Genomic DNA, 72089 nt, shown 5'->3' with positions numbered 1-72089 from the left:
TAACTATATCAACTCTTAGATCTATATGTTTAGAAAATTACCCTTGATGCGTGCCCTTTACGAATCCCGCTAGTCTAAGGAAGTGTCGGATCTCAAGATTGTCAACGTAGACAATCCTCTAGAAGTATCCACACGAACAAGATGTGTTCCCTAACACACAAGGATGGAGAAGAGAACACCACAAGTGTGCTAGCACTTCTTAATGCTCTCGGATTGGATTGGAAGAAGAAGAAAGGAAAAGAAGAGAACACACTCCTCTAAAAATTCTCTATGTGACTTTCACTAACCTTTCTTCTTGGATTAGACTCACTCTCCTTTCTTCTCCCTTGCTTGAAACCCACGACCAAGAGAAGAGAAGGAGCAAAAAGAGAGCTTAAGGAAGAAGATGATGTGAATGTGAGTGAATAAAAAATTCATTCTCATTCAAAACCAAAAAGGTAACCCCCATTCTCATTAAATGTGGCCATTAAAGTGAATAGATTTGTAACCCCCATGAGGTGGCACACTTTGATGATGTGGCACATCATCATTAGTCCTCCTAATTCCAAATCACTAATGATGTGGAAAATAGTCAAGACAAACTTGACTCTTCCTCTTCCTCTCAAGTCAAGTCAAACTTGACTTAATCTCTCTCATGGTTGATCTAATCCAACCATTTAATTCAAGCCAATTTAATATAATGAATCTAATTCATTTAATTAAATTGATTCAATGAGTCATAATCTAAATTAGACTCATTGAACACATGAATCAACTTGAGTCCAACTCAATTAGCCCAATTAGGATTACTCTTAATCCAATTTGATTCATCACATGAATCTAATCATCTTGGTTCATCATATGAACCTAATCTCCATCCACTTGTTCTTTGTGTGTGACCCAATAAGTTCTTGTAACGTTGGCAATGCCCCTAAACTCATTTAGGACCATAAGTAATGAGCGGTATCTAGCAATACATCATTACTACCCAAGTTACAAGAATATTGAGATCCAACATCACCTTGTGACTACTAATTGTGACTCCTCACAATATATGACAAGTGTCCTTCTATCCTAGACATCTAGATTGATTAATGTGAGGCATAGACCGTGTTATCCTCTAATCAATCTGAATCTTGAACTCCAAGTAGACTCACTCAATCAAATGAGCTCAATATCTCATATTGACTCATTTGGGCATGGCCATGCACTTCGTGGTCTCACTCTATCAAGAATATCGATGTCTCTCCCGTCATATAGGAGGGATAGATCCCATCTACATCACTCACATCCCTCTGCATAATCTGTTACATACCCAGTAATCGCCTTTATAGTCCACCCAGTTACGGGTGGCGTTTGACGAAACCAAAGTACATAACTCCTTATGTAGGGAACCATGGTGACTTCAGGTCTAAGGACTAATAGTCATACTAATAGCCACATGAGAAAGTATATGACACTCATATAACGATCCATGATACTTTCTCATGGCGGGTCATTCAGTATACATTCTCCAATGCATACCCATGTGTCAACTTGATATCTCCATATCCATGACTTGTGAGATCAAGTCATCGAGTTGACCTACATGCTAGCCTTATTGTATTAACATTGTCCCTGAATGATAATACTCAACTAGGAATGATTAAGAGTAGTGTTCCCTATATCATCTCACTATCGATTCAACCAATCGATTGATATAGGTAAGAACCTTCTACTCAAGGACGCTATTATACTTAGTTTATTTGGCACTAATACAATCATCAAATGATTGGCTCTAGGGCTCTCACTAACAGCTTTTTCCTTCAAAGTAATTTCCAGCCGGAGACCAGAATGTAATCGATCCACTTGCAGCTCTAAGGTTCTCCTTTCAAGCTCTTTGTCTTTCAGTGACTGCTGTAACTCCTGTAATTCTTTCTTCATAGTCTCTAGCTGTTGATCCTGTGAGGCCACCTTCTTGTGCAATTGAGTTATATCAGTATGAGAAAGAGGAGAAGCAGCTTTCAATGTTTCTATTTGAGCTTTTAACTGGCCATTTTCCCGATCTCGAGCCATAAGTAGCTGATCTAAGTGAAGACTTGAAGGAACTAAACAAAAAAATAATGTGGTTAGAAAGAATGATAGGAAGGTAGTAACCCATAATTAAGAATACTTACGGCAATAGCTTGGCGACTGTGATTGTCCACCCGATTCGAAAGATTAACGCTCCTTAATTGCTCTTGGCTATGTAGCCATGATTCAGCCAACAGGCCTTGTAGCTGAAGAGAACAATAACTAGGGGGATCGGAAGTCTATCCCATTTGGGAAGGTAGACCCACAGCTTGTCTGAATAAGGGTGGGGGAACTGAGGTAGAATGAGAAGAGGGTCGTGTGGAAGAAGAAGGAAGAGAAATAAGGGGAGTAGTAGAACCGGGAATGACAGAGGAAGACGCAATAGAAGGGAAAGAAGTAGTGGAGACATGAGCAATAGAGGAATAACTAGAGGGGACGGAAGGTGGTGATGCAAGAAGAGTTGATCCAGTTGCTGAAGCAAGGATTGCTGAGGGCCCTGGACTTGGAGAGGATCTCCGGCAAGGTGTTCGTTTAGCTCTTGGCCCAGAAGCTAAAGGAGGCAAAGCCAATGCAAGAGGCTGAGAGGATACAGAGGGGATAATAGCCATCTCAGGAGCAGAAGAAGCTGAAACAATAACAAAAGAGGAGGGGATGAGTAGAGCCGGTCTCATCATTCTAAGAGAAGGATTGGAGAAATGTGGGTAGGGGGCATTGGTGCCTTACCTTTCTCAAAAGAAATAGGCGCCGAAACGAGGGGAGCTTGTACAAAGGTACCAAAGAGGTCACTAAAAGGAACATCCTCAGTAAGCATGGGTTTCTTGACTAAGGCAATAAAAGGTTGTTCCTCTTCCTCTTCCTCTTCCACTTCCATAGTTGCAACAGCTTCCACTTTTTTCTCTTCTTTAGACAGCAGACCCAGGGTAGAGGAAGTGAGATTAGCTCGATGAACTTGTAGCCATATGTCTCCGAGATTATTTAGAAAAGACTTAGTCATAGTAGGGTTCTTATACATGATAGCAGGAAGAAGAGCATCAGCTGAAACATAAGAATTGGGCATCATTAGAGGAGATATACCAATTGGTAAATGTAGTTCAAAATGTTTAGACATACCAAAAGAGTCATCCAGGGGAGTGTCAATGTTGCTTATTCCAAAAGGGAACATCAAGCCCTCCACAATCAAGGATGGTAAGTTGAATTTGGCCCCCTTCAGTTTGGATAAAGCGAAAGAAACAGAGGGATCATTGAGGAAATTGTTGGTACTAGGAATTGGAGGTAGATCATATATCCATTGGACAGGAAAAGGGGAAGGAGAAGGGAGACGCATAAAGAAAAATTTGTGACGTCATTCCCTTGAGGAGGAATTCGGTTGAACAAAATAGCCTTAGGGCGAGACTGAAATTTGAAGACACCGATATCTACTTGACGCAGAACGAAGAAGTGATGAAAAAGACGAGGGGATAGAGGAAAATCTAGCAGTTTAGACACTCCAATGAAACCCATAAAGATAGAAAAAGACTAAGGGATAAATTGATTAAGGGGAATATTAAAGTAGATACTAAGATCGAGAAAAAAAGGGATGAAGAGAGAATCGAAAACCTTGTAGAACTTGGTCCCGAAAGATAGATATACACCCCAGAGGAGGAAGATGTGGGCTATCCTGGGGGGCAGGGCGAACTATATAGGAAGGAAAACCATAACTCATTTGTAAATCCACCTCCTCTGTTTCTATAAGATCGAAAGAGCACGAAAGGAACCATGCAAGGGAAGAAGTGGCCATGGCGGAACAACAGAAGGAAAGCAAACAAGGAAGAAGGTAGGGATATTCAAAAAGAAGAAGATAGCATTTCGAACCTCTTTCTTTTTTCCTCAAGGCCTTATACCCAAAAACCCTTAAACAGGAGAGGGAGATGAATCGGAAAAAGGAGAAACCTAAAAGCATAAGGGTATATAAAATAATAATATCAAATGTAGTTCGTGTAGAATTTAAGTATAAAAGTGGGTATAGAGAGAAAGAATATGAATCCAATAAGGAAGAATACCCGGAATCATAACCATCATAAAGAGGTAATGTCATCAAAGGATAAAATCGAATTCAAAAAGAAGGATGAATCCCAAGAAAAAGATGTTAAGTTTGGTAATCTTCCTTGGGAAACATGGCCAAGTTTCTCTCGATATAGGCTTGATTCTTAAGAGAATCAAACAAATATGGGGAAAATCAGTCGGGTACTGGATTGATAAAATAATTTCAGATTATCTATTTGAGTAAAACAATAAACCCGGACAGGCATAATGGACCGGACGAGATTTAGTTAAGTATAAGGCATCAGTCGATATGTTCCCGCATAAGGATATATCGACCAGGTATAGTAAATTAGCATATCAAACAGGACTCGATTAGAAACTACCGGACGGGACTTGTAAACATAAGTATGAATCGGTCAGTTACGATAGACCGGCCGAGATGAATACTATTCTAATATATGGATTTGAGATTTAGAATGGTAAGTTAGGTGATACTCGCCATAATGAATCAGATGAAATTGGGTTAAGTATAATGCACTAGATGATATTCATAAATACAAGTATAAATCGACCGGTTATAATAAACCGAACGATATTAATAATATTACGACGGACCGCATTCAATCAAATGGGACTTAGTTAACTACAAAGTACCGGACGATATTTGTAAAAGCTAGTGTGCATCGACCGGTCATGATAGATCGGCCGAAATGAAGGATATTATAGTATGTTGAGTAAAGTTTTATAGTGTCAAGCCAGGAGACATTTGACATACTTAGATAAAACAAACAACCACCACGAGAAGGAACAGATTTAGTAATAAAGATAGAAGTTTAACTTTACATAAATTGTCATCACAAATTCTAGTCAACCTTATAATGATTTAAATTCGAGTAAGAAAATCACTCTATCGTTAACTGGGGAAACAGATCGGTGGGTCTGTTATCAAGAAGTTTACGTCGGTTCAAGAAATTAGGAGGGGGATCACGAGATAAGAAGTCTTCTTCTCGCAGTTGCTTCACCGCTCCTTCAGCTCCGGCATTGTAGCCTGCCAAAATGGACTTTACGATGGGCTTATTGAACTCAGGAGAGTGGATCAAGACAGTAGCTCACTCCTTGAAGCAGGTGTCTTCACCAGCCTTGTAGACTACTAAAGTCGTTAGAGAAGTTTTCAGCTCAGCGTCTTTGATGGATGCCTCTGCTTTAACTATGTCCAAAGAAGTATTCAAAGAAGCTATTGTTGGGTTCTTCGAGCCGCGAAAACCGCTTTTTCGCGTCGCGGAAACCCCGAAGGACCCAAAGCCGTAGATCCGTGCAAAGATTCGTATAAAAATTCGAAAAACTATTTCTTGTACGAGTTCAAAAACTGATCTACTACTTAGATCTATGAGGAAAAAGTGTTTACCCTTGATGCGATGCCCTTCGCATTCCCGCTCGTCCAAATGATGCCGGATCTCAAGACCGTCAAGCGCCGGTCCTCTAGAAGTATCCACACGGACACACTAGATGGAGATGACCAAAAACCAAGGTGTGCTAGCACCTATGTGGTTCGGCCAAGGGAGGAGAGGGAGAGGGAGAGCTTGAGAGGGAGAAGGAGGAAGATGCACACAAGTGAATGAAAAATGAATTTTTTCACCCAAAAACAAAGTGGCCGGCCACATTTCAAAATTCACATTAATTGCATTAATTGCAATTAATATGAAACCATAAAATCACATTAATTGCATTAATTGCAATTAATATGAAACCATTAAGAGAGTGGCTTTGTTACTTCCATGAGGTGGCACCCATGATGATATGGAACATCATTATTGGTCCACCTAATGCCAACTCACCAATGAGGTGGCAAAAAGGTCAAGTCAAAATTGACCTTTGGTCTTCCTTCTCAAGTCAAGTCAAACTTGACTCCATCTCTACCATGGTGGATCTAATCCAACCATTTGATTCGAGCCAACTTAATATAATGAATCTAATTCATTAAGTTAAATTGATTCAATGAGTCAAAATCTAAATTAGACTCATTTAACACATGAATCAACTTGAGTCGAACTCAAGTTAGCCCAATTAGGATTACTCTTAATCTAATTTGATTCATCAAATGAATCTAATCCTCTTGGTTCATCATATGAACATAATCTCCACCTAATTGTCCTAAGTGTGTGACCCTATAGGTTCTTGTAACGTTGGCAATGCCCTAAACCCATTTAGGAGCATAAGTAATGAGCGGTATCTAGCAACACATCATTACTACCCAAGTTACAAGAATGTCGAGATCCGACATCACCTTGTGACTACCAATTGTGACTACTCACAAAATAATGACAAGTGTCCTTCTATCCTAGACATCTAGATTGATCAATATGAGGCATAGACCGTGTCATCCTCTAATCAATCTAAATCTTGAACTCCAAGTAGACTCACTCGATCAAATGAGCTCAACATCTAATGTTGACTCATTTGGGCATGGCCATGCACTTAGTGGTCTCACTCTATCAAGAATACCGATGTCGCTCCCGTCATATGGGAGGGATAGATCCCATCTACATCACTCACATCCCTCTACATAATTCGTTATATACCCAGTAATCGCCTTTATAGTCCACCCAGTTACGGGTGACGTTTGACGAAACCAAAGTACATAACTCCTTATGTAGGGATCCATGGTGACTTCAGGTCTAAGGACTAATAGTCATACTAATAGTCACATGAGAAAGTATATGACACTCATATAACGATCCATGATACTTCCTCATGGCGGGTCATTCAGTATACATTCTCTAATGCATACTCATGTGTCAGCTTGATATCTCTATATCCATGACTTGTGAGATCAAGTCATCGAGCTGACCTACATGCTAGTCTTATTGTATTAACATTGTCCCTGAATGTTAATACTCGACTAGGAATGATTTAGAGTAGTGTTCCCTATATCATATCACTATCGATTCAACTAATCGATTGATATAGGTATGAACCTTCTACTCAAGGACGCTATTATACTTAGTCTATTTGGCACTAATATAAATAAGTATAATAACCAAACAAATGCCTTTATTGATATACAAGAATATGATATACATGAGTCCATACAATCATCAAATGATTGGCTCTAGGGCTCTAACTAACAATCTCCCACTAGCACTAGTGCCAATCAGTATAGGCTCTAAGGCCTAAAGACCTAGTGTGACCATCATGCTTCCTCTGTGCCAAAGCCTTGGTCAAGGGATCTGCGATGTTAGCCTCTGTAGGTACTCTGCAAATCTTCACATCTCCTCTATCGATAATCTCTCGAATGAGATGGAAACGTTGTAGAACTGCTGTGAACTCTGCCAGTTCATAACACTACCATCTAAGCAAAACACGAACCCTGACTGCGATCGGTAATCATCCTGATCGGTCTGGAAGCTGGCATCACTGTAACCCTTTACAGTTAGCTCATCATTGCCTCCATATATCAAGAAATATTCTTTAGTCCTTCTTAAGTACTTAAGAATATTCTTAACCGCTATCCAGTGACTTTCACCTGGATCTGACTGGTATCTCATGCTCAAAGCATACGAGACATCAGGTCGAGTACATAGCATGGCGTGCATGATCGATCCTATGGCTGAGGCATAAGGGATCTGATCCATGCGGTCTCTCTCCTCTCTAGAAGAGGGACCTTGAGTCTTCGAAAGACTCACGCCATGTGACATCGGCAAATCCCTTCTTGGAGTCTTGCATGGCAAACCAAGGAGTACCTTGTCAATATATGTACTCGACTTAGGCCAAGCAATCTCTTAGATCTATCTCTATAGATCTGTATCCCAAGAATGCGAGATGCCTCACCTAAGTCCTTTATTGAGAAGCAACTCCCTAGCCATGTCTTGACAGATGAAGCATAGGGATGTCCTTCCCAATGAGTAGTATGTCATCCACATACGATATGAGGAAGACAACTATGTCCCTACAACCTTCTTGTAGACACAAGGCTCATCTTCGTTCTTGATGAAACCAAATTATTTGATCGCATCATCGAATCGAAGATTCGCTCGAGAAGCTTGCTTTAGTCCATATATGGACCTATGCAACTTGCATACTCTACTAGTATCTTGTGGATCTACAAAACCCTCGGGTTATGTCATGTACACATCCTCGAGTAGGTTTCCATTCGGAAACGCGGTTTTGACATCCATCGCCATATCTCATAGTCATGGTAGGCTACAATAGCAAGCATGATCCGAATGGACTTAAACATCGCCACTGGAGAAAAGGTTTCATCATAGTCAATACCATGAATCGCTTGAAACCTTTAGCTACCAAGCGACCCTTATAGATAAGTCCATCCATATCGGTCTTTCTCTTAAAGACCCACTTGCACCCAATGGGTTTTACCCTTCGGTGGATCAACCAAAGTCCATACTTGGTTGGTGTACATGGATTCTATCTCGGATCTCATGGCTTCTAGCCATTTCTCGAAATCTGGTCTCATCACAGCTTCTTGATAGGTGGTAGGCTCATCCTCTATGAGCACAATGTCATCATGGTCGGACAAGAGAAATGAGTATCTCTCGGCTGACGACACCCTATCGGACTGCGAAGAGGTATGTCTACTTGAGCGGTTGTTGTTCCTCAACTCCTTGTGGAACAACATCATCCACAACACTTTGTGGTTCGGTTCAATTTCCATCGAGGCATCGGTGCTATTGTTCGCATCTTGAACTTCTTCAAGATCGAGCGTGCTCTAGTCTTTCTAGAAACAAAATCCCTTTCTAAAAAACCCGGTCTTTGCCACAACTACCTTGTCTTGACTGGAATGTAAGTAATATCCCTTAGTTTTCTTGGGATATCCGATGAAATATCACTTGTCGGATTTGGGTCCTAACTTGTCTGAGACTTGACGTCTAACGTAAGCCTCACAACCCCAAATCCTCATGAAAGACACCTGGGCATCTCTCCCAGTCCATATCCTATATGGTGTCTTTATCACGGCCTTTGATGGAACTCGGTTGAGTATGAAAGCTGCCGTGTCTAGAGCATATCCCCATAGATATGTCGGAAGATCTGTGTGACTCATCATAGATCGCACCATATCTAATAAGGTACGATTCCTCCTTTCGGATACACCATTCCACTGTGGTGTTCCAGGAGGAGTGAGTTGAGATAAAATCCCACACTCAGCTAAGTAGTCACAAAACTCATGGCTTATGTATTCACCACCTCGATCTGATCGAAGTACCTTAATACTCTTGCCAAGCTGGTTCTGTACTTCATTCTTGAATTCTTTGAACTTTTCAAAGGATTCAGACTTATGTGTCATCAAGTACACATAACCGTATCTACTAAAATCATCAGTAAATGTGATGAAGTACCTATAACCGCCTCTAGCAGCAACATTGAAAGGGCCACATACATCACTATGTATGAGTCCTAACAAATCAGTTGCTCTTTCGCTATGCCTACTAAAGGGGGTCTGGGTCATCTTGCCTCGTAGGCATGACTCGCATATCTCATATGATTCTAAATCAAATGAGTCCAGCAAACCATCCTTATGGAGCTGGGATAAGCGCTTGTCATTTATATGACCTATGCGACAGTGCCAGAGGTATGTTTGGTTCATGTCATTTGACTTGAACCTCTTGGTACTAATGTTATAGATAGGGCTCTCAAGATCTAGAATATAGAGTCCATTTATTAGTGGTGCACTACAATAGAACATATCTTTCAAATAAACAGAACAACATTTGTCTTTTATTATAAAAGAGTATCCTTTCTTGTCTAAACAAGAATTTGAAACTATGTTCTTAGTAAGAGCAGGCACATAACAACAATCATCTAAATCTAGTACAAGCCCAGAGGGCAGAGATAGCTGATAACAGCAGCAACTCCTGCTCCATTGCCTACTCGTAGGTCCACCTCGCCCTTTGCCAATGCTCTACTATTTCTCAGCACATGTCGGTACAAATGTGAGAAGCACATCCAGATCTAATACCCATGATGTATAAATAGATAGATTGACTTCTATGACATATATACAAGTGGAAGTCTCACTTCGCTTCTTCTTAAGATCTTCCAAGTATACCATGCGGTTCCTCTTCCGGTTGCAGTCGACCGCGGTGGGCGGTAGCATCCTGGCGACCCTCCTTTAGGCTTCATTGCCTTGCCTTTGCCCTTGGCTTGGGACTTTCCTTTGCCTTTGGGCTTGCCTTTGCCCTTATGCTTCGGACCATTAGAATGGGCTTAACCTTCTTAAGGTTAATCTCAGCAGTTCGTAACATACTAAGTAGCTCGGGCAGTGGCTTGTCAATCTCGTTCATGTTATAGTTGAGAACGAATTGACTATAGCTATCCGGCAAGGACTGCAAGATCAAGTCAGTGGCCAGCTCTTGGCCAAGTGGGAACCCAGTCTTTGTAGGTTCTCTATGTACCCAATCATCTTGAGTACATAAGGACCTACAGGAGCCCCGTCTGACATCTGAAACAGTGCCTTCGAGATCTCAAATCTCTCATGCCTCGCTTGTCCCTGATATAGTTGGCGAAGATGCTCAACCATATCAAAAGCGCCCATCAACTCATGTTGCTTCTGAAGCTCTGAGTTCATGGTCGCGAGCATTAGACAGGACACATCTAATGCGTCGTCTTGATGCTTCTTGTAAGCATCTTTGTCGGCTCATGGGGCATTGGCGGGAGGAGCCTCCGGAATGGGCTGCTCCAGACGTACAGTTTACGTTCCTGGGTGAGAACTATTCTCAAGTTCTTGTACCAGTCCAGGAAATTCGCTCCGTTGAGCTTGTCCTTCTCAAGGACAGATCGCAGGGAGAAGGAATTCGTGTTCGGCGTCATGGTTATCTACAACAAAAATTTGCAGAAATAAATATCATATTCTTTAAAAAATCATTTAATTAGGCTTTTAACTAAATGATGCTCCCACTAAATACTATAATTCTTGTGGGACAAGATCCACATCATACTAACCCTTGAGTTAGCTTTGGCTAATACGCCCAAGGCTTAGTATGATCGGTAGGTAACGATTACCAATTACATCTCTATGCAACTCTTGTTTATAGAATCAATATCCGCATTTATATTAAAACTCGAGTTAGCTTTGGCTAATACGCCCGAGAGTTAATATAGATGTGATTTTGACCTATCTTTCCAACTATTGGAAGAATGTCTATAGTTGACTCGATCCAACCGAGTAACTATGAATACTCAATCTAATTGAGTTTGTATTCACCCATGAGTTGATAGGCGGGACCAAGATTGTCCCTCCGTACCCTACCAAGATAATATGTATTGCTCTGCTTTGGCAGATTCAACAATACATGTGATCGAGGTAGTGATAGGTATCACGGCACGGTTAGGCATTTTAGAGTTGGTTCGATCTAGATCTAATCTAATCGAGAAGAATGCATCTTGTGCACGACTTAGATCTAATCTAATCGCAAGGGTGCATCATGTGCACGACTTAGATCTAATCTAATCGTTAAGGCACTAATTAATTAATTAATTATTAAACATGCATCAAATACATAATAATTAATTAATTAATCTATTTGTGATTTAGTCATGGCCCTACTACGATCTTCTCAAGCCAATGAGAAGATCGATTGGTCAACCTAGGGTCAACAGCTTCTCCGCCTCCCTTTGACCACCTTGTGTTGCTCGTGCCCGCCTCGGAACTCCGTCTCGTGTGGACCCTCCACCGCTCCAATTTGTACATTACAATTTGAAACTCGAGTTACATTCGAGTCTAAATCTAATTTACAACAAGAATAAAAGACGAGGCACGACGCGCAGGTCGCGAATAATAATACAACACGCGAAAACACATCACGGCACGCAGGTCGTATTATGAATTACAACACAACCAATCATATTGGGATTTGGGCCATGACTATCACAAATTAATATATATAATTCAAAATTATATATTTTCATAATTTTCTATAATTTTAAAATTAATTTTTACAATTTTTACAAGTAAAATTTCCCGGCGGTCCCGTTTAGCAGTTTCGGGCGCAATCGCGGAACAGATCCCCTTGCGGGGCCCAGGGGAAGCGCCCCTACCCGCGATCTAACCATCGCGAAGGTTCCTTTGCGATCCAACAGCGCCTAAACCAGCTGTCCCAAAACGATTTGGGCCGAGACATTACCGTTTCGGAAAAATCTTCCCGACGGGTTCGTTTTTAGCGATTTCGGGTGCGATCGCGGAGCAAATCCCCTTGCGGGGTTAGGGGCAGCGCCCCACGATCTAACCATCGTGAGTTGCTCCGTTGCGATCTAAAGGCACCCGAGTCCGCTGTCCCAAAAGATTTTGGGTCGAAACGAAGCCGTTTGGGAAAATTCTTCCCGATAGCCGAAGCCTACAAGTGCTGAGACACTTGTGCTTCGCCTATAAGGAAAAATTACCCATAAAAACATAAAAATTGAATTTTTACAGAAAATCACAGAAGCTTTTTGTTTTCCAAAAACCAAAAACTAACTCGTACAAGTCTTTGCACGTGGCTCTGATACCACTGTTGGGTTCTTCAGGCTTGATCGCGTCGCGGAAACCCCGAAGGACCCAAAGCCGTAGATCCGTGCAAAGATTCGTATAAAAATTCGAAAAACTATTTCTTGTACGAGTTCAAAAACTGATCTACTACTTAGATCTATGAGGAAAAAGTGTTTACCCTTGATGCGATGCCCTTCGCGTTCCCGCTCGTCCAAATGATGCCGGATCTCAAGACCGTCAAGCGCCGGTCCTCTAGAAGTATCCACACGGACACACTAGATGGAGATGACCAAAAACCAAGGTGTGCTAGCACCTATGTGGTTCGGCCAAGGGAGGAGAGGGAGAGGGAGAGCTTGAGAGGGAGAAGGAGGAAGATGCACACAAGTGAATGAAAAATGAATTTTTTCACCCAAAAACCAAGTGGCCGGCCACATTTCAAAATTCACATTAATTGCATTAATTGCAATTAATATGAAACCATAAAATCACATTAATTGCATTAATTGCAATTAATATGAAACCATTAAGAGAGTGGCTTTGTTACTTCCATGAGGTGGCACCCATGATGATGTGGAACATCATTATTGGTCCACCTAATGCCAACTCACCAATGAGGTGGCAAAAAGGTCAAGTCAAAATTGACCTTTGGTCTTCCTTCTCAAGTCAAGTCAAACTTGACTCCATCTCTACCATGGTGGATCTAATCCAACCATTTGATTCGAGCCAACTTAATATAATGAATCTAATTCATTAAATTAAATTGATTCAATGAGTCAAAATCTAAATTAGACTCATTTAACACATGAATCAACTTGAGTCGAACTCAAGTTAACCCAATTAGGATTACTCTTAATCCAATTTGATTCATCAAATGAATCTAATCCTCTTGGTTCATCATATGAACCTAATCTCCATCTAATTGTCCTAAGTGTGTGACCCTATAGGTTCTTGTAACGTTGGCAATGCCCTAAACCCATTTAGGAGCATAAGTAATGAGCGGTATCTAGCAACACATCATTACTACCCAAGTTACAAGAATGTCGAGATCCGACATCACCTTGTGACTACCAATTGTGACTACTCACAAAATAATGACAAGTGTCCTTCTATCCTAGGCATCTAGATTGATCAATATGAGGCATAGACCGTGTCATCCTCTAATCAATCTAAATCTTGAACTCCAAGTAGACTCACTCGATCAAATGAGCTCAACATCTAATGTTGACTCATTTGGGCATGGCCATGCACTTAGTGGTCTCACTCTATCAAGAATACCGATGTCGCTCCCGTCATATGGGAGGGATAGATCCCATCTACATCACTCACATCCCTCTACATAATTCGTTATATACCCAGTAATCACCTTTATAGTCCACCCAGTTACGGGTGACGTTTGACGAAACCAAAGTACATAACTCCTTATGTAGGGATCCATGGTGACTTCAGGTCTAAGGACTAATAGTCATACTAATAGTCACATGAGAAAGTATATGACACTCATATAACGATCCATGATACTTTCTCATGGCGGGTCATTCAGTATACATTCTCTAATGCATACCCATGTGTCAGCTTGATATCTCTATATCCATGACTTGTGAGATCAAGTCATCGAGCTGACCTACATGCTAGTCTTATTGTATTAACATTGTCCCTGAATGTTAATACTCGACTAGGAATGATTTAGAGTAGTGTTCCCTATATCATCTCACTATCGATTCAACTAATCGATTGATATAGGTATGAACCTTCTACTCAAGGACGCTATTATACTTAGTCTATTTGGCACTAATATAAATAAGTATAATAACCAAACAAATGCCTTTGTTAATATACAAGAATATGATATACATGAGTCCATACAATCATCAAATGATTGGCTCTAGGGCTCTAACTAACAGCTATTTCATCATCTTTCAGATGTAAAGCCTTGAGTTTATCAGCTAGTGCAGCTTCATAATCAGACTTTAGTTTGTTAAGTTCAGCCGTCTGATTCTCTAATTTGGAAGTTAACTCCTTGTTAAGATTCGTAGCCGATTGGAATTGCAATTAAAGGCTTTCAATTTGAGATTCATATTGCTTCTTAGACTCTTCTGAAACTCTAGCAGAAGACATCTCAGCAACTTGTTGCTTCAACTTCTTGTTCTCATCGTATAAGTTGTGCATCAATCGAGACAGGCCCATGTTCTCTAGCCATCGCTGGGAACATGATAAAGGATCATAAAATAGTAAAAGGCAAATAATAAATAAACTTTGATAAACATACCCAGGTTTCCTTGTTAGAAAATTGGTAAATTGCCTCAGGAGGGGTGAGCTCCCCAAAAAGAGAATAAATTTTTTCCCAGGCATTAGCAAAAGAACCTCCCAGTAAGATAGGGAGAACGGGAATGGCAGAGGAGCCCGTAGAAAAAGAAGAAGTTGGAATAGATGGGGAAGCAAAAACCAGATAAGAAGAAGGCAAAGAAGGTAAGGACCCAGATGTGGGCACAGACAAAGGAAAGGTGAAAGAAGTGCCACCGGGAACAGTGGTACTAGAGGAAGGTGAAGAAGAGAAAACAAGAGAAGGATAAAGGTCAGCCAAAGTAAGCTCATCAGAAGGAAGGGCAGTAGAAGCAAAGTCTTCTGAGAACAATTCTTCGGCGGAAAGGATGAGTCTCCTTTTGGGAGGAGGAGCCCTAGTAAGCTTGCGCCCCGGTCGTTTGTCGGGAGCAACTTCAACTACTGATTTATCGGAGCTCACAGGAGATGTAAGCTCAATAATAGGAAGGGAAGTGGCTGCTGAGGGAGCAACAGCCACTAATGAAGAAATAGGTGGCAAAGAAACAGCAGGAGTTTCTGCAGGAAGGTCTTCGGGAGCCTCAGGAACCACCTGAGAGTTGTATACCTCAACCAAGGGAACCAGATCTTCAACTGGAAGCGGCGGAGTAATAGCAGCAACAAGTTCTTGTTCTTTGACGCGGAGTGCGTCCTCTTCTAGACGCAGTTCTTCATAAATTAAAGCAGAATAAAAATTGTCCACTACATAGAGGGAAGAAAGTGTTTTAGTTAGTAAAAATCAATAAGGAAGAAGCAGAATTTTACCTAAAGAGCCTTGTGTATCGGGCTCGACAGGGCTTAGACCAAATAAGTATAGAAGATCGACCCTCAGCCACTTAGGGATAGAAAGTCGGCGACATAACAATTTTTCACAATAAACAGGAAAAGAAGGATGAAGGTGAAACTCCCTGACGTCGGGCAAGGGAGGCAAGGAGGATCTCCAGGCATGGGACCAGGGAATGGGTCCTGGAAACTTTATAAAGAAGAAATGAGATTTCCAAGCTTTAAGAGATGAGGGCATATCCTCAAAAAGGACCATCTTAGTCCGGGATTGGAAAAGGAAAACACCGAGCTCTGAACACTTTGGGTAAGAAAACATGAAAAAATTTTGGGGAGTAGGAGGAATATCTAATAGACAAAATAGCATATAGGTGTCGCGCAGATAACGAAAGGCGTTCGGTGCAAATTATTGCAAGGGAATATCAAAATACTGACTCACATCAATTAGAAAAGGATGAATGGGAAACCTTAAACCCCCTATCAATTGATCCCTAAAAAAAGTCACGCAATTAGCGGGGGACGATGAGGATGATCATCTGGTTTCGGGATTAAGATGTTATATTCCCTTGGGATTTCATATTGATGGCGGATAGCAAGCCTAGCATTTTTATCAAAGGAAGAGGAAATTTGGACATACCAAGGAGCAATTGTTTCTTCAGCCATAGACAGAAGTAAAGGTTAGCGGAACAACAAGTTACTTACTGGAAGCAAGAAAGGAGATCGCCGGAAAGCGGTGAGCGCGAGGTTTAGTCAAAGACTGCAGCGAGAGAAGAGCGCTAAGGTAAGAAAGAAAGGGACAAAGTTGGCAAGAAGACGAAGGGTTTAGGGTTTGGAAAACACACAACCGTCGTTAGATCAAAACACTTTTCTTTCAATAGACGTTGAGGATTATAGAAAAAGGGCAAATGCCCGTGTGACACAGCAGAGAGAGAAGATATGTGTTACATAATCATAAAGGGGTATTTATGTTGGACGCGACAAATCGAATCATGCTGGGGTTGGTAACACCTCGTCATACGCCTCCAACATTCTCTTACCGTTGAAAAGTCAATCACAATCAAGGAAATTCTGAGGAGAAGACGTAGTTTACTAGATGTAATAAAGGAAGAGGGATTGAGTTTGACAAAACCCACGCAAAGAACAAAAAATAATGAAAGTTATTTAGGCATAAAGCATGGTCCAAATTAATGTCATTATAAAGCATAAATTAATATCGATCGAAGTAATTTTATTCGGAATAACTTTATCTCTAATAAATAGTATAACATCGGTCGAGATAACCTTGTTTGTAATAAACAAGCTAATATCGACCAGCATAACTTTAGCTATAATGGATAGCATAACATCGGCCGGGATAACCTTGTTTGTAATAAACAAGCTAATATCGGTCGGCATAACTTTATCTATAATAGATAGTATAACATCGGCCGGGTTAACCTTGTTTGTAATAAGCAAGCTAATATCGGTCAGAATGACAACGTTTATGATATATGAGTCAATATTGGTCGAGGCATTATGTATATTCTTGTGAACTAGAAGGATTCAAGAGAGTCACCCAATTCAATACAAAAGATTGTTGATCTTTACACTTAGAACCTGATCAAATACATAACATTACATTTTCCTCTCAAAACATTAAACCTCGAAAGGTCAACAAAAGTTACAAACATAAGCTCTCAGAATGCATAGAAGATTTCAATCCCACCGGAGCCGAGCTTGTTAAGGCGCAGAAGTGGAAATAATTTACCTGGCACGAAGGAAGCTTGCCCAGGCAACAGAAGTGGCAATATTTTTCCTGGGACGAAGGAAACTATGAAGCAGAGTGGTCTCATGAACAAATGGGGACAGACCTATTCACGCTCTGGTGCAAAGGTGACTAAAGAGTCCCTCCCCTTCTTGAGCCCTAGAGCTCTGCTTCCAGAGTGACCATCCTAGCCTGTGGGTAACCTGGGCTATGCCCTCGTCGCGACATCCATGGGCTATTGGGTTGGTCCTCCATGAGTAGTGGGAACTCCTATGAAATCCGCCGGGTTTGCAGAACAGTCGTGCCTTTGGCTGGAGATTCTAGATCTCGAAAAACTTCATTCCTTGGGATAGTTTCTCAGACCAATAGGTTAACTAAAGCCAAAGCTTGGGCAAACTCATATATAGATCTCGCCTTTTCCAACAAGAATTGCCCCCAAAAAGGGGGATCTGAGGCCATACTCTTGGTAAGACGAAGTGAACAAGGAAGATAAAGAAATGGGGCGAATGAAGAAAGAAGAGAGGGTAATAGCTCTATTTAAAGGATCAAAAGACTCACGGGATCACTGTACTAGAGTTCACGGGATAACTATAGCAGAGGATCACGAGGCCACTACAGTACCTGGGCAGAGTAATGGGTAAGGACAGGCAAAGAGACAAAAATAGACTTGTGTCTAGTCAGTCGGCTACACCTCCTTCGACTAGACTTGAAGGGATGGCTAGTGATATGGGTTAGGTTTTGTGGGTCCCTGGTGAAAAAGGAAAAGGAGATAGCAGAGTTAAGAAGATAGATCAATATCAGCCAGGATATACCTTTAGATAGGAAGGCCAATCCCGGCCAGATAATACCTTGATGAAGGAGGACCAATACCGATCGAGATATGCAGCACGGGAGGAAAGTTAATATCGACCAAGATATACCCCTAAGGGAAGTAAGCCAATATCGACTGATATATACCTCAAAGGAGGTAGACCGATATCGATCGATACATATCTCAAGGAAAGTAGACCGACATCGACCGAGATATACCTTAGGAGAAGAGAGGTTAATATCGACCGATATATACCTTGAGGACAGTAAGCTAATACAGAGCGAGAAACACCTTGAGTAGAGTAGGCAAATATCGGCCGGGATACATCTTAGGAAGAATAAATCAATACTGGCCAAGTTTTCACGTTTAAGACAAAAAGCCGGGATTATTTAAGATAGCATATCTAGAATTAGTTAAGTATACATGATCGCCTGAGAATGAAAAGATCTAAGGCTTTATAGAGTCAGTAGTATATTACTGAATGATTAGTTGAATGATAATAATAAACCGACCGAACAAGGTCTGGGTTTAATATTCGGTCAATATGAAACATAGTATAATACCAAGTTGTCTACAACATAATAAAGACAGGATGAACAGGGAGACTCATACTTAATTTAATAAAGATATCTGTGTATGATTGTATAACAGGTTTACTTATTTGGCGGGAAGTGTGCTTCTAGACTTTTTTGCAGGTACTAGATAATAGAGAAGGTACATCTAGGGTACAAAAAAGATTCCTTAAAAGTCATTTACCACAAGTACGCAGCTTACGTCATCTCATAACAAACTCTAATAAACCGGGGTCTACTTCATGACTACGGAGGTTATATGAAGTGGTATAAAAGGGGGAATCCTCTCCGTTAGCCGGGCAAGTTCACCTTACTACTCACATTCATAACCCTAGTTTTCAACAACTGTTCATCTTCTTCTTCCTTCGGCCACACCAAGAGAGATCACTGACTTGAGCGTCGGAGGGCCTAGCCAGGTATTCCCACCCTGGCCTTAGGTCACTACCGATAGTGTTGGTTGGTCTCTTGTGCGTAGGAAGCTTTGGAAGCTCCGGATCTCGGTTTTCTTCAGTCATATTTCTCTCTCGTCATTGGACCTTCGCACAGGGAGGACATTCGACGACTCTATTCTCCCCGATCCACTTTGGGTTTCTCAGATCGGTATTCAGTCAGATATTATTCTTCATTAGTAGTAGATCTTTCTCCCAGCTTTCCATTTTGTCAAGCTTCTCAGATAGGATCACTGTACATTCAGTTTTCAACTTCAGATGTATACTTTCAGCAGGTTATTATTCAGATTAAGTATCAGCTTTTTGATTTCTTGCACCTCAAAGTCTTGGACACAATTATAAAAATTCTAATCCACAATCCAGCTTCTCAATTAATTCCAAAATCAGTTTCAATTACTGTCCAATTTCAATACTGTCCAGATTTTGCATCAGTTCTGGTTTTTTGGAATGTTCCTGCATTTCCAAATCTTCTATTTCTAGAACTTGATTCTTCTAGTGTTTGTAAAATTCAGTTTGAAAAAAAATGGAGTGACAAGAGAAACCAATAGTTGTTGAGATTAATAGAGTTTCACTTGAGATCTTGCTAATTTTAGGACTGCTAATAAGAATTTGGTACAAATTTGATACATTAGAGTCAAATTACAACAGCTACATTTACTTCCAGTTTCACTTCCTGTTCCAACGCCAAAATTTGGTGTTAATTGAGGCCCTTTTGAAGCTGAATCCTTTATGGCTTATTGCCAAAATTTCCTTGGATTATGAATGCTGAAAATTGAAGCTGATTTTTACAAACGATCTGTTTGGTACCGAATCCACATGCTAGCTCTGTACATCAGCAGAGCACAGCTTCCAACTTTTCAAAATTGTTCAATTCTGGAATTCTGAATTTCAGATTTGTACCCTTGATATCTTCATCTGATGTTACTGCTTCCTCAACGCACTGATCATTTTAATCAGTGTTGAACCACTTAATTCAACTTCTTTGTTTTGAACTTAAATCCAAATTTCTGTAATTCGAAAACAGCACAAAGTTTTGGCACAAATCCGCATTACATTTTTTATTTCTTTTCTACACTTCCTGCCAAAGTTCTAAATCTGATTCTTTGAATTGTTGTCCAATCCTTGAAGTTTCAATCTCCCTACAACAACTTATTAAGCATCCAACAAACAACATCTCAAATTCATTCCAGCTCAACAAATCAATTTTCAGATTAGCATAACCCTTCTACTCAGCCCTTTTACCATTTCAGATTCCATAATTCAAATTCAGCATTTGCAACTCCATTTTCATTTCATCAAATATTAGCTTGATTTCCATCTTGTTTCAGTTTTGTAACATCCATTAAAAAGTTTAATGCAACTTCAGAATTCCAGAATTGCAGGAATTCATGGTCTTAACCTATTCTTCAAGCCCTTTCTGGATAAAGTTTCAAAAACTAAAATTTAAGGTAATTTCAATGTGTACGTGGAGACTTCAGCTTCACAAAGAATTACATGTCGCACAGAATCAATACAAAGTTGAATTCCAATCCCTGCTCTTCAAAATCGTCTCACCAGATTGGCACAAAACAGACCCTTAAGGAATTGATTCTGCTCTGCAATTTCCAGCAGATTGTCTTCCATTCCACTTGATGAATGATTCCAATGTTCACCAGTACAACTTCATTAACATTTATACTAACAATTCCTGCCCTTATCACAAATGTATAACCTTTCTCACTCTCACAAATAAACTTCTTCAGCAACAGCAAGGGTCAGAAATGGATTTCAGAAATTCAGCTTTGTCTTGATACATAGTCTTCTTATCACTGTGTTGTTGCTTCAGAATTCCAGCAGTGCTACCATTATCCATCAAGAGATCTCTATATGTATTCTTGTCATTTGGTGAGTCTTCTTTGCCTCCACAATAGTTCACTGATGACTTCCACAGGTTCTCATTTGACACAAACTTCTTCCAGCTATTTCACATTCATAATTCAGAATCTGCCCAATTTATCTTCCCTTTCTGAAATTTCAATTCCAAGCTAGAATGCTTCTTGAATGAAATGGGACTCACCAATTTACACTACAATACTAATTCCCTTGATCAAATTACAAACAATTGCAACTCACCGTTAAAAGTTCAGACTTTCAGCAATCTGAAGTGCTGAATTTTTCTGCACTTGTCTTTTTTTTTACAGCCATTCAACTCCTTTGTAAACTGACTATACAACTTATAGAAGCCAATAAAGAACACGAAACCATTTGTTACCACAAATCCCAAAGCTTCCTTAAACATCTCATTTGTTTAAATGTTGTACCTGATTCTTGATTTCCTTGGCACAAAATTCTACATTTCCAAACAATTCCTGCATATTTCTTCCACTTCAAATTCAGTGATGTTCCATAGATTCAATTCTCCATCAGTAGAATTTCAAAACAACTGCACAACAGCAACTTCATATCCAGCCATGCTTCCATAATAATAGATTTCAAAACAAGACCAAAACAAGAATAAATCTTCTGTACAGATTTGCTTCTGACAAAATCCAGAAATGAATTTCAACTTCATTCACATTTATGCAGAATTAAGCAAATCAAAGGAACTCTTCTTCCAACATGTGTTTCCTAGAGTTTGAACGTGTCAACATAGTATCAAGTCTCAAAACTTTAGGCAATTGTAACTTGCTCTTGACATGATAAAACTCAAGAAAAAGATACATTTAGCATACAATCTTAAGAGTACTTAATTCATAACAGCATTCTTCCAAAACTCCATCATTGGCTTGAATTTTCCTGGCCATTAACAAGTGCATCCAAAAATTCAAAAATACTACAAACCTCCCCCACACTTAATCCTTTGTCATCTTGCAAAATCTAACTCATCAAGTATTCAACCAATACTCATAATGGAATAAAGACAAGGCAAAGTGATCAAGGGTTAAAATGTTGAATGAGAATGTTAAAGAAAATTTGTGGGAAAGAATTTAAAAATCATGAGGGAACAAAATTGACAAAATATCTTTCATCTCCATGCACACATATGCTATTATGATTTTGAAAAGAAGCAAAGCAAGTTCTAGAGTTTAATTTGCTATGAGTGCATGCCACACAAAAGAAATAATAGTGTTTAGGCTTAAAGTGGTCCTCTCTAGGTAATTTTTATGCAATCAAGCTCAATTAATCAAAATGGAATTCACCACCATTTTAACCAATATTATGTAAGTAGAGTATCCAATCATGCCAAATGACCTAAAATTTGATGATCAAATTTAAGAAAATCTTACCATCTTAAAAGTATTACTTAAAAAATTCCCATGAAGAATTTATTCAAATTAAAATGCTATATAAACTAAACTAAATGCAAAGTATGGAAGTAAAATGCAAAATGCAAAGTATGAAACTAAAGAAGCGTATAAAGAATTTATTAGACACAAAGCACGAATTAAAATGCAAGAGAAAGCAAAATTGAAACCAACTCCCCTTTAATTCCCGGTGGTTGAAGAAGATTCAAAAGAAGTAGTCACCCCGGTAGTGGAGTAATCATGGTTCCACTCAAATTCTTCTTATTACTCATTTTTTCTTTGAAAATTCTCTCTGGGGGTCTGAGGTGGTTCAGTGTAAGTAACCATTTCAAAATCCTATGGCTACCTGCAAGATCAAAGAAAAACACCTCTTGTGCACTCACATGATTAGGAGAAAATGAAATGCAATTAGTGTCTAAACCAAATGGATAAAATTGAGTTTCACATGCTATAAAGTCAAAAATAGGTACCTCAATTAAATTTTCTGAAGAATCACAAAAAATACTAACCTTATCATGCTCAAAGATACCTGTGGGATCTAAAATGATTTCTGTGCCCTCCTCAGCATCAAAGAATGTTTCAGGCTCTAGTTCTGATGAATATACAACCTCATGTAGTGATTCTTGGGTGCTTGGCTCCATAGCACAAGTCCCTACACTTACATCTTCATTTTTTGGTGATTCTTGGGGTAATGCTTCTAGTAAGCATTCCCCTACACTTAAATCATCTTCAAAAAAATGTTAAGAACCTGAATCACTAACAACACCTTCAACAACAATATCATTAGGATTAAAAATTTGCATAATTACATCATTATCGCAAAAAATACTAGAAAAATCATGTGAAATAATGGAAGTAGGGTCAGGCCTGACAGAATCGCTACTTTCCATCTCTCCACTGGAATTTCGTGCTTGCAGCTGATTAATAGATGATGCAATTTGATCTAACTGAATTTGTATGTTCTGTATCCTTGAAAATTGTTGCTCTTGATGCTCATTCATTTGTTGCATGATCTCCCTGAGTTTCCATATTGACTCATCCATCTGAGGATCATTTTGTTGAAAAGAATTTGGCAAAGAATATGTTGAAACTTCTTGAAACTCATATGAATTCTGGTAGGCTGGATATGGCTCAACAAATTGTCCTTGTGCACTTTCATACTTGAAACATGAATTATCCACCCAATTAGCATTAAAACCATTTAAAAATGACACATACCTATTTTGTTGATCCATGTTTGGGTAAAATTGATACTCAGGCTGAAAATACTGATTTTCCATTCCCCCTCCAAAATTCTGAAAATATGGATTCATGCTAAAGAAATCTCCTGTTCTTCACTACAACACTAGAACTCAATGTTAGAAGATTCAAGAGCATAAAGTTTCAAACACATGAAAATATGAACAGTAAAAGCACTTAATAATTCAAGAACAAACCAACATGAAAATATAAAAAGAATTAAGGAATCAAATCAAAAATGCTAACCAATAAAATCAATCAAATTCAATGCACAACACAAAATAAACACACATACTAGTTAGTTGCTCCCCGCCAACGATGCCAAAATATGATAAGCCGGAAAATTCTACGTGTCACGCATAGGCTTATCAAATTAACAAATGTATTTTCCACTAAACCCCTTTCTACACAATCATGTTGTAGTAACGAGCCCAGGATCAAACCTCGAGGAACTAACGGTAGGATGTAATCTAGGATTGTATTTTATTCTCATTTTTGGGGTTTTTAACATGAAAAAGGGGGAGTTTAAGCCTTGAATCTAAATCTAACAAATGAAAGCACAGCAATTAAGAAATTACTCTAATGCAAGCGTAAAACCTAACTATGTGCCAATGATCAAACCATAATGCATTGTCACCCTACATTATAATTAAACTATCAACACACTTAAACTAAATATGAAATAATGAAATGTAATTAAATCTGATCTACAGCACCAATTAAAACCCTAGCTTGAACTTAACAACCTAACAATTAAACGAGCACCAAATAAGACTTAAACTAAGCTTTAACAAGGTAATGAAATGCTAAACTACTACTAAAAACATAACAACATCAAAATAAATCTGTGTCAAGCTACAAAACAGGAATAAAAGGAACTAAAATGGTAAGCCAAATTCTCACAATCAATCTATCAAGCAACACACTCTTGCCGTCACACAATAGTGCCGAAGTCGAGAATACCCAACTCCGGACCTCAATGTAGAACCTCAGCTACGTCTCAGTTCTAGGTATGCTCAACAACGCCGACGGACCACCCCCGGTGAGCTAGAACAACCCTAAACCCACTCAAGTGCCGAAAATGCTGGAAATCTGCAACCCGGAGCTCTTTGAATCTAGATGAAGGTGCGGATGACGATTTGCTGTCGGATGAAGCTCAGGAACACCGGAAGACCATCTCCAAATGTTGCTGATGAGAATCGGAGTCGCCGATTGGAGGAACACCTCCAAATCTGGCGAAAACAGAGGATTGTCGAGAGAATACCCGCCGATGGATCCAGATGATCGGGATGACAATGCCATGAAGCTCTACAATGAGGTTAAAGCTTGAAAGAGTTGATCAGAGAAGGAAAGGGGTCGGAATGGCTAGTGGCACTCGCGCGACGTGAAGAACAGCGTTGTGGAGATCGACAACCAGAGCTACTGTAGCTTCTGGTTTGAAATCAGATCTGAGATCTGAACTGACGGCTGGGATGATTTGGAGCTTGATCAACGGTGAAAAGTCTCTAAAAATCCGATCCGAAGTTGCTGATCTTGATCAAGGGTCTGGATCTACTCTCCCTTAGGTCGGATCGACCAAATCTTCATGGATGGTTCAGATCTGTCCAATCTTCGATGAACGGTCCATAATGCTCCGTAGCTTGATCTTCTCATTTCAACTCCGATTCAAGCACAAATTCGGTCCAAATAGATCCAAATCCAAGATCCTTTGATGCCTACAAAATAAGAATCAAATATTAGCATCAAATAACATAAAAAAATACAATAATTTGTAATTAGGTCCAAAATCTATACAATGCATAAAATGTGATGTAACCATGATTTAAACCTATGAAATCAATGTCAAACCATGCATATATGAATCAAAATAATATAGTAAAATCATGGTTATCACGCCTCCAAGGGAGTGAGTGGATAGAACTCTATCCGCAGCGCAAACGGACATTTTGACCAAATGAAGGCGCCTTCATCAAGTCTTGAAGGCGCCTTCAAGCCATGATGAAGGCGCCTTGAGTAAGTTTTCCTGCATACTCACTTCTCTGCTTCAGCTTCCGAAGTTTTGTTCTTATGGGTGATTCCGGCCAACTGAAATAAGGCTCACCCGAACCCAATTTCCGGCCTTCTCCCCGAGCAGCCTTCCTCCCCGGCTTAACGTCCCTCGAACGCCGCACACATTCTTCTCGCCCACCGGTGTACTCTTCCACAACTCTCTCGTCCTTCGGACGCACCGAGCCCGTTGGCTCCCTTCCCGTGTCGTCCTTCTCGCTAGCTGCGTCTTTCGCTCGACTTCCTGCGCTACTAAGCTCCTTCACACTCAAACACAGGGATCAAACACAAAGCAGGACCAAACAACTTGGTCGATCACATCAAAACAACCACGGGGTCTAACATGACCGTCTCTCTACCGTCTGGTGATGCTTTGGACATCACCCAGGAGGACAAAGGTTGCCCGTTAGACTTTGGCAACCAGATACTTACAGTAGATCTTTTGGTACTGGAAATGGTCGAGTTCAATATTATTCTTGGCATGGATTGGCTGTCAGCATATCATGCCACTGTTGATTGTCAAACGAGGGTGGTCACATTCTGGCCTCTGAACCAACCCTCGTGGGATTTCACTGGCATCAGAGACGATGACATATCGACTATTTCGGCGATTCAGGCTCAGAAGCTGCTATCACATGGCTATTAGGATTTTTTGTTATCTTTGATTCATACTAAAGACGGCAGTAGTTCTCAACTCTCCGACGTTCTAGTAGTCCGAGAGTATCCGGATGTATTTCCAGAGGAGCTATCAGGATTGCCTCCCAGAAGGCAAGTGGAGTTTACTATTGAGTTGATTTCGAGAACCGCGCCGACTTTGAAAGCTCATTACCGTATGGCACCAAAAGAGTTGAACGAACTGAAGGTTCAACTCCAGGATCTTTTAGACAGGGTATTTATACGCCCTAGTGCTTCTCCATGGGGTTCTCCGGTATTATTTGTCAAGAAAAAGGATGGTACTCTTAGGTTGTGCATCGATTACAAACAGCTAAATGCAATGACCGTCAGAAATAAGTACCCCTTACCTCAAATCGAGGGTTTATTTGATCAGCTCAGAGGTACCTCAGTATATTCTAAGATTGAGCTGCAGTCCGGATATCATCAACTAAGAGTCAAAGAGTCTGATATTCAGGAGATAGCATTCCGTACTAGATACAGCCATTATGAGTTTTTGGTAATGTTATTTGGGCTTACCAATGCTCCAGCGGTATTTATGGATTTGATGAACCGCGTCTTTCTGGAGTATCTTGATCAGTTTGTTATCATTTTCATCGATGACATATTAGTCTACTCGCGTTCCGAGGAGGAACAAGTACAGCATCTTCGCACAGTCTTGGAGACTCTTCGACGACATCAGCTATATGCGAAGTTCAGTAAGTGTGTCTTCTGGCTACCTTCAGTTAGTTTTTTGGGTCACCTGATTTCTAGCCGAGGTATTACAGTAGACCTTCAGAAGATCGAGGCTATCACCAGTTGGGAGCAGCCGAAATCAGTACAGGAGATCCGTAAATTTCTGGGACTAGCTGGATATTACAAACGGTTCGTCGAGGGTTTCTCCCGGATTACTATGCCGCTGACACGCCTGACCAGGAAAGGTGTGAAGTTCACTTAGACTGAAGATTGTGAGACCAGCTTCCAGGAGTTAAAGCGTAGATTAGTGTCGGCTCCGGTTTTGGTTTTACCCTCCGGAGAGGACGGATTCGTGCTCTACACTGACGCATCTCTTCAGGGTTTGGGCGCTGTCCTGATGCAGCACGGCAGGGTAGTCTCCTTTGCTTCTCGTTAGTTAAAGGAGCATGAGAAGAACTACCCAGTACATGATTTGGAGCTAGCCTCCATCATCTTTGCTTTGAAGATTTGGCGACATCATTTGTACGGCATTACCTTTGAGATTCTTACGGATCATAAGAGTCTCAAATCTATTTTCACCCAGAAGGAACACAATCTCTGACAGAGGAGATGGATGGAGTTCCTGAAGGATTATGACTGTACCATTAGTTATCATCCAGGGAAAGCTAATGTGGTTGCCGATGCACTCAGCAGGAAGTCCAGAGGGACTTTGGCTTGCCACCGAGCTACAGCCACGGACTTGATTCAGGGTTTCTTTGAGTTGGGCCTTGAGGAGCAGGAATAGACAGAACAAGGTGTTTTGGTTACTATAGTTGCTCAGTCATCAATCAGGACGAGGATCCGAGAGGCCCAGGCCAGAGATTAGTATTTTCAGTTCATTGGCAGCTAGATAACTTTCGGGCAATAGTCAAAGTTCACCCGAGATGATGCGAGTATTATATATTTCTGAGGTCGATTATGCGTGCCTCCATCTCACCCGGTCAGGGAGGAGTTACTTCAGGAGGCTCATCGCTCCCGATTTGCTATCCACCCAGGCGGGACCCGCATGTATCAAGATTTGAGGCGTTCCTACTGGTGGAACGGTATGAAGAAAGACATCGTAGAATTCGTAGCTAGATGTCTTGTCTGTCAGCAGGTAAAGGCGGAGCACCAGAGACCTGCTGGATTACTTCAGTGGATTCCTATTCCTGAATGGAAATGGGAACACATTACCATGGATTTTGTGGTAGGTTTGCCAAGGACATGACGAGGCCATGAGGCGATTTGGGTAATCGCTGATCGATTAATCAAATCCGCGCACTTCTTAGCCATCCAAAAAAATTGATTCCCTGGTTCGATTGGCATATCTGTATTGCCAAGAGATCATCAAATTACATGGAGTTCCTTTGAGTATTATTTCGGATAGAGACCCACGGTTCACGTCCCAGTTCTGGCAGAGTCTGCAGCAGGCCTTGGGCACTCAACTACGTTTCAATACAGCTTTCCATCCGCAGATAGATGGACAGTCAGAGCGGACCATTCAGACTCTAGAGGACTTGCTGAGGTCTTGTGTATTGGATTTTGGAGGCATTTGGGAGTACCATTTGTCATTGATAGAGTTTGCCTATAACAACAACTTTCATTCGGCTATCCAGATGGCACAGTTTGAAACGTTGTATGGTAGGCCTTGTCGAACACCCACCCTCTGGGATGAGGTTGGGGAGGCTCAGTTGCTAGGGCCTTATAGAGCTCAGTAGGAGGCAGAGTTGGTCCGTACTATCAGACGGAGGTTGTCAGAGGCGCAAGACCACCAGAAGAGTTATGTTGATCGGAGGCGGAGACCCCTGGAGTTCTTTATAGGTGACCATGTATTTCTACGAGTCTCACCCACGAAAGGAGTGAAGAGATTTAGCCTCAGAGGTAAGCTAGGTCCGCGCTACATTGGACCTTTCCAGATCTTGGAGAGGATTGGAGCGGTAGTTTATCGTCTGGCACTACCACCGTCCCTGGCAGGCGTCCATGACGTATTCCATGTGTCTATGCTGAGGAGGTATATATCCAACCTGGTACATGTGCTGACAGATATCTCAGTTTCTATTCAGCCTGACGTTAGCTACGAGGAGGTTCCAGTATGGATTCTAGGCCACAAGGAGCGTCAGCTGCGGAACAAGACTATCCGACTGGTTAAAGTCGGATGGCAGCATCATTTGGACGAGGAGGCTACCTGGGAGCTCGAGGATACGATCCGAGCTCAATACCCCCACCTTTTCACTTGAGGTATGTGGGTTAATTTATCGTTCAACATTTATATTCTTTATATGTTGTTAGCACTTGCTGATGGTAATAACAAAAATTTGGGGACCAAATTTTTATTAGTGGGGGAGAATGTAAAATATCAAAATGGACGAATCACCGTAAGGGACTTTTTAGAATTTTTTCCAAAATTTTTCGAAGACAGTATGGCTTCAGTTACGGGGATAAAAATTGGGCACCGGGAAAGTCTGTTTAGGCTACCCCATTTAAGCGAGGAAAAGTTTAATTTTTTATTTTTCCTTTTTCTTCATTTTCGCCAATTTCTTCTCCCGCGTGCCCGAGTCCTCACCCGACGCCTCCTCGCGTAAAGCCTCCTCATTTGCCCAATCCTTGCCCTAACCGTACGCGACGGTTTTCTCTTCTCCCTTTTCCCCGCATTCATAACCCTCGGCCAAGGAAGTCTCTTTCCCCCTTCCTTCTTCTTCCCTGTCTCCGCCACCGAGATCAGGACGCGCCGCCACCCCTCTTCTATCTCTTCTATGCTGCCACGGACCACCCCAGCCGACGCCGACTTCACTGCCCGGCGCCAACTCCGATCGCCCCTCTGCCCTAGGACCTCCGCTGCCGTCAAACGGAGCAACGTCGACCCCAGATCTCTCGAGCGTGCCCTAGATTGGGTCCATTGCCACGGACGCCCTCCTAACGCCTTCTTCCCTTCCCTGTGCCGAGCCCTAGCAGTGTCGCCGGCCACCAGATCTGACCCAATGCCGCCGCTGCCACCCGAGGCCGAGCCCTAGTTGTCCTCGACGCTGATCACCATAGAGAGACCGCTGGCGGCAACCTTTCTTTCTACCCTATCTCAGGTAACCTTTCTTCCTCTCGTGCCCTAGTTCCTGGTGCTTGCTCTTCTGAAGATTGGCATTTTCTGTGTTGCTGCCACAGAAGCTACAGGATTCCAGCAACTCCATTGTGTTCCAACAACAACTTCATTGTAGTTTTGGCCACCAGATTTTGGTGACAAATTTCTATGGCTATGAAACGTAGGGTAGGATATCAATTTGGGTGAGTTTGTTTGGATAGGTTTGATTCTTTATATAGTTGGTTGTTCATGTGTAGGTTTTAATGTAATCGAACAGTGGAATGGAACCCTAAGTTTTGGATTAGGGATAGTTAACTGGGATTAACTATTTAATTAGGGTTCCTGGAGAAAATAATTTGGTTTAGCTATTTTGCTTATAATTAAATTTAGCTAAACTGTACGATTTATTACAGGGCATTGATTCGAGACGGTGTCTCGACAAGGGATCTATTTCGGATTGGACCTTTCTATTGGAGGCTGGTACCTTGACTTATCTGTTTTGATATGTTATTTGATATGCATAGTAGTTTTTAACAAGTAGTGATGATTATGTTTCATATCCGCATCAGTTTGTCACTACTGGATACCTGTTACATGCTTGTTTTTGCTTACTTATTTTGTATTTCATGTTAGTACCCACCTGATTATATATACTTATAGGGGTAGTGACGTAACCATGCCTTATTATGTTCAGGACCTAGGTTTTTATACCTTATCTGCCCTGTGTACCTAGACCATTGATTGGATCTATTTATTCTATGGTACACATTATGTAGAGATAGACAGGATCAGGATATTTTCATGCTTAGTGTCATGCACCATCTCGCATGATTGCATGCTGTGCGATAGTCGGCTCCATTATTATTGAGCACATCGCTAGTTATATAGATCTACACACACCACCACTCATGGGTTAGTGGTATGTCAGGCAGAGTGTGTGGCAGTTCTACTATTAGGCTCCGTTGGTCCGATGACTCAGCGTGGTAGCTGGCAGATAGTTCTACTCTGTTAGGCTCCGCTGGTCTGATGATGCAATGTGGTAGCCGGCAGACAATTTTGCTCTGTTTGGCTCCATTGATCCGTTCATGGGTAGTGTGACGTACTGTGGTAGTCGACAAAGATCCCTCCTCTGGATTGTCTCAGGGAGATGAGAGCATTGCGCTCCCCCACTTATGATTTGGGGTAGGAGGATAGTTGTACTCCAACAGCATCCTGTCCACTCGGTCACTCAAGAGCAGTGATGGCAGAGTGCACGGTTGTCACAGCCCTACCCACTCGGTCTCACCATCATTTGTGAGACGGCTGATGGAAGTAGGGGTGACCATGTAACACCCACGAAATGATAAGTTATACCTATGAGTATTTTCCCTTTAGAATAAAAGAAAAAGAGAAATGGAAATAGAAACCAAAATAAGATGAAAAGTAAGTGAGGTTAAGGTTTGAACCTTGAACCTCCCACAAATAATAGAGTTAAATTGGTGTATGGTAACCACTAGGGTAATGAATAATAGATGAATAGAAAAGAATGGAAATTGTAGTTAAAAGTAAGAAGATAGTTAAGTAAAGGAACAAGAGAAAACCAAGTAGCTTACCTACTCTTCCTCTTGGTTAAGGAAAGAAGCAAGCAAAAGCCAAGTTGCTTTCCTTCCTTTCTTTTCCTCTAATTTCGTGGGAATTAAGAGAGGGTAGAGATAGAGGGGTTAAGGGGATGAATGAAGACATGTTTCATTTACATGAGAAATAAATAGGATTGAGAGAAGAAAAGAAAGTTGTTAATCCTTCCTTCTTCTTCTTCCCCTCCTTCTTTCTCCTTCTTCCTTCTCCACCGAGACATAGAGCCCTCTCTCCCTCATTTCTAAAAACCAAGATAAGGTTTTCTCTCCAAGGAAACTAATTCCTAAGAAGAAGTCTCAAGGTTTACTCCTTACAAGAAAGAGAAAACAAAAGGGAGAACTAGGAAGAGAAGCTCCTTCTTCCTCCTCACAAGGGTACCACTTTCTTTAGGATCAACAAGCGAAAGGATGTAAGTATCCCCTCACCTGTGGTACAAGTTGTTTATGTTTTCCATAAGATTAGAATGCTTAAAACCTAGGGTCACAAGGTTGAACTTTCGGCCAAGTGTAGATGAAAGAACTAGGAAAGCTTAAGACCTAAACTAACTATGTTCACTATATCCTTATGATATGTATGCTATGATAAGAGATTGGTTTGGTGTTCTTATGCTTGTATGTTGCTTAAAACTTAATCTCATGCTCCTAAGGTGTTCGGCCCAGTCATGAATAAAAGGATTAGGGAAGTTCAAGACCTAAATAAGCATGTTCATTATGTCCTTATGATAAGTACCCTAGTATAAGAAGCTAGTTAATGTTCTTATGTTGTATGTTGACTTAAAACCTAGATCTATAATTGTGAACTTTCGGCCAAGTGTAGATGAAGGACCTAGGAAAGCTTAAGACCTAAACTAACCATGTTCACTATGTCCTTATGATATGTATGCTATGATAAGAGATTGGTTTGGTGTCCTTATGATTGTATGTTGCTTAAAACTTAATGTCATACTCATAAAGTGTTCGGCCAAGACTTGAAATAATGGATTAGGAGAGGTTAAAAATTTAGGTTATCATGCTCATGATCTTCTCTATGAAATGGTATGAAAGATTCTAAGTGTTTGCATGCTTGTATGTGTTGGAACCTAGTGGTATTATACTATAGGGTTTCGGTCATGATGTGAATGAAAGACCTAGGAGAGCTTAAAACTTAGTCTAACATGTTCATGACTCTCCTTAGGATATGATATAAAGCTAACTTAGGGTTATCATGTTTTGATGTTAGCTTGATATTCATACTTGTATGTTGTTTAGAGTTGTTTTCCTCTTCATGAAGGTTTCGGCCATGAACAAATTTTAGGGTTCAAGGAAGCTAAAAATTTAACCTAGCATGCTCATGTATCTCCTTATGATATGATATGAATTTAGCTAGATATTTATGCTTGCATGTTGCTTAGAGCTTGGTTTCCTCTTCTTGAAGGTTTCGGCCATTATCCAAATTTAGGGTTCAAGGAAGCTTAAAAATTTAACCTAGCATGCTCATGTATCTCCTTATGATATGATATGAATTTAGCTAGATATTTGTGCTTGCATGTTGCTTAGAGCTTGGTTTCCTCTTCATGAAGGTTTCGGCCATGAACAAATTTTAGGGTTCAAGAAAGCTAAAAATTTAACCTAGCATGCTCATGTATCTCCTTATGATATGATATGAATTTAGCTAGATATTTATGCTTGTATGTGTTAGAGCTTGATTTTCCTCTTCATGAGACTTTCGGCCAGGATCCATTTTAGGGTTCAAGGAAGCTAAAAATTTAATCTAGCATGCTCATGAATCTCCTTATGATATAATATGAAGTTAGCTTGATATTCATACTTGTATGTTATTTGGTATTTATTTTCCTTCTTCATGAACCTTCGGCCATGATAAGGATCAAAACCTAGGAAAGCTTAGAAATTTGATTAACATGCTTATGACCTTCCTTGTGATATGACATGAAGTTAATATGAGATTCTTATGCTTGTATGTTGTTTAGAGTTTAAGTTCATACTCTTGAACTTTCGGCCATTATGGGTTTAGGAACCTAGATGTGCCTCACATGCTACGTTATGAATTAAGAGATGTTATTTAATGATTCCATGCATGATCATGTCTTTTCTATAATAGGTGATGTGTTCATTTACGTATACCTATGAACCATGCATGATTATGTCTCTTATGATGTGCTATGTGCTCAAGTATGCATGCTTTATGATATGACAAATAACATGCTCATTTATGTATGCTTATGATCCATGCATAATAATGTCTCTTAGGATGTGTTATGTGCCCAAATATGCATGCTTTATGATATGATAAGCAAAGGCCTAAGAGTTGCTTCCCTTCTTGTTGGGATTAAGAGCACTCTTTATGACATGATAAGTGAAGGCCTAAGTGTTGCTTCCCTTTGGGGATTAAGAGCACTCTTCATGATATGATAAGATATGATATGCTATGTTATGACATGAACCATGATATGCTATTTTACTTTGTATGGCTTGTACCAAGGGTAGGCTCCATAAGCGCCCCTAGGCCGACGGACTATGAACGGGTATAGTAAAGGAATGGGCTCCTTAGTACGCCCCTAGGTCGACGGTCATAGTACGGACCTAGATCCCTAGTAGGTTCGGGGCTAGCTACCCTGTCCTAGGGATTGCGCGCATTTATGTATGTATGTGGTACAAGCCGAGCCCTCATGATGATATTATGTTCAAGTACTATATGATATGTTTTAAGACATCTTGCATATGACATGATACATGTTTTAAAAGATATCTTGCACGATATGATTTATGATATGACTTGATATGACCTTATGATTTATATGACATGATGATTTATGATATGATATAGCATGATGTTCTTTATGATTTATGATATGACATGCTATGCCCTTATGATTTATATGACATGATGATTTCTGATATGATATAGCATGATGTTCTTTATGATTTATGATATGACATGCTATGCCCTTATGATTTATATGACATGATGATTTATGATAGGATATAGCATGATGTTCTTTATAAGATAATATGTTATGATGCTATGTATTCACCATATGATGTTAGATGATCATATTTCCATGATTATATGTTTATGTGTTTATGCTTGATATATGGATTTTGTGAGTAGGAAAGGATCTTACTAAGCCTGTGTGCTTATAGCTTACTTTCCTTGTACCGCAGATAAAGGCAAAGAATGGATGACCTAGGGGAGCTGCAGGAGAGGCAAGGAGATGTGTGTGGTGATGGCTCGGCTAAGATAAATAAAAGACCTGCTTATGTTATTTTGTTATGTTGACATGAATTAAGTGTATTATGTTATTGCCCCGCATGACTTCAGGATATTTCTACTATTTTACTTTCGAAAGAAATTTTAATATGCATGTATGTTTCCGCAATAGTAATGGTTAAGTAAAGTAACCCCGCCCTACTAGCAGGAGAGGCGGCCGTTACAGACCAAGACATGTCATTGGCATCATACGCATTGATGCATTTATTGCTTATGTTTGTTGCACTTATATGCTGCATATTTGGTGAATGCATATGTTTGACATGCATACAGGATTTTTATACCTCTCGGTCTATTATCCATACACCAGGTCTTGGTTAGTACAATTTTTCTCCTATATATTTCAGTTTGCATTTATCATTCTTATATCAGGAGACTGTACGCATAATTATTGTTATTGGTTATTTTTTCTTACTATACATGTGAGTAGTTACCCACTGAAGACTTGATTCACCCCGTTGATATTACTATTTCAGGTTGAGGCTGTCCGGAGATCTCCAATCGCTAGTCCCCCTGTAGATCGCGAGGATATTTATTTGGTCTTTTGGTTTTTCTTATTATACTATATAAACTATTTTTTAAACTTGTTCTAGATTTTGGCACTTGGATCTTGTATGATCCTTAATTATCGTTGGGTTTTATTTGGATATGTTTTGCTACATGACTGCCTGGACGGCAGAAGAGGTGAGTTGATTTTATTTGTGTCGTTGTGATTTGTGTTTTATGGGTATAGTTGAGTAGGATATAAGTTTTAAGCTTTATGGGTGTAGTTGAGTAGGATTTTTGAGATGGTTTTCCTTATCGTTGCATTAGTTTAGTATTACTATTAAACTGCATGGGTGCTTGCTTATTTTTCTTGTTATTGTTCCGACCGTGTTGGCCAAGGTATTTGGATGGTTGTAGAAAGTTTCAGATTGTCACCTGTACAGGGGAGATGCTGCCGAAATTTCTTCTGGCAGGGACTACCTGGGGTGTGACAAACAAACTCATCTAATGTAGAGAAAGGCACTCAGAGCCAATGCGCAAGTTTGAATGCATCACTTATAAACCAGTAATGGAGATCGTGGAATTTAAATAATTCCTCTCCCACTTAGTTATTTAAAACGACGAATTTTAACATGCACACACATACAACACATATAAACAGCATAAAAGGCAATAAATATGAAAAATAATTTTCCAACTATTATGGCCTCATCCATAGTTGTCCTCCGTGTGCCACCAACCCTAGCCACTGCCAATGGGTCATGTCGTCACGTCTATCTTGCTTCCTTTTCCGTTGCGCCTCTGGTCCTCAAAAAGCACCACGCCTCGCAAGGATACGATCCACAACAAAAATAAAATTTTACATTTATCGATCCTATATTCCACAAAGGAATGTACATGTAATCTAGATCGAATAGAATGTAAAATCCTAAAAACTAATACAGCTCCTGCTGTATTTAATAATTACAATCATGCACATACATAAAATGCCCTCGACATGTCCGAGGGTCCAATCACACACAAACACAATAGGAACATAATAGTTGGAACTAGGATGTCTGCAACCACAGAGTTAATCTATTTGCACATCCTACTATTATTCTGCCTAAATTTATGTATGAAAAGTGCATAATTTAACTGAAAACTAAACACACAGAGGCAGAAAACTAGCTCTGATACCAATTGTTGGGTGCTACTCGGAATTCTATTAGGTTTCCCCTGTACAAAAATTTGTATGAGCACAGAACTTTTCCTAGCAACCCATGTGCTTTCAGGAGTTAAACTTGAATTACAAACGAAACTTAACATTATTAATTCAAGTTCAACTCATGTGTTCATCATAAGTTAAATTTGGATTACAAACGATACTTAACATTATTAATCCAAATTTAACTCAGGTGTTTTTCAGAATTAAACCAATTTACAGAAGTTGATTAAATATCTATTTCAAGGATCGACTTCGAGGTCGTTATCAAGGTACTCGGCCTTCTTGGGTATGAGATCATCCACCACTTCCTAGACAAATCCTTTCAAAGAAATTGAATATTTAAACTCCTTACAGTAACTTTAGGTTTAACTACAGAGAACTCAATCGAAACACAAAATCGAAGCACAAAATCGAAATACAAAATCGCTAGCCTCTTGTGTTAGTATTTCAGGATCCATATAAAGAAAAACCAAACTAGTTCACCGCGAAAATAATTAACTAGTTATACCTTTATTTGTAGCTAAAGACCTCTTGATCTTCTGTTGTATTTCTCTCCTCTTCTTGGACGTCGTTTGGGCGACGATCTACCAAGATGAAATCCACCCAAATCACTTCTATGCCTCCAAGACTTTCGGCCACCAAAGGGATGCTAGAATAGGGAGTCTCCTTCTCTTTTTCTTCTTCTCCGAGAAACCGGCCACAAGGAGGTGAAGCCTTGATGTGCTGCTGGCCTTAAGGGAAGAAAGCAAAGGGAAAAGAGAAGAAAGGGGGCCAGCCACCAAGGAAAATAGAAAAGGGAACTTTAGGTTGTGTGTTACACCATAAGGCACCATCTACCTCTCTTTTATAATCCTTAGTGAATGCTAAAAAGGAAAGTTTTAAACATAATTAAAATTTCCTTTTAATTTCAATCATGGCCAGCCATAGCTTAGGCAACAAAAAAAGGGAAAACTTTAAAATTAAAATCTCTCTTTTAAATCCCTTTGTGGATAGTTATAAAAGGAAAGATTTTAAAATTAAAATATCTCTTTTAAATCCCTTTGTGGATGACTATAAAAGAAAATTTTTAAAATTAAAATCTCTCTTTTAAATAATTGTAGATGACTACAAAAAGGAAAGATTTTAAAATTAAAATATCTCTTTTCAATCCCTTTGTGGATGGCTATAAAAGGAAAGTTTTAAAAATTAAAAGCTCTCTTTTAAATCCCTTGAAGGATGGCTATAAAAGGAAAGATTTTTATAATTAAAATCTCTCTTTTAAATCCCTTGGAGGATGACTATAAAAGGACAGATTTTAAAATTAAAACTCCCTTTTAGTTCCCTTGTGGCCGACCCCTTGCTTGGGCACCAAGCAAGGCTTGGCCGGCCACCTCTTGGGCTCCAAGCAATTCTTGGCCGGCTCTTGCTTGGGCACCAAGCAAGGATGTGGCCTGCCCATTACTTGGGTAAGAAGTGGAATCAAAACGGGTGAACACGAGGATTTATAGAGGCTACAACAGGAACCGAGAGGAGGAATTGGTTTTGGCCTCCCGATAAGCTTGAGCTTCCTGTGTTCTACCCGAACACCCAACTCAAGTTCATCAAGAATAACTCATACCACTAAAGAGTTATTATTGAATTACCGTACCAATCTCATATTACATTATAGGCTCATTCTTATCATGAGTGCATTAATCTCCCTGTGTTTAAGATATCGAATGTCCATTAATTAAATGAGTTACTGACAACTCACTTAATTAATATCTAGCTCCAAGAGTAGTATCACTCAACTTCATTGTCATGTCTGACTAAGTCCACCTGTAGGGTTTACATGATAATCCTTATGAGCTCCTCAAGGGGACATCATCAACCTAGATAACTAGGACACAGTTTTCTTCTATAATCAACAACACAACATATAAATAATATTATTTCTCAACTTATCGGGCCTATTGATTTAACGAAATAAATCTCACCCATTGATAAATTAAAGAAATAAATACTAAGTATATGTCTTGTTACTATATCAGGATTAAGAGTACACACATTCATAATAACAGGGGTTCTGTTCTTTTATGAAGTCAGTATAAAAGGAACAACCTCAAATGGTCATGCTCAATATACATATAGTGTACTAGTGTAATTTTATAGTCAAGATAAAGTAATACCAAATTACACTACAACTATTCCAATAGTTTATCTCAATCCATCTTGGTTGTGAGCTACTATTTATAATTTATAAGGAACTGATAACATGATCTTCTGTGTGACACCACACATCATATTATCTACAATATAAATTAAATGGATAACTATATTTTATTAAATGTAAATATTTGACTAATGTGATTTTAATTTCAAAATAAATATTCATATAAAAAATTAAAATTTTAATTTACATACTAACAATAAAAATATAATTAATCGACGTGCTCAAGTCCGTTTCAATTTTTAAGATTTCTGACGGACTAAATAGGGTAGTATGCCAATTTGATTAATAAATTTATATTTATCTATAAAACATTGCAAATATAAAAGTTACAAAGTAACATTTAAAAAAAAATCTTAATTAATAAAATAATATATATTATATTTTAAAAGAGATAAATTAATTTGCATTTAGATAGGTTATAAAAATCCAAAAATTAATTATAAGTGAGTGTTATAGAAGATATTAAACTCAACCCATTTTTTTTTTATCTTTTTACGACTTATGGTAAGTAATAAATAATTTCTATTTTTAAGCAAAGAAAACAACAGCTTAAATAAAAAATAATAATATCTTATCAAATGAGATTTAGATTAACGTTTCTTTAATAAATCGATCACTATTCATTTTTAAAAATTTAGATTAAAGTTTTTTTTTACTAAACTCCTCCCATTAATTTTTCTTTTTCTACATGTATTTGATATTAAATAAAATAGTAATGAAATAGAGAGGGTACTTTGGCTAAAATATTGATGAAATTATTTTGAATAAATTTATCCTAATTTATCCTAATATGCATTAAATTAATTTATCCTAATATGCATTAAACTTAAGGAATAAAAAGTAATTAACCCACTTGTCTATTATAGAGTTTTAAAGAATATAGCTGAATTATTTTATCTAAAAATTTTATTTTCAATTTTAGATAAGATAGTTAAAAAAATTTTATATGTATTTATGAAGTACTTTTTTAAATTTAAATAATAAATTTTATTTATTAAATATTATATATGAGAGAGAGAAAATAAAAAAATAATATATTGTTTAGTAAAAGTAATAATTTTTTACCTAAAAAAATGGTGTGATCACGCATCCCTTATGAGCCTTAAAAAAATCGTTTTAAATTTATTATTATTATTATTATTATTATTATTTACACTTAATACTTACCCTGGCCGCGCAGCGTAACATTAATTATAAAATTATTAGATAAGATTACAACCTTCTTAAACTCCAGACTTAAAAGTGTATAAATTCACTTGAAACTCATTGCGAAGTACAAATCTCCCCAAAACGATTTCTACAGCTTTCTTCAATCAAGACCATCACGAAGATGGAGGGTGCAACGCTTTGCATGTCCAAATCCGAGGAGGTGTTTGTCTCCGGTGCTTTTTCTTGCACTACTGAGAAATGCAACTGCCACCACGGTAGCCATGCCGCCATTAATGGCGCCGTCGTCGACATGCCAAGAACGCCCGTGTCCAAGGAAAGAGTGGTGGTGGTCATGGGCGCCACTGGAACAGGCAAAACCATGCTCGCCATTGAGTTGTCGATCAGGTTCTTAGGCGAAGTCATCAACTCTGATAAGATCCAAGTGTACCCCGGGCTCGACATCGCCTCCAATAAGATTGCAGCGGCGAAGCAGCGTGGGGTTCCGCACCATCTGTTAGATTTTTATGATTCGGCATCCGGGGAGTTACCGGCCGCTGAGTACCGTGCCGTGGCTGGCTACAAGATTCAAGAGGTCTCGGCTCGCGGCCGAGTGCCGTTCCTCACTGGAGGGTCGAACTCGTTCGTCTACGCGCTGCTCGCGGACCAGTTCGACCCCAACTACGACCCGTTCGTCAGTGAGGAAATGAGAGAGGAAGGGGCCCCGCAATACGACTGCTTGTTCATCTGGGTGCACGTGGACGCCAAAGTGCTGGCCGAGCACCTCGCACGCCGAGTGGACGAGATGGTGCAGGAGGGCTTGATGGACGAGTTGGGCGACTTCTTCATGAAGGAAGGGGCGAAGGAGAAGTATGTCGGGATCGGGAAGACCATCGGGGTGTCGGAATTCCGAGCTTACTTCACTGAAAAAGGCATGCGGACTCGACCAGTCTACGAGGCGGCGCTCGCTGCCATGAAGGAGAACACGCGCTTATTGTCGGAGATACAAATACAGAAGATCAAGCGACTGCAGTCGATGGGCTGGCCGCTGCTTCGAGTGGACGCCACGGCTGCTGTGACGGCGTATCTCTCCGGGCAGGAGGGTGCCATGGCGGTGCCTTGGCAAAGGGATGTGATTGAGCCGAGCACGACTGCTGTGGCACAGTTTTTAGAGAAGAGATCAAACTAAGAATTGGCTTCCAAATTTTGCGCAAGATAAAGATGATCTATTCGGACATGAATAAAAAGCGCTTTGAATATGTGAATTCTTAACAAAAATAAAATATAAAAAATTAGCTTCTTGAGATGATGCAGGAATTCTTTAGGAGACGTACTTTTTAGGCTCTCGAAATTCCTTTTCCAGTAATCTTCCGTACTCTATATAAATTAAATAAAAGTCTTATTTGAAGTTGGTATTCAAATACGACTTCAATATCAGCCATATTAAGCTCCCGCAGAGAATCAATTAGCAGTTTATCACTATACAGTTCAAGACTCTAACCATATTAATTAATTTGACCTTTCAATTAGCAGTTTATCACTATACCTAACCATATTAATTAATCTGATCTTTAATCATTAATTTGGATAAAGTCTAAAATTAAATTATGTTAATATTTTTTTATAATGAAACTAAATTTAATGTTTATGTGTAATTTTCTCTGATTATTTTTTATATAAAAATATATATTATCATGATTACTTTTAATCTCATAGTTTACGATTGATACCACCGTGAGTAGAGAAGTTTTTATAAATACTTTGGGCTGACAATGTTAGAAAGTATGTATTTCTCAAATTTTTGACTAAGATCAAGTATAATATCCATTTTTATCAGTTTAATATCTGATATAAAATTTTAAATTATTTTTTTTTTTAGAGTGAGAGTTGGTTAGTAACTATAGAACTCTCGTACCATTATTATTTTTTAAAGAAAGAGCATAAAAGTATAAATTGGAGTGCTTTTTTTCTCTAAGCGTTAGTTAAAAAATAAAAAATAATTTTTTTATCAACCAGATCGGTATTAATTGGATATATTTTTGGCGACACTAAAATTTTATTAACATCATCAAAAAAATATCTTATAAAGTAATGTTGTCTTAATTCCTCCTCACATTTTTGACATTTTATAATATCGTTATACATAGATGTATGAATTTATCAAGCTATTCGTGAGTTATTCGGGTCTCGATTTGTAAAAAAATTCTTTCAATTAAGTTAATGAGTCGAGTTTGAGCTTGATTTCGAGCTCGAAAACATTATCGAGTCGAGCTCGAACTTAACAATATTTGATTTGTGAGCTCGTAAATATATTCGTTTAGAGACTTGCGAATGTGTTCGTTAATTAAGAGACTCGTTAAAAGGCTTATTTATTATATATATATATATATATATATAATTCGTACCAAACTCAAGCCTTTGCGAAGTATTTAATTCTTTACAAACTAAGCTTAAACTTAAGAATTAAAGCTCAAATTTGATTTGAGCTAAGCTTGAGTTTAGGTAAAATGAACCGAGCTCGAGCTTGGGCCTCTTATTATTTATCTTGGCTCGATTTGATTATAGTCCTTTATATAATATCAATGCTAATTTTAAAAGTGCCTCAATTTAGGAATAGTATAAAATATTAAGAAAAATCAATTTTCAAGTATATTGATGTATGTCTTATTATTCTCATAATCAAGACAAATTAAATGTCATCTAAGCTTATTTATTGACATTTATAAATGTCTTATTTTTTTTTATAAGAACAATAAAAGTTGTTAGTAAAGATAATTTATTATTGGATATTGAGGTCTTAATGGACCAATACGATTTTGTGGAAAAATCGGAATGCCATCAATAGATAAAATCGTAATTGACTTCAAAATTGAAATCTACGTTTCGAGTAGATAAATTTAGACTATTAATTTGCTCAAAACCGATTAAAGGTTAATGAGAAATTAATTGTTTAAAGTCGGCCCAAATAAACATTAATTATTCATTAATGATATATGATCCTGTCTGAGCGCTAAGTCGATGGACACTGGGGGTGTGGTGCTCTCCGTTGTCTTCGACTGGTGATGTAGATCTCCGGCGAACCTGCAAAGAAGCCGAGCCGAGAGGGGTTTCCCGGCGACGACCCTCTGACGCTCAAGTCAGGCAGCGAAGAAGAAGAACAAGGCAACGCTACTGTGACTACAGTGATCAAGATTGCATACCTCCGTCGAAGTCTGGGGATCCTTATATAGGACCCCGGGGAGGCACGGGCACGCTTCCCCAAATATACCTCGGTAGGGTTGTGTCAGAAAAGCATGTCTGACGTCATTCCGCAATCGTCCGAGCATATCCTGGATGTGACAGTGGAAACTTCCGCGCGTACGATATTCTGTCCGCTCCGGCCGCCGACCGTGCTGTTTGTAGGCGGCAGATGTCTCGAGGATGAAGCTACCAGCTGTCCTTTTTTGTCTCCTAGCGCTTTCACTTGCTCCCGGGCCGAGCAAACCAGCCGCTCGGCGCTCATGGTTCCCGGGAATACGCCTACCTTAGCCCGGGCGGTGAAGCTCTGCTCATGTGCTCGGATGGAATTGCGCCTTATTGTCATGCGGCTCGGCCGAGCGTTCCGCTCGGCCCATAGACTCTACTTGAGCATCGGAAACCCAACCCCTGGTCGGGCTGTCTTTCGTCCGGTCCGGGAGACCCCTGGCCAGCTGACCGGTCGGCTGGATGCTCGATCGGTCAGCAACTCCGCTCAGCATGACCTTGGGGTTGACCTTCTTGACCATTGACCTTCACGTGTCGTTGACCTCCCGTCAATGAGGGTCCTCCGTCCTTACCACCGGATCACATGTAATTTGATCATGTCTGAGCGCTGAGTCAATGGACATTGGGGACGTGGTGCTCTCCGCTGTCTTCGACTGGTGATGTAGATCTCCGGCGAACCTGCAAAGAAGCCGAGCCGGGAGGGTTTCCCGACGATGATCCTCCGACGCTCAAGTCAGGTAGCGAAGAAGAAGAACAAGGCTACTCTACTGTGGCTACAGTAATCAAGATTGCATACCTCCGTCGTAGTCTGGGGGTCCTTATATAGGACCTCGGGAAGGCGTGGGCACGCTTCCCCAAACATACCTCGGTAGGGGTGTGTCAGAAAAGCATGTCTGACGTCATTCCGCAATCGTCTGAGCATATCCCGGATGTGACGGTGGAAACTTCCGCCGTACGATATTCTGTCCGCTTCGGCCGCCGACCGTGCTGTTTGTAGGTGGCAGGTGTCTCGAGGAGGAAGCTACCAGCTATACTTTTTGTCTCCTAGCGCTTTCACATGCTCCCGGGCCGAGCAGACTAGCCGCTCGGCGCTCATGGTCCCAGGGAATGCGCCTACCTTGGCACAGGCGGTGAAGCCCTGCTCATGTGCTCGGATGGAATTGCGCCTTATTGTCATGCGGCTCGGTCGAGCGTTCCGCTCGGCCCATAGACTCTACTTGAGCATCGGAAACCCAACCCCTGGTCGAGCTGTCTTTCGTCCGGTCCGGGAGACCCCAGGCCGACTGACCGGTAGGCTGGATGCTCGGTCGGTCGGCTACTCCGCTCGGCATGACCTTGGGGTTGACCTTCTTGACCATTAACCGTCATACGTCGTTGACCTCCCGTCAATGAGGGTCCTCCGTTGTTACCACCGGATCACATGCAATTTGATCCTGTCTGTGCGCTCAGTAGATGGACACTGGGGACGTGGTGTTCTCCGCTGTCTTCGACTGGTGATGTAGATCTCCGGCGAACCTGCAAAGAAGCCGAGCCGGGAGGGGTTTCCCGGCGACGACCCTCCAACGCTCAAGTCAGGTAGCGAAGAAGAAAAACAAGGATACGCTACTGTGGCTATAGTGATCAAGATTGCATACCTTCGTCGAAGTCTGGGGGACCTTATATAGGACCCCGGGGAGGCGCGGGCACGCTTCCCGATGTGTGCACGCTTCCCCAAACATACATCGGTAGGGTTGTGTCAGAAAAGCATGTCTGACGTCATTCCGCAATCGTCCGAGCATATCCCGGATGTGACGTTGGAAACTTCCGCCGTCCGATATTCGGTCCGCTCCGACCGCCGACCGTGCTGTTTGTCGGTGGCAGATGTCTCGAGGATGAAGCTACCAGCTGTCCTTTTTGTCTCCTAGCGCTTTCACCTGCTCCTGGGTCGAGAAGACTAGCCGCTCGGTGCTCATGGTCCCCGGGATGCGCCTACCTTGGCCCGGGCGGTGAAGCCCTGCTCATGTACTCGGATGGAATTGCGCCTTATTGTCATGCGGCTCGGCCGAGCGTTCCGCTCAGCCCATAGACTCTACTTGAGCATCGAAAAATCAACCCCTGGTCGGGATGTCTTTCGTCCGGTCCAGGAGACCCCTGGCCGGCTGACCGGTCGGCTGGATGCTCGGTCGGTCGGCTACTCCGCTCGGCACGACCTTGGGGTTGACCTTCTTGACCATTGACATTAATGCGTCGTTGACCTCTCATCAATGAGGGTCCTCCATCCTTACCACCGGATCGCATGCCTCCCCCTCAAGTCTAGTCGAAGGAGGCGCTAAGTCCGACTGACTGGACTGCGTCTGGGTGGTGTGTCTGCCGCTCATCCACCGAGATTAGTGTCCGGCCGTCCGGGGACTATGCAAGTAGGTAACGCCGCTCGGCGTGTCCCCGGTTGGTACTTGGATAGTTTCGTTTGCCTGCCGTTGTCTCACCGTTCCGGCATCGGTCACGCTGATTATCCCTAGAAAGCTCCTCGGCATTTGTGTAAATCACCGTCATTAATGCTGAGCACGTGGCCATGCTCGCATGATGGTGCTCATTAAATGCAACCCGTGAGCGAGCGCCACGTGGTCGTGCATTCGTCACCGTTCACTCGAGCCATCAGGTCTTATGTGACCTTTGTCTTTTTCGAATTTGACGGTCAGATCCCCTCCTTGGATCCCATAACCTGGATCGGACGGCGCCGGTTGATCGAGGTTACGAGATCCAAGGAGGGGATCTGACCGTCAAATTCGAAAAAGCCAAAGGTCACATCAGACCTGACGGCTCGAGTGAACGGTGACGAATGCGCGACCACGTGGCGCTCGCTCACGGGTCACATTTAATGAGCACCATCATGCGAGCATGGCCGCATGCTCAACATTAATGACGGTGATTTACACAAATGCCGAGGAGCTTTCTAGGGATAATCAGCGTGACCGACGCCAAAACGGCGGGACAACGGCAGGCAAACGAAACTATCCAAGTACCAACCGGGGACACGCCGAGCGGCGTTACCTACTTGCATAGTCCCCGGACGGCCGGACACTAATCCAGACGTAGTCCAGTCAGTCGGACTTAGCGCCTCCTTCGACTAGACTTGAGGGGGAGGCATGCGATCCGGTGGTAAGGACGGAGGACCCTCATTGACGGGAGGTCAACGATGTGTGAAGGTCAATGGTCAAGAAGGTCAACCCCAAGGTCGTGCCGAGCGGAGTAGCCGACCGATCGAGCATCCAGCCAACCGGTCAGCCGGCCAGGAGTCTCCCGGACCGGACGAAAGACAGCCCGACCAGGGGTTGGGTTTCCGATGCTTAAGTAGAGTCTATGGGCCGAGCGGAATGCTCGGCCGAGCCGCATGACAATAAGGCGCAATTCCATCCGAGCACATGAGCAGGGCTTTACCGCCTGGGCCAAGGTAGGCGCATTCCCGGGTACCATAAGCGCCGAGCGGTTGGTCTGCTCGGCCCGGGAGCAGGTGAAAGCGCTAGGAGACAAAAACGACAGCTAGTAGCTTCATCCTCGAGACACCTGCCGCCTACAAACAGCACGGTCGGCGGCCGGAGCGGACAGAATATCGTACGGCGGAAGTTTCCACCGTCACATCCGGTATATGCTCGGACGATTGAGGAATGACATCAGGCATGCTTTTCTGACACAACCCTACCTAGGTATGTTTGGGGAAGCGTGTCTGCGCCTCCCCGGGGTCCTATATAAGGACCCCCAGACTTCGACGGAGGTATGCAATCTTGATCACTGTAGCTACAGTAGCGTAGCCTTGTTCTTCTTCTTCGCTGCCTGACTTGAGCGTCGGAGAGTCGTCGCCGGGAAACCCCTCCCGGCTAGGCTTATTTGCAGGTTCGTCGGAGATCTACATCACCAGTCGAAGACAGCGGAGAGCACCACGCCCCCAGTGTTCATCGACTCAGCGCTCAGACAGGATCAATATATATAAGGAAATGCATGGGAGAATAGTCCCACATCGAAAATTTTCGATGTGCATTCTTTGCTTATTAATGATGCTGTGTTAATGGAGTTAACTCAGAAAAAGACCAGGTGCTCTCTTCTCAGGGGCGAGCAGGTGCTCGCACCTGTGAGCCCGCCACCTGCCGCGTGCGCACGTGCGCAATGGGCGCTTTGTAGGCGCACTTTGCACTTAGGCGAGATCTGAGGGTCACAACTCTTCAGATCTGATGGATGAGATTAAAATGGGATATGTGAAGGGTTATAACTCTTCAGAATGGACGATCCAGATCGATCCAGCCCAAAGAACACATACTCTCACCCAAAAAGGCATTCAACCTCTTCATTTGGTATAAATAGAACCCTCCAGATGCTGGAAAGATCAATCGAATCATCGAATTCATCTATTCTACTCTCTCTAGAGCATTCATCTCATCTTGTGCATTTAAGAGTCCAAAAAGCCTACGAGAAGGTTCGCTGGTCTCGGAATTCGGAGTGCTACGATTTCGAGACGTTTGTCATTATATCTTGAGAACGAATTGCTGCTATCCGTTAACACCATAGCGGAGCAATATCGTTTATGGAGATAGTGTTGAACACTAGCCTCGACGATCAGTATCAGTTTGCGCACTCCGGGAGATACCGGGAACAACAGTCGTAAACGATATTCTGCAAACTGATATGGCTACTTCCAACGACGTTCCAACGGTCGTTCCGACCGCCATTCCGCCAACATCAATTCCGCATGGAGAAAAGACGGAGAAATTCAGCAGAGCCGACTTCAAAAGATGGCAGCAGAAAATGCTGTTTTATCTAACGACGCTAAACCTTGTACGATTTTTGTAAGAAAACCCGCCAGCCGCTATGGAAGGTAGTAAGGCTGCTTGTGAGGCGTGGTCACACGGAGATTTCCTGTGTCGCAACTATATTCTCAACGCCTTGGACAACACGCTGTATAACGTGTATTGTTCATTGGAGACGGCGAAATCTTTGTGGGAATCACTTGAGAAGAAATACAAGATCGAAAATGCCGGATTGAAGAAATTCATCGTCGGCCGGTTTCTGGATTTCAAGATGGTGGACTCTAAGAGCGTCTCAGCTCAAGTCCAAGATATGCAATTAATATTGCATGATCTGGACGCCGAAGGCATGAAGCTGAACGAGTCATTCGCAGTAGCTGCGGTAATTGAGAAGCTCCCTCCGTCATGGAAGGACTTCAAGAATTACCTCAAGCACAAGCAAAAGGAGATGGGACTGGAAGACCTGATCTTGAGGCTACGAATAGAGGAGGATAATCGAAAATTACCCGACTCTAGAGGAACCAAGCGGACTATTGATGAAATGTCCAACCTGGTCGAGCCAAACTCCAAAAAACCGAAGCAGTTCAAGAAGAAGGCTCAAGTAAAGAAGTTCAAGGGCTCTTGCTATAACTGTGGAAAGTCAGGACACATGTCAAAGGACTGCAGACACCCGAAGAAGCCAACCAAGAGGCCAAAAGATGCTGCAAATCACGTCGCAACCTCTCTTGAGGACTTGGATCTCACTGCGGTCGTGTTTGAATCCAATACAGTGGAGGATAACCCGAAGCAGTGGTGGATCGATACTGGAGCAACTTGTCATATCTGTTCAGATAAGGCGATGTTCTCCAAGTATACTCCGATAAATGGAAGGAAGCTCTATATGGGCAATTCCATGACATCTCCGATCGTCGGACTCGAAAAAGTTGTTCTGAAGATAACGTCTGGAAAGGAGCTAACTCTAATTGATGTGCTCCATGTTCCCGACATCAGAAAGAACCTAGTTTCTGGATCGGCACTTGTTAAGGCCGGGTTTAGACTAGTGTTCTAGTCCAACAACTTTGTCCTTACGAAGAATGGTGTCTTCGTAGGAAAGGGATACTTAGAACAAAGTCTATTCAAAATAGTTGTAATGACTGTACTCCGAAAATTTGATGGTAATAAAATAATTGCTTCTAGCTATGTGGTTGAGTGTTTCAATTTTTGGCATGATCGACTAGGACATGTGCATAATAATACTCTGAAACGTCTCGTCAAACTAAATTTATTACCGAACGTCAATGTTGACGAAACACACAAATGTGAATTGTGTGTAGAAGCTAAAATGACGAAACTACTTTTTCATTCGGTGGAAAGGTCAACGACTCCTCTAGAGTTAATACATAGTGATCTATGTGACTTGAAATTTGTGCAAACTAGAGGAGGTAAAAAGTATTTCATTACTTTTATCGATGACTGCACGAGGTTCTATTATGTCTTTCTTTTAAGAAGTAAAGACAAAGCCTTAGAGGCGTTCAGAACCTATAAAACAGAAGTTGAAAATCAACTTGACAAACAAATTAAGATAATTCGTAGCGATAGAGGTGGAGAATATGGTGCACTGTTTGATGAATTTTGTTCAGATTCTGGCATTATCCATCAAACAACGGCGCATTACTCACCTCAATCGAATGGTATTGCTGAATGTAAAAATCGGACACTAAAAGAGATGATGAATGCCTTATTGATAAATTCAAGCTTACCTCAAAACTTGTGGGGGGAAGCAATATTATCGGCAAATCACATTCTCAACAAAATCCCTCATAAGAAAAATGATAAAAATCCATACGAACTATGGAAAGGCCGCAAGCCATCGTACAAATACCTGAAAGTGTGGGGGTGCTTGGCAAAGGTCGAAGTACCTAAACCAAAGCAAGTAAAGATCGGACCTAAAACATTCGATACGGTATTTGTCGGATATGCCCATAATAGTAGTGCATATCGTTTCCTAGTTCACAAATCAGACATTCCTGATATTCATGTGGGAACAACCATAGAATCTCGGAATGCGATATTCTTTGAAAACGAATTCCCAAATAAGAAGGAAAACGTTGAAAATGATAGCAATGGAAGTTCAAACGAAAATGACGTTACCGAACTTAGCTGTTATAAAAGGACTATTGACGATCAAAGCGAAGGGTCACGTCGTAGCAAACGGGCTAGAGCTGAGAAATCGTTCAGGCCAGATTTCATGATTTTCATGTCGGAAATGGACCCAAGAATATTAAGTGAAGCTCTCTCTAGTCCCGATGCTCCAATGTGGAAAGAAGCTGTCAACAGTGAAATCAAATCCATCATGAATAATCATACTTGGGAATTAGTAGACCTTCCTTCTGGTAATAAACCATTAGGTTGTAAGTGGATAGTAAACGTAAGTATAAAGCTGATGGACCATTTGACAAGTATAAGGCCAGACTTGTAGCCAAGGGGTACAAGCAAGAGGAAGGCCTTGATTACTTCGATACCTACTCACCGGTGACAAGGATTACGTCCATACGAGTACTAATAGTCATTGCAGCACTGTATGACCTTGAAATACATCAAATGGATGTTAAGACTATATTCTTAAATGATGAGTTGGAAGAAGAAATTTATATGGAGCAACCCGAGGGGTCGTGGCTCCAGGAAATGAGAAAAAGGTGTGTCGACTTGTTAAGTCATTATACGGACTTAAGCAAGCGCCTAAACAATGGCACAAAAATTTTGACAAAGTAATGCTGTCAAACAAATTCAGAATAAATGAATGTGACAAATGCATTTATGTCAAAGACACACCTAAAGGTTATGTAATCATCTGTCTATACGTAGATGACATGCTAATAATGGGCAGTAATCATGATATAATCATGACTACAAAGAAAATATTGACAAAAAATTTCGATATGAAAGATATGGGTCAAGCAGATGTTATATTGGGAATTAAAATTCTCAGGACATCAGAAGGGATAGTTCTGACACAATCCCATTATGTAGAGTCAGTATTGAAAAGATTTAATGCGTACGATCTCTACAGTAAAAACACCTATGGATCTAAGTCAACACTTAGTGAAAACCCATTGTGAGACCTTATCGCAGTTGGAATATTCTTGGATAATAGGCAGTTTGATGTATCTCACAAACTGCACACGTCCGGATATTGCCTGTGCGGTCAACAAGCTGAGTCGTTTTACGAGTGATCCAAACGACACCCATTGGAAAGCATTGATGCGAGTTCTTAGATATTTGAAATATACTATGAACTATGGATTACATTATGAAAAATATCCCGCTGTGCTGGAGGGATATTGTGATGCTAATTGGATATCAGATACAAAAGACTCCAAATCCACTAGTGGATATGTTTTCACGATCGGTGGGGGAGTAGTATCTTGGAAATCCACTAAGCAGACGTGCATTGCTCGGTCAACTATGGAATCCAAGTTTATAGCACTAGAAAAAACAGCTGAGGAAGCTGAATGGCTACGGAATTTCTTGGAAGATATTCCGAGCTGGACGAAACCTGTGCCTGCCGTACTGATCCACTGTGATAGTCAATCGGCAATTGGAAGGGCACAGAGTAATATGTACAATGGGAAGTCACGACATATACGTCGTAAACATAATACCATTAGGCAGTTGATCTCGAATGGAGTGATTGCAATCGACTATGTTAAGTCCAAAGATAATTTGGCATATCCTCTTACGAAAGGGTTGAGTCGAGATCAAGTATACTACTCATCAAGAGGAATGAGATTAAAAATCTACAACTAAAAAATGACTGTAGCGGTAACCCAACCTTATTGACTGAAGATCCCAAGATCTTGGTTCAATGGAACAACGAAGTTACAGAAGTTGTGTTACAGCACATGAGATATTTTATCTCTATCCCAATCCTAGGATGAATTTGTGCTGTCCTACCTCATATAGTGAGGTAAAGCTTATGCTTTTAGTGACTTCTATACCTTATAAGGTGGAGTATGGTAGGATACTCCTGATAGAAGTGTCAACCTATATGAGTGTGAAGACAGGTCGCTTCAATGAAACACTCATGAATCCAAGATGGTGTCCTGGCCGAAACGGAACCAACCATGAGAACCTAAAGTAGGTGAGATAGGTCTCTGTGTGGGTGTTATTATCTAAGTATACACCTACAGCTGAGCAGTTCAAAACATCACATTCACTGCGCAGCCTAGTATACTCGATAGTATTCCAATACGGAAGGTTCAAAGCCACAAGCTACCTCTCCCGATGCAGTGACTTATCGATTAGACTCTTGTAAAGTGTCAGCATGCATACACGCATTGCATTAATTTTCATTCATGTGGGGGATTGTTGGATATTGAGGCCTTAATGGACCAATACGATTTTATGGAAAAACCGGAATGCCATCAATAGATAAAAGTCGTAATTGACTTCAAAATTGAAATCTACGTTTCGAGTAGATAAATTTAGACTATTAATTTTCTCAAAATCGATTAAAGGTGAATAAGAAATTAATTGTTTAAAGTCGGCCCAAATAAATATTAATTATTCATTAATGATATATATAAGGAAATGCATGGGAGAATAGTCCCACATCGAAAATTTTCGATGTGCATTCTTTGCTTATTAATGATGTTGTGTTAATGGAGTTAACTCAGAAAAATACTAGGTGCTCTCTTCTCAGGGGCGAGCAGGTGCTCTCTTCTCAGGGGCGAGCAGGTGCTCGCACCTGTGAGCCCGCCACGTGCGCAATGGGCGCTTTGTAGGCGCACTTTGTACTTCGCATGTATCGGGTGACGTATCAGGCTCGTATATGACATGACAATGCCTATGTGGCATCCACGTGGGCAAGAAGAGATGACTGGACTGTTGATTGGGCAAACGGATGGCAACCGTTGATCAAAGAGGTATGATGGATCGCTTGTGATACGATCTACAGCGTTGGATCGCGAAGAGTCACGATTTGACCGCTTGGGATGAGACTTGATCTGAAGCGTCAGATCGAATGGATCAGTAGATCCAGATCCGATGGCTGATGATAATAGGCGAGATCTGAGGGTCACAACTCTTCAGATCTGATGGATGAGATTAAAGTGGGATATATGAAGGTTTATAACTCTTCAGAATGGACGATGCAGATCGATCCAGCCCAAAGAACACATCCTCTCACCCAAAAAGGCATTCAACCTCTTCATTTGGTATAAATAGAACCCTCCAGATGCTGGAAAGATCAATCGAATCATCGAATTCATCTATTCTACTCTCTCTAGAGCATTCATCTCATCTTGTGCATTTAAGAGTCCAAAAAGCCTACGAGAAGGTTCGCTGGTCTCAGAATTCGGAGTGCTACAATTCTGAGACGTTCGTCGTTATATCTTGGGAACGAATTGCTGTTATCCGTTAGCACCGTAGCGGAGCAATATCATTTACGGAGATAGTGTTGAACACTAGCCTCGACGATCAGTATCAGTTTGCGCACTCAGGGAGATACTGGGAACAACATTTATAAGATAATTTAAAAATGTGTCTTAATTAATCACATTAAAAAATGTTATTATAATAATTTATAAAGTCATTAAAAATCATCACTAAAGTTCATGTAAAATATATAACTTGAATTCAATATTTAAATATCATCATAACTCATCCATCATTTTGAATAAAAAAAATTATAAAATATAATTTAAATTGTTAATAGATAATTTTTATTCATGTAACAATCATTTGAGTAAGTTTACAAATGCAATACTAATAATAAATCTTTTACATCCCAAACTAACTATACACTACACTCAAAATATTAAGTTTTAGAACTAATAAAGTCTTGTAAAGTAAATACTTAACTAGATGGATCGTCTTCAACCATCATATTGATTTACAATAATCTAGGTGACTCTCACTTACAAATACAATTTATATATTTGTATAAGTTAAATAAAACAATGAAATACAAAGTTAATAAAAATAATGATAAAAATTGGATATCATACCAAACTAAAAAAAAAATGTAAGTATCATTCCATATGAACTTAATAATAGTCTTCGCTTACTGTTATCTACAAATACATACATTTAATATTTATTTAAAATTGTAATAGCATGATAAATACAAAAAATTATTAATATTTCAATGAAAGGTTAAAATCATATGAGATGATAAGACCAAACTATCATTCCTCCACGTGTATCCTCAAACCTTTGTAAAAGATCACAAGATCTAATTAAACTCTATTTTGGTTCTAAATAACTTATACTTATATTTCACACCAATTTGGTCCAAGTGTCTGTCTCTCTACAATAGTATTTGGATCAATATTTTGGAGCACTGATTTTGTATTTTTGTTGAATCAAATACACTTTGATTAAAACAGAACATCCAATTTACATGAAAGTACAAAAATAAAATAAAAGTTTGAAGATGTGTGAAATCGATAATAAAAAAAATTAAACAAACCTTACTAGTAAAGATGGATGAGGTGGAATATAAATTTATGGAATACTACGTGATGATGTGTGTTGACTACTTTTGCAATTTGAAAGAGAATTCTAGTTTGGTTAATTAGAAATCTTTACTTTTAATATTATAATATGTTTACCTTGCTCTTTAACTCACTCCCAATTCCATGAGAATTTTGTGTGGGTTCATCCTACTCTGTAAGGTGTATGATATATCCTGGACTCCCCTCTTATTCCATTACTTTTTTACCCCTCGTCGTCACAATGAGGGCATTTTCCGTCTTTAGGCTCGTACTCGAACTACCTTCTTTGTTTCCCTCCTATCCTCAGACTCGAAATGGAAAGAGAAATATTTTTTCCTACGTTTCCCCCTAACTGTGGAGTGGCCTATCCAGTGGTGCTCAGCTCTTCCTCCGGCATCACATATAAGGGATTTTCAAACAGGCCCTGACTTTATGGAGGCCTCCGCACAATTGGTATGTTGGCGCTTAGACCTGCTTAGGCTGCTGACAGAGGATATGCTGTTTCTGTTCAGGTTGAGCCATATCTCTTCAAAGCTACCCCATTCGTTAGGTAAGGCTTACCCTGCCCTAACTTGCCTTCATCCTCCTACTCTGATCTTGATGCTCTTCTAGCAGTAAATACTCTAGCTCGAGCATCCCCGATCAGGCCTCTTCCCATGAGCGATTTGAAAATAAACCACCAGGGATGCCTAATACTAATAGGAGGGGTCTCTCGTATTCTGTTCCCCTTCACATAGGGATGGCTACTATAGGGGATCAGTGGCCGGATAAAAGGAGGGGTTGGATAGCTAGGTCACCCCCAACTTTGATTTCTTTTCTACAAAGGATTAGTGCATAGCGGGGTGGAAATATAGATCCAGTGCCCCGGTCAGACCTTCTCCTCGACCGACCACTTCCTCTCAACCCAGCCCCTCCATTCATCTTGGGCCTATCCCTTCTTCATCCGATCCTTCTACTCAACCAAGATCTGCCTCTACCCAACCAAGCCCTAGCGGGATTGATCCCAACTCTTCCTGGCTTTACTGTTCCTGCTTCTGTGCTACTCTACCTACAGAGTGGGGATTGTGTCGCTATCCCGCCGCCCATGCTCGCTCCATCCTATTGCGGAGTCGACTAGCAACTCAATGGGAGCACACTATGAAGGTGATGGACACTAGTTCGCTTCCTAGCATGGTGGACCTATCCTCTGAAATGGCTACTGTAAGCTTCCGCTTTCTCTTACGGCTCTCCCCTCCTATTCTGGCTTTCTGTTCTCACTATGTGATTATGAATAGATGTTTGTCTAGTCGCTCCACTTAAACCATACATTCCTACACAGACATCGGTTTAATAAGATCTTAAAGGACTGAGTTGTGGACCTGGAGTCTCAAATCTCTAAACCTGCTTCAGTCATGTCCCAACTTAGGGTGGAGGTGGAGACCTTGAAGAAGGTGAACGCCTCCCGGGAACAAACCTTGGAAGAGGCCCAGTTAGAGATCGATCATCTCTGAGATGACAAGAGCAGGCTTGAAGTTATCCTACAGACATTTGAGGCTAAGTGCCAAGAGGCTCAATCAGAGCTGACTCAATGATCTGCAGCCCTGGAAGACTTCAAGCTTACATATAAGCGAGAGATGGATCATATGGCCCAGGAGATGAATTCCAGGGACCTTCTTATTATGGACCAGAGGTGGGATCTGGAGTCTCAGGCAACAGAACTGGGCTCTTTGCAGACAGAGTCGTCTCAGGCTGAGTTTGCCTTATCGAGCTCTATTATTTCCTTAGAGACCTATAAGGCTGGGGAGAGCGACCGCCTGCAAGCGAGCTGAGAAGAAATATTTACACTCTTCAAAGTTTGGCTCATAGGTGGGGGATCGCTTCGTCAGGTCGGTGGCTTATGGTGCGGTAGGGGCACTTCAACAACTTAAGGAGAAAGGGTATATGTCCGCTGATCCTCCTGATGAGTTCTTAGATCATCATCAGATCCTTAGAGAGATGTCCGACGATGTATTTGCAGAATTCAAATAACCTCTCTTATTATAATGAACATCCTCTTATTCTATTAATTTTACTATTGTTGCTGCTACTTCTTTTTTATATTTTGTGCCTTCTCCTTAGTCTTAACTCAGTGGAGCTTGAGCTGTTTGTCTTGAGCACGAGGTCTTATCGGGTCTTAAAGAAGATTCATGAGTGTTCTAAACCAAGTTACCCCGACCGAGCATTTCATGCCCGACCAATCATGTCTTCCCGATCTCAAGTTTTACAAAGGGCTAACATAAGTACGATAGGGCTAGAGGTAGTTAGCACTGTAGGGACGGTCTAGCTTCTTACCCTGAGTGTCTTGTAGATAATATGCACCTGACGCTAACTTTTTAACAACTTTATACAGACCATCCCACTGAGATACCAATTTGGTTACCTCCCCTACGGGCTTTGTCCTCTTCCACACTAAATCCCCTTCTCTGAAGAACCAGGGAATCACCCTTCTATCGTAGTTTTGATGTATCCTTTGTCGATATGCAGTTAATCGGGTAGCTGCCCGCTCACGAATTTCACTGATAAAATCCAACTCTGAAAATCGCCGCTCAACATTTCCTTTGTCATATAGCATTCTCCTGACTGAGAGCACCCCGACCTCTATAAGCACCACAACCTCACTTCCATAGACCAGGTGAAATGGGGTGAGTCCTGTGCTCTCTCGTGATGTCGTGCGGTAGGCCCAGAGGATGTTGGGTAGCTCTTCTACCCAATCAACTCCCACATGATCCAGCTTGACTTTCAATCCTTGAACTATCTCTCTGTTGGTAACCTCTGTCTGCCCATTTCTTTGAGGATAAGATACGAATGTAAAGGCCTGGGTTATGCCAAATCCTTAACACCAGGACTGGATCTTGCTACCTTGGAACTGTCTTCCGTTATCTGAAACTAACTTGTACGGTATTCCAAATTAGCAGAGGATGTTCTTCCATAAGAACTGAATAATGACTCCCTCAGTAATCTTGGCCAAGGATTCTGCCTCCACTCATTTGGAAAAGTAGTCCACCGCTATGAATAAGAATCATTTCTGACTGGGTGACATTGGGAATGGTACCACAATATACATGCTCCATTGGTCAAAGGGGCATGAGACTATTAAGGTTTTCAGTATATCGATATATTAGTCGATGGATTAGGTTCTGTTGCTTTTGGAAAGATAAGTAGGTATTCACCAGCCATTGAGCATCTTTCTGCAGAGCTGACCAGAAATACCCGGTCAACAATACTTTTTGGGACAACATCCTTCCTCCTGCATGATTACCATAACATTCCTGATGTATTTCTTGCAAAGCATACTCAGCCTCCTCCGTTCCTAAGCATTTGAGCAGCGGTCTAGAGAATGCTCGCTTGTACAACTGGTCCCCGATCGAGGTATACACATAAGATCTTTTCTGATCAACCTAGCTTCTTCCGGATCAATAAGCAGGATGCCTTGCTGAAGATAAATGATCATCGGAGCCCTCCAGTCGATCGACTCCTTAATATTATTCTGTAGGTCTATCTGAGCTATTAGGAAGGTCTGGCCTATTGACCTGTCTAGTACCCAGGTGGTCAAAGAGCTAGCCATTTTAGCTAGTTCATCAGCCCTTTGGTTATCTGCTCGGGGAATCTTAGTCACCGTAACTTCCTTGAAATCCTCTTTCATCTTCTCATATGCTTCTCGATATAATTGCAACTTGTTACTGTTAACTTCGAAGTTGCCCGCTACTTGCTAAGCTACAAGCTGAGAATCTGAATAAACAACTATCCAGGCGGCTCCAACATGCCGAGCTGCTTGCAACCTTGCCAATAGTGCTTCATATTTCGCCTCATTATTAGTTACTCTGAAATTTAACCTAACGGCCAGCTGCAAGATATCCTCTTGAGGGGATATCAGAAGGATACCTACTCCGCTTCCTTGTTGGGTGGGCAATCCGTCTACATAGACCTTCGAGGTTTCTTTAGAATTCGTTTGATGGACCTCCGTTAGAAAATCTGTTAGGGCTTGCACTTTAATTATCATTCGGGGCTGATACTGTATGTCATATTCTCCTAATTCAGTGGCTCATTTGATAAGATGGCCTGCTACCTCCACATTAGTAAGAGCCTTACCCATGGTGTTGTCGGTCAGGACTGTGATGGGGTGCACCAAAAAATAAGGTCTTAAGCGGTGAGCCATGAGTACCAACCCATAGACCAACTTTTCCAGGATCATGTATCGAGATATGACCCCTTTCAATAAGTGGTTGAAGAAGTGCACTAGTCGTTGTACATCATCCTGCTCTTTTACCAACATCACCCCCACGACCTCAAGGGTGGCTGACAGATAAACCCAGAGCAGTTCTCCAGCAACAAGTTTGAACAGTGAGGGTAAAGTCTCCAGGTGCTTTCTTAATTCCTCAAAGGCCTGGTTGTATTTGTTGTCCCATTGAAACTTGGTCACTCTCCTGTGCACTTTAAAGAAGGGCAGATCTCTATACGCAGACCGGGATATGAACCAGGATAGTGCAGTTATCCTTCCCACCAACTTCTGAGCTTCCTTCATATTCTGAGGTGCCTTCATATCTTGAAGTGCCCGGACCTTCTCCGGATTAGCTTCGATTCCTCGCTCAGTAATGAGGTATCCCAAGAATTTTCCCCCTCGAGCTCCAAACAGGCATTTCAATGGATTCAACTTCAGCCTATATTATCGTAATGTGCCACAGGTTTCTTCTATGTCAGCAATCAAATTTATGGCCAGAGTGAATTTGATGAGGATGTCATCCACATAGACATCCACATTCCACCCTATCTGCTCCCGGAAGATCTTATCCATCATCCTTTGATAGGTAGCTCTTGCATTTCACAATCCAAAAGGCATGACGGTGTAACAAAAAGTATCATCTGTCGTTATGAAGCTGACCTTCTTCAGATCTTCTCGTGATAGAGGGATCTGGTGGAACCCTTGGTAAATATCGAGCATGCAAATCCTTTTGCAGCCCAAGGTCGAGTCCACCTTCTGATCAATCCTAGGTAGTGGGTAGCAGTCCTTAGGGATGGCGTGGTTGAGATCTCGAAAGTCGATGCAGACTCTCGACTTATTGTTGGGTTTAGCTACCAAGACCACATTAGAGAGCCAGGACGAGAATTGTACCTCTCTAATGTGACCTATTTTCCTGAGCTGATTCACCTCAGCTCGGATGATATTATTTTTCTCACCCGAGAAGTTCCGCTTCTTTTGCTTAACTGGTCGGGAATCAGGCAGAAGATGTAGTTTGTGCTCAGCCACCTCGGGCTTGACCCCAGGTAGCTCTTCGGGGGACCAAGCAAAGACATTCCTATTACGAGTCAAGCATTAGACCAGGTCCATCTTGACCTCGATAGGCAAGTTACTTAATATACGGGTGAGGCTTTCCAAGCGTTCAAGGTAGAGCTGGACCTCCTCCCAAGGGATGAGTCTCCTCTGCTATAGGCAAAGGCTCCTCTTGGATGAGATGGATCCTGCCATCCTGAGTTCTCTGAGCCTTGAGGGCCTCCACCTTCACCATGTCAATGTAACACCTACGAGAGACCAACTGCTCATCTTTAACTTCCCCCGACCTGGTCTCCCACAGGAAATTTGATCTTCTGATGAAAAGTGGAAACTGCCACCCGGAACTCATGCAATGTCGGTCTCCCCAAGATGGCGTTGTACAAGGACTGTGAATCCACCACTATGAAGGTGCTCCTCCACATCCACATCAGGGGTTCACTACCCAAAGATATGGCTAGCTTGATCTAGCCCATGGGTCATACTTTATTATCGGTGAAACCGTATAATGAAGTAGCCACGGGGTGGAGTTCACTGACATCGATTTGCATACCCTCGAATGCACTCTTGAACAGCACGTTGACAGAGCTTCTGGTATCAATGAAAACTCTGGTCACGCGATTATTGGCGATGACGGCTTTGATTATTAGGGCATCATCATGTGAGGAAGCTCCAACCCCTCCAGGTCTTGTGGGCCAAAGCTGATAATGGGCCCTGCAGCTTGCTCCCGACTGCATCTTACAACGTGTATCTCTAGGCGGCGTTCAAGAGATTTTTGAGCCCTGGCGGAATCTTCATCTGTGGGCCCTCTGGAGATCATACCAATCTCGCGGATGGCCGTGTTTCCCCTGTTCTCCTCCTCAGCGACCTTTGTTTGCTCTCTACCCCAACCTGGCTACTGGCATCCCTGACCTGTGTTTTTAGGCAGAGGCCTACCTAACTGGCCTATTGTCGTAGCAGGCTAGTTGGCCAGCAGCCTTTGAAGCTTGGGCGCGATCTCGGGTGGAGGTAGGCCAAGTTTGGCTGCGCCCCCGAGAGTCACAAGCGAACTGGACGCAATTTCTAGTGGAATGAGTATGGGACCGGTGGTAAGTGCAATAGTGGAGCTCCCACTGACCGGGCCTTAGGGCTTGGACAACTGGCACACGTTAGGCCAGCCTGGGATCCTGACTGGGAGGGAAAAGCAGTCAGGCATCTCGGGCATGTGGAAGAGGCTGAGCTGGCGATTGGGGTGACCTCTTCTCTAGTTTGTTGGCAGGAGCATATGCCTTGTCCGCTTTCCGTTGAACCGCTTGAGCTTCTTCTACGTTGATATAGTCGGCGGCCTTCCCTAGCATCTCATCGAAGTTCTTCACGGGCTCTCAGATGAGATCTCGGAAGAACTCTCATTCTACTAGTCAATGAGAGAAGGCGCTCATCAATATTCTAGAGGTAGCGGATAGGACATCCTAGGCCACCTGGTTGAAACGTTTGATATAGCTCCTCAAGGGTTCAGTCGATCCTTGCTTGAGGGCGAAGAGACAGTGGTCTATCTTCTGGTACTTCCTGCTACTGGCGAAGTGGCGTAGGAAGACAGTCTTGATGTCATGGAAACAGGTGATGAACCCGTTCGGCAATCCATCGAACCATTTCTATGCCGAACTAGACAGAGTGCTTAAGAACACTCCGCACTTAATGGCGTCGTTGTATTGGTGCAACAACGCAGCATTCTGAAACTTCCGAAGATGATCCTCCAGATCCTTGCTACCATCATACTCTCCGATGGTTGGGGGCTTGTACCCCTTCAGTAGCTTCTCCTCGAGTACCCTTAGAGAGAAGGGCACCTGCTCATCAGGCTCCCACCGAGGCTCCTCCCTGAGAACTATGACTTTCCCTTCCTTTGAGTCCCTGGGCAGGGAGCTTCCTGCCATGAAAACTTGCGGTTGTTCTTTATTATTATAACAGTTCGGGCCCTTGTGATAGTAGTCTAGACCAGATTCCCGATAGAAGGTCGAGGGGAACTCCTCGGGTTGTTTCCTCTTATATCCTCTATCAGAAACATGAGTCGAGTCCTTGGAAACTGCAAGCATCTTGTACGGTCGTGAAGCAATGGTCTATTTCTCAGAAGTCGCTCGCCTCTTGGCTTCTTTGAACAGTTCGTACTCCCCTACCGTCATGGTCACCTTGATTCGTCTGATGTCCTCCATCTTCATGCTCCAGAACAGGTAAATGTGTTCCCACAGACGGCGCTAAATTGATTGTCTGGAATCTAAGTTAGACGAAGGTAGGATGAGCTGTTGCTGGCATTGACAGCGAGGCGACTAGGACACCCTTCTTGTATGCGCCTACAAGAACAGACCCCCACATGGTGCGGACGGATGACGATGAATGAACCGGCTATACTTGAGCTCTGCGCAGACTCAGACAAGCACACGGAATGTTAGAGGCCATAAACCAGGAAAAAAAATCCCCGAAGCAGGCCCTCCGACGCTCAAGTCAGATATTTTTTCCCTAGAAGGATAATGTACGAAAGAGAAAGAAAGGTAAAAGACAAGTGCGAATGTGCGAGAAAGCGTACCTGCGCAAGGGAGAGGACCTCCCTTTTTATATGACAGTGCGTACCTCTAGAGCCTGACTGATGTCAGGGAATGTCGGGTGTCAGAACCTGTCTAGTGATGGAGGAAGCATGACACCCTTTTATGAGCTGGGAGAAGGTTCTATTTGCAGATGACAGCAGACCGTTGGAATATTCCCTGACATACAGCAGTTATTCTTTGACAGACAGCTACAATTCCTTGACCTTGTTGTCGTGTAGTACCTCCTATCCGACCTTTCATCTCGACCGGGTATGAATAGAAGAAGCTTGCGATGGTCGATAGTTGGCCTACTAGGAGGACTAAGCCTGGATATAGTCGAGCTGTGGAAACCCGACCAATCGGAGTAGGCCAGGCATCATCCAGACCAGTCGGAGTAGGCCAGACATCATCCCGACGACCCACCATGTTCCAGACCAGGGTGTCACAGATCTGGGGTCCTGGTTTGTGAGAACTCGACTAGGAACCCTATTACTAACGTCGTCAGACGGTCCTACCTCTTCTTTCCCTAACTGCTAACTGCCACATCGCCTTGACCTTTGACTGTCATGTCCCCTTGACTTCTGACTGACACACCCCTTGACTTCTGACTGCTACGTTTCCTTGACTTTTGATTGTCACGTCTCCTTGACTTTGACTACCATGTCATCTTGACTTCCGATTGTCCAACTTTATCGAACCCCATCATTATATACCGTGTGTGTACACACGGTGTATAATGATGGGGTTCGATAAAGTTGGACAATCGGAAGTCAAGATGACATGGTAGTCAAAGTCAAGGAGACGTGACATACACACACGGTGTATAATGATGGGATTCGATAAAGTTGGCCAATCGGAAGTCAAGATATCATGGTAGTCAAAGTCAAGGAGACGTGACAATCAAAAGTCAAGGAAACGTAGCAGTCAGAAGTCAAGGGGCGTGTCAGTCAGAAGTCAAGGGGACATGACAGTCAAAGGTCAAAACGACATGACAATTAACAGTTAGGCAATGAAGCGGTGTATATATATATATATATATATATATATATATATATATATATATATATATATATATATATATATATATATATATGTGGAAGTATTTGTTCTCAATAGTGCTTCACAACTTTCCATTTTCTCCTCAAATCTTCTATATGACGCACAGCACTAGTACATGGCGAAGCAGGACCAGCAGCACGGGATAGGGATGTCATAGGGATATCATGTGATGAACCACTAACGAACGATATCTCCCGTAGCACCAACAGGTGTGCTCTCATGGGCCCAAGCAAATGCTAATGGTTCCTGACAGGTGACACAGCTACGAGACTTAACATCCCTATAGATTTTGAATCCCTATATTTAAGTCATCGCACCTGCACATAGATAAGCTGAGCTCAGCTTGAAGATGATAAACACTGCCACACTAATTAATCAGGCAATTGGCAGACAACAGTATGAGAAGGAAATTAAACGCACAGTGGGACTCGAAAGCCCTCCTTAGGTTGCTTCGTTTGAGTTTAAAAGCCTATTCTTTTGGCTTTAAGCGACTCCCAATGCGTTTTAGTCAGTGACGTGTTTCTTCTGGCTCTCACAATTCCTCTATAAAAACCACCATTCTCCTCCTCTGCCAAATAATTCCAGGCCAATTCCTCTATGAATGGAGTTCCACGAAAGGGGGATTTGTGACTCCGCCACGCCGCCAAACGATCAGGAGGAGACGACGGATTTGAGAAGGGGACCTTGGACGAGGGACGAGGACCTCCTACTGCTGAACTACGTCAGTGCCCACGGCGAGGGACGGTGGAACTCCCTCGCTCGTTCCGCAGGTCGATCATCGATCGGTCAGATTCATCTTTTCAATCGGTGAATTGTTGTGCTGCAGGCGCTTTACAATTGCTTAATGTCCTTCTTCACAGGGCTCCGCCGTACCGGAAAGAGTTGCCGCCTCCGGTGGCTGAACTACCTCCGCCCCGACGTGCGGCGGGGCAACATCACCCTAGAGGAGCAGCTCCTCATCCTGGAGCTCCACTCTCGGCTGGGCAACCGGTGGTCCAAGATCGCTCGCCACTTGCCCGGGAGGACCGACAACGAGATCAAGAATTATTGGAGGACCCGAGTGCAGAAGCACGCGAGGCAGATGCGGTGCGACGTCGACAGCAAGCAGTTCGAGGACATGGTGCGCGCTGTGTGGATGCCGCGCCTCGCAGAGAGGATCCACGAGCAGAAGAAGCCCCCTCGCAGCCTAGAGAGTTCCTGCTCTTACTCGGAGTCCGTCGAGACGCAGCTCTCGCCCCCACTGCAGCTGCCGCCGCCGGCGACGGCTCCCGAGAGCTTTGTGAGCGACGTCGGTGGTGGCTGGATGGAGTTGGAGCAGGGGGAGAGCATGTGGAGCGTGGAGGACATAATTTGGTTACAACAGCAGCTCTAAATTAGAAAATTAACTAATTAGTAAACAGCAGAAACTGTTAATTAAGCAAGTGATTATGATGGAGGCCGGATTAGATCTGATATTAATTCTTTGTCCAGATTAAGCTTCAAGATGCACAATAAAGCAATGATATTGTGAATACCGATCAATTAATAGAACAAAGGTATATATTTTTTTTAACAAAAAAATCTTTTAGAAGTGGAACTGATGATTAGAAGCTTGCTTACATGAAGAACATCACCAGGGATCGATATTATATAATAATAGAAAATGCTGGCGTGCTTGGGCAGAGGAAATGTGATTGGCTACTGTGAAAGGTGGTTTTTGTGTTGAACGTTCATGGATTTAGACGCAGATTTGGACTAATTATCTTGGAGTGGATGTACATTACATAAGGGAGTTTCCTATTCTTAGTATTTGATTAAGCGTTAAGAACATCGAATAGTACTAATTAGTGGTTGTCCCCGTCATACTCACTTGTCTCATGGCTGCCATGGTTTGCTGGCTACCTTTTTCATTAATTTATCCAAAATCTCCTACTTAGGCTAATCAAAATGATGGAGCTAATTAATTAATTCCATGTTTCAATGAGAACACTTTGGATCGGAATAAGTTCAACAAGTATAATTTATACACTGTACTAGGGTAAATTGTTGGATTTTATCTCTTTAATGAGCTTAATTATAATTTGTATATGTAAATATGAATCGCGTGAGCTGAATTCGTTGAAATGATCCAACTCTAATTTATTAGATTTTGGATTATTGGATATAGATTATATGTGTAAAATCATTTACTGATAATAAATCGGATCCATTATATAAGGGAGAGGTCTCCGTAGGATTGGGAGACATCTCTTTACTTCTCCATTGTCGATTTCTATCACAAATGCCCTCGTAACGCTCTGGAAAGGCTTCTAAAATGATTTCACTAGCCAATAAGTATATTTTTTAACCCTAGTGGGTTTTGCAAGCAACGACAAATTCCTCAAGACTTGACATGTCTAAAGCGAAGGAAACAAAAGAACAGTAGAAAATTTAATTAGGAAAGTAGAAATTAACAGATGGAAAATTTTATCTATACAATATATTAAAAGAAGAACTCAACACTTATGTCAAATTTAGTTAGCTTCGATCATTGGCGTAGAAAATTAGTAAGAAATATTCATTATAGCATTTTGTGTGATGCCTAAATAATAGTTCACCTTTGGCTTCTTTGTTGGAGACTCAAGAGAATATAAGAGAAGAGAAGAGATGAGAAGAGAAGAGGGAGAACTTTGATTTGGATCGAAATTGAAAGAGACAGCAGCGAACATACAGAGGCGAAGAGCGACAGTGGAAAATCACACCGACTTTTTGAGTTGGCAGAGCGGAGGACGCGGGCAAAATAGTGGCCAAGATTTTCGTCCAGCAATCTAGCTAACAATAGTCAACCGGGAGGCCGGGTCCTCCTTCCTAATCAGCTCCTCTCGGAGTCAACCATGCCTAGCCATTACCAAACAAAAGGGATTTTGTGGTCCAACTCTATGTTCGTCGACGTGGCCTACTGTGACAAACACATCCAATTACTACTTACTCAAAACTAAATTTTGAAAAAACCTATATGTTTATGCTTAGCTTGCTCACACGAAGTCATCAAATCTAGTTAAGCAAGTATTTGCGTGTCTTACTGAATGAACTCTGCATGAAAAACCGCATCACGGACCTTAATGCAGCTCTGCCAGTTTAATGACAAGGATATATATATATACATATCTGTTACCTGCGCGAAGATTTTTAGTAGTTGCCTGTACACATCCATGGTTGCCATAAGTGTTGAGAAATCATCTTCAACAAGAAACCAAATAAGCAAATCTAAAGCAAAGCTTTCTACTACTCTTGGCATAAGCATATGTTGGAATTGCTTTATTCTGGTCATTTAGGATAAGGATCATGTGCTAATTAATGCACCAATGCAATCCACTAGCTAGTCTAAATGTCTAATTCCCAACATTTGTAGCAAGCCATGTGAACCACACAGTGAGGTGTGGCTGCTGTCAACGTACGGCTCGGAATCCATGCGTCGGTCGCCGCCAGGGCAGTAACTTGTCTTATTTGTTGGCTTCTCCAAGGCCTGCTCATATACGGGACGGTTGTCCTTGGGAAGTCTTTTATTGCAGCATGTGCGCGCGTATCCTATTCTACAACAAGAAGCATCTGTTTGGATGGGCTTTGGATTTTTTTTTTCATATGTTCATCATCCGTTCATCTGTGCTAATGAGAGATGAATTTGTAGAAACACTGGGAGCGAATCATTCATCTTAGTTTTTTATCATCCAAACCTCGGGTTATCTAAAATGCGTGATATTTAATTGGTCAAAATGATAATTTTATTATAATAAAATAAAACTAATTTTTAACGGATCAATATCCTAAAAAAAATTCTAAATCAAATCTATTATTAATCGATTCAGCCCACTGTCCACTGTCCTCACCTCTTTCTAGTTTTTTCTACGTGGATAGAGAGAGAGGGGAAGGGTAGAGGAGAGATAGAGGAAGAGCACTGTACACACCGCATCGAATCAACCCGTTATCGGATGAGGCAGTGGGCGCACGCACCCCGAGTGATAACGGGCGCAAGAGCACACGCAAAAATCAAACGTACTGAATTGATATGTGGGGCAAGCAGCGCACGCACCCCGAGTGGTAACGTGAGCAAGAGCACGATCAGGAAATCGAAGGCGTTGGGCGAGTAAATGGACTTTTTGCCACGATCTGTAGGTTAACATAAAATTTGATTAAACTTGACTTTAGCTTGAGATATTATTCAACTGTTAATTTAAGTTTATTCGATTATTTAAATTTTTCATATTTTTAAGATTGTTTGGTTAATTAGTGAGTTTGATAAAAAAAAATTACGAGTCTGATAAATTTATTTGTTTGTTTTGAATTTATTTTCTTTATTTATAAGTTTGGTAAAAAAAAATTATTTATACATATTGATCATGTCTGAGATCACGGACGATCAACTTACCGATGAGATGTTACTGATGTTGACTAGTGAAGAGCGTAGGAATAGTTGTCTCGTGGCCTAAGAGGAAAGAATGGGTTAGGAAGACGACCGGGAGGGTTGCTGATGATGTTACTCCGACGCCCAAGTCAATTTTTGGAGATGAAGAGGAAAAAGTATTATGAAATTAGGGTTTTGACAAGATGTATATGTTGTGCCAGATAACATGAAAATAAAAACATAAATTAAACTGTAAATAACTCACAATGATCTCCCGAAGAAATCGAAGCAGCCACCGGACGTCGCTGCTGTCGGAAGCCTGATCACTGATGAACTGGAAAGCTCTTCGAGTTTCACGAGTCAAATCCCTTTCCTCTCGGATGTTCTTCTTTGCTCACCGTCGCTTTCGCGCACACTGATCACCATCGCCTCTTTCTTTCTTCCTTGTACCTTTTTCATTCTCATGGCTTGGACGCACCATTTATAAGAAGATTGAGGAAGACGAAGGGGAAAGGGTGCCCCTTCATCTCCTTGGCATTTGCAACAATGAGAGGCGTTTGCAGTAATGAGAAAAATGAAGGGGAAATGGTGTCCCTTCGTCTCCTCAACGCCCAACACCCCCCACTCGTCTAAGTCAATCCATAAGGTTATATGGTCACATAGACCATGTCAGTCACATAGACTACAAGGTAATCATGTCATAATGCCAAAGCCAAACATAAATTGGTCACAAAGACCAAATAAGTCACATAGACTATTTGACGATCAAGTCACGAAGACCAGAGCAAAAATTAATTAATCACAAAGACCAAATAAGAACATCCTCCATTCCATACATTAGGGAAAATGGTTCATGCGACAACAAGCATACTGAGCATTTATTGCTAAGAAAATTGTTACACCTTACATAGCTGCTCTTTAGAATGAATCAGAGACATCAATGACTTGTCCTTACCCCAGATTAAATTATTTGCATCATTATGAACATCTTTAATCTCTCATATTGACTATATGTCAAGAGCATGTTCAACATCTCAAATTAAACAAATTATTCACAATTACATTTTATGTACTAAACAAAAAATGCAACTAGTACCAGTGAATAAATGTCACAGATATAAATCAATCTTAATCTTCCTTTTTAACTAGAATTTATTCATTCTAATCAGTCGCTTTCCTAGTTATACTTCATATACTGAATCATCCATAGCCAATAGGAAACATACTAAAGTAGCAGACACTGATCAGAACTTCAAGTAGACAGCTAAATAGTCACTTAGGATAAGATTGAGATTAACTTATAATCTCAAGGGTCTCACATAGCAGAAAAGTAGGGATCCATTCTCCTACTACCCTTCTTGTCGTCACAGCACATGTGGTATGAATCACATGTTATGATGTTATTCTCTTTACTAAAAGGAGCACATGTTTTTCTCAAAATTTAACATCATATAGATTTCGATCTAGATATATCTAATGTCTAATCCTGAATTCAACACATGAATTCTATTATGGCCTTAAGCAGATTCAGTAAATAGTGGGTGCATTTACTCTGATCATTACATAAATGATCTCATCTTGACACAATTATCAAGGCGACCTTAAATTACGGGTATATCTCTATTCATAGCTGCATAAGCTATCCCATAAGTAACAGTCTTACCTCTATTCGTACTTAACAAATAGAGATGATTGTCCATGTGAATGGACTAATCTCAATCTGTCAACATGCTTATCGAGACTTTTATTCGAATGTAACAAAGACATATACACTGAATAGATAATGACATTTTTCATGTATTAAAATGTCTTTACAATAAGTTACATTCTTCGAAATGCCAAAGACTTCACATGTCCATGAAATGACTCTTTAGTCAATGACTTAGTAAAAGGATCAGCAAATATATTTTGTGTAGGGATGTACTCAAGAATTACCTTTTTCTTGTCAATAATATCCCTTACAAAATTATACTTAATTTCTATATGCATGTCTTTGCTGTGATATTTGGGATCTTTGGAAAAAGCTATTGCAGCTTGACTATCACAGTACACTGTAATAGGACTCCCACTGTCCTCAGCAATCTTCAGATGCTCCAGGAAACTTCTTAGCCAGACAGCCTCTGTCACAGCCGCTGCACAAGCCACATACTCAACTTCCATTGTCGACAAGGCTACACAAGCCTGCTTCTTGTTATTCCATGAGATAGGGCCACCATTCAGCAAGAAGGCATAGCCAGATGTGGATTTTTTGTCATCAAGGTCCCCTGCCCAATCTGCATCTATATAGCCACTCAAGCTCATATATGATCTTTGGAAACAGAGGCAATAATCCGTTGTTCCTTTGAGATATCTGAATATCCTCTTCACTGTTTTCCAGTGTCTCGATCCTGGGTTTAACTGGTAATGACTAACTAAGCCAACAATATAGCTTATATCAGGACGAGTATACAACATAGTGTACATTAAACTACCAATAACACTGACATATGATTTTTTTTTTCTTTATTTCGGTTATTTCCTCAAGAGTCTCGGGATACATACTTTTACTCAAAAATAGTACCTCTCGCTATAGGTGTCTGTTCGATATTGCAATATGACATATTGAAGTGTTGTAGCATCTTAGTGATATAAGCTTCTTGAGACAAACGTAAAAATCTTTTTTATCGATCTCTAATGATCTTCACTCCTAAGATGTACTCTGCTTCTCCCATATCTATTATGTCAAATTGTGATGGAAGCCAAGATTTGACTTCTATCACACACTTTATGTCGCTTCCAGCTATTAGCATATCATCAACATATAATGATAAAATGACAAACTTTATTTTTTTCTTTCTAAGGTAAATACAATGATCCTCATTGATCATTTCAAAACCATAAAATAAAATGATTTCATTAAATCTCATGCTCCATTGTCTTGACGCTTGCTGTAGCCCATATATAGACTTCTTAAGTCTACATACTCTATTCCCTTGGCCTTCGGCAACATAACTTTCTAGTTGTACCATATAGATTTCTTCGTCAAGACTACCATTAAGGAAAGTCATTTTTACATCCATCTGATGTAATTCCATGTCAAATTGTACTACTATAGCTAAGATGACATGAATTGACACAAACTTCACAACTGGGAAGAATGTCTCTTCAAAATCAATACCCTCCATTTGGGTATATCCTTTTACAACTAATCGAGCTTTGTATCGATTAATCGATCCATCTTGTTTCCTCTTTATTTTGATAATCCACTTATTCCCAATAGCCCTTCGGCTCGGAGGAAGATCGACTAAATTCTAAACTTTATTTTTTTCTCATTAACTCCATTTCCTCATCCATTGCAATTTCCCATTTTTCTCTTACTGAGCTTCTCAAATCTTCCTCAACTATTCGAGGTTCCTCATCATCAACTGCGAGAATCATCAATGCCTCATTCTCAATGTCAAACCTTCTCCGAAGAATAATCTGACGACTACTTCTTCGTAGGTTAGACTGTTGAGAAACTGACTCATTTAGTGGCAAATTACTCCCACTAGGTTGACTAGATTTAGACATCTCCTGATTTGTTGATAAAGGAACATTATCCTTCTCCTCTATCTCATATAGAGGAATTGTCTTATCAACTTCACCTCATGTTAGGAACTCAGTTTCAAGAAAAGTAGCATCTCTTGACTCTATTCAAATATGGTTCCATCTTGTCGCTCACCAATAAAAACATGACCCTTAGAAGTCTCAGAATACCTTATAAAGATACACTTCTTACCTCTAGGTCCTAATTTTCCATGTTTGTGAGTCTTATCATGAACGTAGGCAGTTGACCCCCAAGGTCTCAGATTACTTAAATCCAGCTTTTGCCTATCCAACATTCATGTGGGGTAGATGGAACTGACTTTGAAGGTACTTTGTTAAGATATAGGTTGCAACTAATAATGCATCTCCCCAATAGGAGATTGACAAATTAACCTGTACCATCATAGATCTAACCATTTCAAAAAGAGTCCTATTTCTTCTTTCAACAACCTCATTTTTCTGTGGAGTTCCAGAGATAGTTAGCTGTCTAATAATCCCTTTCTCATTACACATTGTCTTGAACTGATCAGACAAATATTCACCTCCATGGTTAGTGCGCAAGGTTTTAACCTTACATACCAATTGATTCTCAACTTCGTTCAAGTAACGAATAAAGCAATCTAATGCTTCGGATTTGTGAGAAATCAAATACAC

General features: G+C 41.2%; 2 protein-coding genes across 3 annotated transcripts; both read left to right on the top strand.

The window, feature by feature from the left end:
- The first annotated feature begins 40303 nt into the window (after positions 1 to 40303).
- Positions 40304 to 41308, top strand: LOC122029013 (adenylate isopentenyltransferase 1, chloroplastic-like). Its single transcript, XM_042587976.1, has one exon. The coding sequence runs from the start codon at positions 40304 to 40306 to the stop codon at positions 41306 to 41308; it is 1005 nt and encodes a 334-aa protein (XP_042443910.1).
- A 22785-nt stretch (positions 41309 to 64093) lies between these two features.
- On the top strand, positions 64094 to 65038 carry LOC122029776 (transcription factor MYB2-like). Of its 2 annotated transcripts, none has more exons than XM_042588905.1 (2): positions 64094 to 64281; positions 64372 to 65038. In XM_042588905.1, the coding sequence occupies exons 1-2, from the start codon at positions 64113 to 64115 to the stop codon at positions 64881 to 64883; spliced, it is 681 nt and encodes a 226-aa protein (XP_042444839.1). In that variant the 5' UTR covers positions 64094 to 64112; the 3' UTR covers positions 64884 to 65038. The 2 variants fall into 2 exon arrangements, with proteins under 2 accessions (XP_042444839.1, XP_042444838.1); XM_042588904.1 differs by having other exon boundaries at positions 64094 to 64296.
- Positions 65039 to 72089: the final 7051 nt, after the last annotated feature.

Source organism: Zingiber officinale, chromosome 10B (assembly GCF_018446385.1).
Source record: "Zingiber officinale cultivar Zhangliang chromosome 10B, Zo_v1.1, whole genome shotgun sequence".
Taxonomy (NCBI): Eukaryota; Viridiplantae; Streptophyta; class Magnoliopsida; order Zingiberales; family Zingiberaceae; genus Zingiber; species Zingiber officinale.
This window is presented reverse-complemented; position numbering and strand designations above follow the sequence as displayed.

Coding starts and splice junctions, on each gene's coding strand:
- LOC122029776 (XM_042588904.1), top strand. CDS start 64,113: ATGGAGTTCCACGAAAGGGGGATTTGTGACTCCGCCACGCCGCCAAAC. Junction 64,297..64,371: donor CGCAGGTCGATCATCGATCG/GTCAGATTCATC, acceptor CCTTCTTCACAG/GGCTCCGCCGTACCGGAAAG.
- LOC122029013 (XM_042587976.1), top strand. CDS start 40,304: ATGGAGGGTGCAACGCTTTGCATGTCCAAATCCGAGGAGGTGTTTGTC.